This window comes from Sturnira hondurensis, unplaced genomic scaffold (genome assembly GCF_014824575.4).
Source record: "Sturnira hondurensis isolate 20B ecotype Veracruz unplaced genomic scaffold, ASM1482457v3 Scaffold0017082, whole genome shotgun sequence".
NCBI lineage: Eukaryota > Metazoa > Chordata > Mammalia > Chiroptera > Phyllostomidae > Sturnira > Sturnira hondurensis.
In genome coordinates this window covers 1,136,281-1,205,961 of record NW_028089713.1, presented here as the reverse complement: position 1 = coordinate 1,205,961, position 69,681 = coordinate 1,136,281, and the positions used below count along the sequence as shown (strand labels likewise).

At 49.3% G+C, this 69,681-nt stretch overlaps 2 protein-coding genes across 3 annotated transcripts; both read right to left on the bottom strand.

Annotated features, from left to right (window-relative positions):
* Window positions 1–11,694: 11,694 nt before the first annotated feature.
* Window positions 11,695–31,693, bottom strand: PM20D1 (peptidase M20 domain containing 1). 2 transcript variants are annotated; one of them, XM_037067231.1, is made up of 13 exons: window positions 31,475–31,693; window positions 28,760–28,846; window positions 27,134–27,366; window positions 26,625–26,711; window positions 25,160–25,293; window positions 24,732–24,851; window positions 23,840–23,915; window positions 23,421–23,482; window positions 23,108–23,186; window positions 21,080–21,151; window positions 15,632–15,800; window positions 13,170–13,269; window positions 11,695–12,010 (listed from the first exon to the last, which is right to left on the bottom strand). In XM_037067231.1, the coding sequence occupies exons 1-13, from the start codon at window positions 31,638–31,640 to the stop codon at window positions 11,887–11,889; spliced, it is 1,509 nt and encodes a 502-aa protein (XP_036923126.1). In that variant the 5' UTR covers window positions 31,641–31,693; the 3' UTR covers window positions 11,695–11,886. The 2 variants fall into 2 exon arrangements, with proteins under 2 accessions (XP_036923126.1, XP_036923127.1); XM_037067232.1 differs by lacking the exon at window positions 21,080–21,151.
* Window positions 31,694–42,371: 10,678 nt separating this feature from the next.
* SLC26A9 (solute carrier family 26 member 9) lies at window positions 42,372–69,320 on the bottom strand. Its single transcript, XM_037067136.1, has 21 exons — window positions 69,239–69,320; window positions 62,801–62,943; window positions 59,655–59,794; window positions 59,439–59,549; window positions 58,277–58,452; window positions 56,601–56,765; window positions 55,920–56,072; window positions 55,520–55,602; window positions 54,635–54,782; window positions 54,218–54,331; window positions 53,951–54,028; window positions 53,334–53,429; window positions 51,389–51,495; window positions 50,613–50,682; window positions 50,190–50,282; window positions 49,940–50,053; window positions 49,081–49,356; window positions 48,000–48,054; window positions 46,423–46,568; window positions 44,947–45,015; window positions 42,372–43,654 (listed from the first exon to the last, which is right to left on the bottom strand). Exons 2-21 carry the CDS (start codon window positions 62,923–62,925, stop codon window positions 43,607–43,609), a joined length of 2,367 nt encoding a protein of 788 aa, XP_036923031.1. The 5' UTR covers window positions 62,926–62,943; window positions 69,239–69,320; the 3' UTR covers window positions 42,372–43,606.
* Between the last annotated feature and the right edge of the window lie 361 nt (window positions 69,321–69,681).

Genomic DNA, 69,681 nt, shown 5'->3' with positions numbered 1-69,681 from the left:
AGGTACCGCAGCTTTGCAATCACACGGGCTTGACTCCATGCTCACCTGCGTAAGGCGTGTCACCTTGGACAACCTCCTTTATGTCTCTGAGCTACATCTGTAAAATGGAGACACTACTCCATCTCAGAGATGCTGTGAGAATTAGTGGTTGCATAGTGTTTGGAACATTTCTTTCACATAGTAGGGATATTATGATTTCGCCCAAAAAGAAGAGCCACAAACAGGGATGACACATGTGGAAGGGGCAGCCCAGGCTCTCTCGGACCCATACTGAAGCCTGGACTTCACGGAGTGTGAGCGCACGTCTCGCTGCAAAGGGTTAGGGAAGGACAGTCTCTGCGCCACACCATGGACTCCTGGATTCCTGCGGGCAGCTGCTCTCGGGAGCAGCTTCTCTGCAGTGAGTCATCAGCCAAAGATGAGTAAGCTTTATCTTTCCAGAGCCAGGATGCAAGAAAACTGTATTTTGCAACCAGATTTTCTAGTTTCAAACTGCCCTCTGTGTTTACTGCCCTTTGATTGTCTGCTGGCTCCCGGTTTCCTAAAGTGGCCTGGCCATAGGAATCACCTGTAGGTACTTGTTTTAAAATATGGATTTCCAGGCCTCTCTCCTGGAAATTCTGTTTCCAAAGATATGGGACTGGGCCAGGAAATCCACTGTTTTAATTAGTGCCCTACACAACCCTCATGATCTGGCCAGTTTGGGGAACAGTGCTCCAATCTGGTGGTTCTGAAACATGGGCGCGTTGCTAGAAAGAACCTTGGGGGTGCTTTAACCAGAATATACATTTGTCATAGGGGGAAGCACTGAACTTTGTCTGGGAAGGCTCTGAAAGTCTTCAAAGACACAAAGGTGCTTTGAATGAATCTTCCTTTGGGGATTTGTATATTAACTCATTTAGCCTTGGCTGGTGTGGCTCAGTAGACTGAGCATTGGCCTGCGAACTGGGAGGGGGTCGCTGGTTCAATTCCCAGTTGGGGCATGTGCCTGGGTTGTGGGCCTGGTCCCCAGTGAGGGGTATGCCAGAGGCAAACACACATTGATATTTCTCTCTCTCTTTCTTTTACCCTTCCAGTCTGTCTAAAAAATAAATAAAATCTTTGAAAGAAAACCTATTCATTTAATCCCAATTTTTAACCTATAAAGTGGGCCCTTGCAATATAACAGGTCAAAATCAAATTAGTTATTTAGGTTAGTCATTAGAAAATGCAAATAAAAATCACAGTGGGAAACCACTCCTTACTCACTAGGTTGGCCACCGAAAAAAGGGTAAAAACAGAAAATATGGTGTTGGTGAGTATATGGGGGAATTGGAACCTTTGTACATTTGCTGATGGGAATGTAAAATGGTGTGGCTGCTACAGAAACAGTTTGTTTTTTCCTCAAAAAAGTTAATCATAGAATTACCATATCACCCAGCAATTCCACTCTGCACATATGAGTGAAAGAATTGAAGACAGAAGAGAAAGTCATTCTACTTAGAGAAAAGAGCAAAATGGCCGGCGTGGAAGGGAGACTGTGGTATTTTTAGGAAACAGCAGATGATTCAACATGTGGCTGGTTGCACGTAGAGAAACGTAGGATGAAAGATGAAATGGTATTTTTTAAAAAAGATTTTCTTTATTTTTAGAGTAAGGGGAAGGGAGGGAAAAAGAGAGGGAGAAAAATATTGATGTGTGAGAGAAAAATCTACCAGTTGCCTCTTGCAAGCTCCCCCACTGAGGACTGGGCAGCAATCCAGGCATGTGCCCTGACCGGGAATCGAACCATCGGCGTTTTGCTTTGCAGGACAATGCTCAACCAACTGAGCCACATGGGTCAGATTGGTAGTATTTGATATAATAAGTTACATAGCTCAAGAATTTCGGTCAAGATGGTAGCATAGGTAAACACGGCTCACTTCCTTGTATAATCACATCAAAATTACAACTAAAATATAGAACAACCATCACTCAGAACTGTCAGAAATTGAGCTGAATGGAAGTCCGACAACTAGAGAATTAAAGAAACCACATCCATTCAGACTGGTAGGAGGGGCGGAGATGTGGAATGGGCTGGTCCAACATCTATTAGTGGTGGATAAAAATTCAGAGGGATATTTTAGGAGCAAGGAGTCCCAGCCCCACATCAGGCTCCCCAGACTTCAGTGCCAGGAAGATAAGTCCCCGTAACTTCTGGCTACAAAAACCAGCAGGGATTATTAAGTCAATGGAAGAAACTTCTGGAGTCCCAAGCAGATCCTCTTATAGAAACCCTACATGGACTTACTCAGACTTACTCCCTCTGAGCTCCAGCACTGGGGTAGCAGCTTGGAAGTCACTAGTAGCACACAGGGAGGAACTAAAGTGTCTGGCATCAAGGTGTGAGCTGGAGGATAACTCTCTCCCAGACAGGAAGGTGGGCAGAGGTCACTGTCTTTTTTCTGAGCTCTCCCTCAACAAAGCCACAGAGTTGGCAAGAGGGTGCCATATCTGAGACTCCATCAACCTGGCTAACACTGTTTGCCCCACCCTGGAGATACTCTGAGGCCCTGTCCCACCCAGCTTATAGACCCACCCAAACTGTTAAGGGTGATTTATCCATCTGAATGGTTGGTCTTGGCACATACTTCACAACTTCCTAAATCCTTTCAAACAAACAATAGCTGGCCTCAGTGAGTCCTCAGCACCTGAACTTCTTGCGAAGTGATCCCAGGCCTGGCACTAGCAGCAGCCAGTCTAGATTCACGGCTTATCTTCACCTGGGAATCTCCAAGTCCAGCACAAGTGGCAGCTATCTCAGATTGCTTTATGGCTCAGGTAGGATGGCCCTGGGCAGAACACAGTTTTGGGCTGACCATGGCCTGCACCACCCAGGAAACCTCAGAGCCTGTGTTCCCAGTGGACAGCTATGTTGGACTACCACCACCTTGCACCAACACAGCTGATCTTCCATGGAGGATGGAAGTTGGTGGTTGGTGGTCACAGCCAATCCTTGCAGCTGACTGGCCTGGGTAAATCCCTCCTATTGACCTGTCAACAGCATTCAAGGCTCAACTACAAGAGAAGAGTATTCAGCCTACATGGAAGGTGCACCTTGAGGACCCAGCTTGGGTGGTAGGGGAGGCTGTGCCACTGGACTGTACAGGAAACCTACTATATTAGGTTGTGCTACCAAGACAGGGAGTCATAGCAGCTCGACCAAACACACAGAAACAAACACAGGGAGGCTGCCAAAATGAGGAGACAAAGAAACATGGCCTAAATGAAAGAACAGATAAAAACTCCAGAAAAGAACTAAATAAAAGGGACATAAGCAATCTATCAGATGCAGAGTTCAAAACACTGGTTATTAGGAATGCTCAAGGAACTTAGTGAAGACCTTGGCAGCATAACACAGATACAGTCAGAAATAAAGAATACACTGATTGAAATAAAGAATAAGTTACAGGGAAACAACAGTAGAGTGGATAAAGCTGAGAATCAAATCAATGATTTGGAACATAAGGAAGCAAAAAACAACCAATTAGAACAACAAGAATTAGCCCTGGCTGGTTTGGCTCAGTGGATTGAGCTCGGGCCTGGGAACCACACTATCTCGGTTCAATTCCCAGTCAGGGCACATGCCTGGGTTTCAGGCCAGTTGCCAGTGGGGGACTCACGACAGGCAACCATACATTGATGTTTCTCTCCTTCTCTCCTTCCCTTCCTCTCTAAAAGATAAATAAATAAAATCTTAAAAAAAAAGAATTAAAGAGAATCTCAAAAGATGAGGATAGTGTAATTATAACTTCAAGCATTCCAAAATTCTCATCATAGGAGTGCCAGAAGGAGAAGAGAAAGAGCAAGAGATTAGAAATCTATAAGTAAAAACAATGAAAGAAAATCTTCCTAATTTGATGAAGGAAATAGTCATACAAGCACAGGAGGCACAGAGAGTCCCAAACAAAATGGATGCAAAGAGACCCACTCCAAGACACATCATTGTTAAAATGCCAAAGATTAAAGATAGAGAGAGAATCGTAAAAGCAGCAAGAGAAAAGAAGTTAGTTAGCTACAGAGGAATTCCCATAAGACTGTCAGGTGATTTCTCAAAAGAAACTTTGCAGGCTAGAAGGGAATGGCAAGAAATATTCAAAGACTTACAGCCAAACAAGCCATCATTTAGAATCCAAGGGCAGATCCAAGAACTTTCCAGACAAGGAAAAACTGAAGGAGTTCATCATCATCAAACCATCATTATATGAAGTGTTAAAGGGACTTACTTAAGAAAAACAGGAGGATTGAACTATGAACAATAAAATGGTAATAAATACACTATTATCAATAATTGAATCTAAAAACAAACTAAGCAAACAAGAAGAACAGAGACAGAATCATGGATATGGAAAGCATTTTGATGGTTGTCAGGTGGGGGTGGGACGGGTGGGGAATGGGTAAAGAAATGAGGGGATTAAGAAGTACAAATAGGTTGTTACAGAATAGTCATGGGCATGTAAGTACAGTATAGGAAATGGAGTAGCCAAAGAACCTGTATGCATGTCTCATGGACATGAGCAACGGTGTAGGGACTGCCTGAGGGAGTAGGGGTGCTGGATGAAGGCAGGCAAAGGGGAAAAACCCAGGACAACTGTAATAGCATAATCAATAAAATATAGTTAAAATAAAACTGAAAAAATAAGTTACACAGCTTAAGACTTATTTTACATGCACTTACTCTTTTATGTGTTAGTTTTGTTTTTCTAGCTAGATTACAAGGTCCTCTAGCACAGACTTCGTATTTTAAAATTTATATTAATTTTAAAAAATGTTTTATATTTATAAATTACTGTGGTGTTTGCTGACACATAGTAATTTTTAAGACTATATTTTTTAGCGCAGTTTCAGGTTTACAATGAAATTCAGAGGATGGTTCAGAGATTTCCCATATCCACCCTGACCTCATACATGCCTAGTCTCCCCGTATCAATTACCACTCATCAGACTGGCGCATTTTACACCCAGGATGAACCAGCACTAACACGTTCTAGTCACCAAAAGTCCACAGTGCACCTTAGGGTTCATTCTTGGCATTGTGCATTCTGTGGCTTTGGACAAGTGTGTATGAACATGTGTGTGTGTGTTCCTCCCACACAGCCATTGATCGTTTTACTGTCTCCATAGTTTCACCTTCCTTGGAATGTCACATAGTTAGAATCAGACAGCACGTAGCCTTTTCAGATAGTGCTTTTTCACTTAGTAATCTACATTTAAGGTTCTTCCGTGTCTTCCCATGGCTTGGTAGCCCATTTCTTTTCAGTGGTGAATAACATTCCATTGTCTGGCTGGACCACAGTCTGTTTATTTATTCACCAACTGAAGGGCATCTTGGTTGCTTCCTTGGTTGGCAATTATGTCTTAAGTTTTTATTTTTTTAAAAAGGTTTTATTTATTTATTTTTAGAAAGAAGGAAGAAAGGGAGAGAAACGTCAATGTGTGGTTTCCTCTCACGTGACCCCCACTGGGGACCTGGCCCGCAACCCAGGCATGTGCCCTGACTGGGAATCGAACCAGTGACTCCTTGGTTTGAAGCCCATGCTCAATCCATTGAGCTACTCCAGCCAGGGCTTAAGTCTCATTTTTGAGTGTACGTAATTGGCAGATAATTTTGGCATAACTCTATAAGAAGAAGGAGCTTATTTTTTTTAAGAATAAATTAGATACACAAAAAATATTCAACTTTTACATTTTAATAATCAGTAATAATAATGGTTGTCATTTAATAAAACCTTGTTTATATCAGGCATTACATAAAATGTTAACACTTCCCATCATCTGCTCGAGTTATAATCCCCAACTGGTAAATAAAATATCTGCTGGAATTGGTATTTTACTCATTTCTACCTAAACTCAAAGTTTGTATTCTTTCCACTACATTGTTTTTTAACGGTAATTTTTATCTGCCTTGTCCTTGTCAGGGATTGCTTATTCTTCTTACAATTTTATTTTTCAATTATAGTTGATATTTAATATTATTTTATATTTGTTTCAGGTGTACAGCATAATGGCTAGACATTCATGTAACTTATAAAGTGACCCCCACCCTGGCAATTCTAGTACCCACCTGACACCATACAAAGTTACTACAATACTATTGACTATATTCCTTATGCTGTATTTTATATCCCTGGGACCATTTTGTAACTGCCAATTTATACTTCTTAATCCCTTCCCTTTTTCACCCAGCCTCCAAACCCCCTGCCATCTGGCAAGTATCGGTTTGTTCTTTGTATCTGTGAGTTTGTTTCTGGTTGGTTTGTCTTTTTTTAAAGATTCCACATATAAGTGAGATTGTATGGTATTTGTCTTTCTCTGACTTATTTCACTTAGTGAAATACTCTCTAGGTCCATCCATGTTGTTGCAAATGGTACAGTTTCATTTTTTATGGCCAAGTAATATTTCAATTATATATATAGACCACCTCTTCTCTATCCATTCATCTATCATTGGACACTTAGGTTGCTTCCATATCTTGACTCTTGTAAATACTGCTGCAATGAACATAGATGTAAATATAGCTGTTCAAATTAGCGTTTTGGATTTCTTTGGATAAATACCTAGAAGTGGGATTTCTGAGTAATATGATTGTTCCATTTAAAATTTTTTTAAAAAATATTTTTTAATTTATTTATTTTTAGAGAGAGGGATGGGAAGGAGAAAGAGTGGGAGAGAAACATCAATGTGTGGTTGCCTCTAACGTGCCCCCTGCAGGGGATCTGGCCTGCAACCCAGGCATGTGTTCTGACTGGGAATTGAACAGGTGACCCTTTGCTTCACAGGCCCGTGCCCAATCCATTGAGCTACACCAGCCAGGGCCATTTAAAATTTTTTGAGAAACCTTTATACTATCTTCCAGAGTGGCTCCACCAACTTTCAATCTCACCAACAGTGCACGAGAGTTCATATTTCTCCATACCCTCATCAACACTTGTTTGTTGACTTATTGATGACAGTCATTCTGACAGGTGCAAGATGATAGCTCATTGTGGATTTGTGGTTTTAATTTACATTTCTCTGATGCTTAGTGAGGTTGAGCATCTTTTCATCTGTTTATCAGCCATCTGTGTGTCCTCTTTGGAGAAATGTTTATTCATGTCCTTTGCTCATTTTTAAAAATCGGATTGTTTGTTTGGTGTTAAGTTGTACGAATTCCTTATATACTTTGGATATTAACCCAAATTATTGGATGTATCATTGGCAAATATCTTCCTCCATTCAGTAGGTTGTCTTTCATTTTGTCGATAGTTTCCTTTGCTGTAGAAAAACTTTTTAGTTTGATATAGTCTTATTTATTTTCACTTTTGTTTCCCTTGCCCAAGGTGATGTACCAGAAAAAAATATTGCTAAGAAAAATGTCAGAGATTTTACTGCCTATATTTTCTTCCAGGAATTGTATGGTTTCAAGTCTTACATTTAAGTATTTAGTTCAAGTTTATTTTTGTATGTGGTGTAAGAAAGTATCTAGTTTTACTTTTTTGCCTGTATACGTCCAACTTTTCAATGCCCTTTGTTGAAAGACTGTATTTACCCCATTGTATATTCTTGCTTCCTTTGCCATATATTGACTATGGCTTGGGTTTATTTCTGGGCTCTCTGTTCTGCTCCATTGGTCTATGTGTGTGTTTTCATGCCAGTACCAGGCTGTTCTGATTACTAAGGCCTTGTATTATGTTTGATATCAGGTAGTGTTATACCTGTAACTTTGTTCTTTTTCAAGATTTTTTTTCCATTCTGAATCTTTTGTAGTTCCATATAAATTTTGGGATTATTCGTTCTAGTTTTGTGAAAAATGCTATTGGTGTTTTGATAGGGATGGCATTGAACCTACAGATTGTTTTGGGTAGTGTGGCGTTTTAACCATGTTGATTCTTCTTATCCATGAACACAGTGTTTTGCCCCATTGGTTAAATTTATTTCTATGTATTTTTAAATGCAATTGTAAATGGGATTGTTTTCTTAATGCCTTTCTGATAGTTTGTTAATAGTGTATAAAAATGCAACTGATTTCTGAATGTTGATTTTCTACCTTGTTACTTTACTGAGTTCATTTATTAGTTCTAATGGTTTTTTGGTAGACTCTTTAGGGTTTTCCCTCTATAGTATCACTCTTATTCAGTCTTGAAGTCTCAGCTTATTCATGGCCTCCTCACCACTGAGGCCTTCCTGACTTCCTGGACCAGGCACCATGCAATATACAAAATAAGACCTTATCTCTTCCTTGGGCAAGAGAATCCCCTGCCCTCGACTTCATCCTTCAGGAGGCACCAAACAGTATACCCACAAAAGAACTACACCTATCAGAAACCCAGGGGTGCTCCTGTCGGCACTCAGCGCTGGGGAGTTGGCACTCAGTGCTGGCTCAGAGCATCTCGTCACCCTAAACACACAGTCCTAAGACTAGCTAACACAGTCCAGTCCCCAAGAAACACTTCTCCTACCTTGCCCTATGTTTTCAGACCAAAAAAAATTACGCCTGAAGTCTCTGAAGCTTTGTGGGTTGTGTCAGTGTGAACTCAGAGACAGACATGGCTTCGGAGTGTGGGGAGGAGTGAGTCGTCTAGTGCTTACCTAAGAGGAAAGAAAACGGACTTGTCAAATCTGTCCTCCCAGACCGCACGGCTGCAGTGGGTCCCTGCGTGACGCATCTCCCAGGGCTGCTGAGCACCCTGAGCACCCGCTTTCCTGCTCCTGTGAGTCCCAGTGTCTGGTTCTCGAGGGACTCACGACTTAGCATAGCATCTGCAGTGCCGCACACGGTGGCTGAGAACCATTCTGTAGTGTGAGACAATTTGTACCATTCTTACGTTTTGATATTTGTAGGTCTGGATGTGACACACACAAAAGAGGATTCTTATCCTCTTTATTGACAACCACGTGGACCCCAAACAGTAAAATTGTAAACAGTTTCATTTTTGTAAAAATATTTGATTTGATTTTTCAAAAAATTATTTTAATACCCAGCTCTTCAGCAGGGACTTTGTCTCTTTCTATTGTCTGCTCTGGAAAAAAAAATAATACCAGATCTAGAATGGCCAAAGTAAAGGATTCAGAATCAAAGGCTCGACATCTAAAGACTCCAGCCAAACTCTACTCCTTTCCTTTCTCATTTTCTTTGCTTGTGAATATTTTGTCTTCCTTTCTACCTTAGGGAGTGAGGGTAAGAAGCTGGAGCTAAGTCCTTGGTGGGAGTGTGGGGTACATCTGTGATTATCTGCTAGAGCTAGCGCAGGTGGATCTGGGGAGTGGTGGATGGACGGGGGCGGGGGCAGATGAAAGTCCCAGATTCCTCGCCCCACCCTGCCGAGTCTGGGGGCTCGCGCTGTCCTGGCCAGGTCAGCAGAAAAGCCTCTGGTGGCTACGGGGCTGCAATGCTGTGCTCCGAGCCAGGATTTGGAGCAGTTTTCTCCCAAGAGCCTTCCTTCCCACTCCAGGACCTCAGAAGACATCCCTTTAGATGCTAGAAGGGAGTGGTGACACCAGATAGGGGTGGGGTCCCCTGCTCATTCTTTTCCCAGTTGACCCAGGGGTCATTAGAGACCTGGCTGTCAGGAGCTGAGAGGAGGGAGAAGAGCTCAACCAAGAAGCTGGGGGTGGGGCGGTAGGAAGGGGTGGCGGACAGAAGGAGAGGTGTGAACAGGGGGAGGTCAGCCAGGGGAACACAGACAGAACTAAATCCAACAGTGGAACAGCCTTTGTCCTTGAGATCGCCTTTGTCCTTGAGGTCGCCCTGGACCCGAATGAACAAGCCACACACCACAGGTTCTTGGGCCAGAGTGTGCTGCATTTGAAAAAGAACTGAACTTGGGAATTTTTGACCTGCATTTGAATTCTGGGACTGTCTTGTAAGAATTGTCTGGTCTTGGACAAATGACTTCTCAGAGTCGCAGTTTCCTCTTAGCAGATGGGCTCTGCCCATAGCACTTGCACGACCTTGGACAAATACGTAACTTCTGAGTCCCAGTTGTGGCCTCATCTGTGAAGCAGGGGCAATGCCTTAGAGCTGTCAGGATTAAACAAGGTCACCCATGGGAAGTAGGCTCCAACACTGACCGAGGGGCTCAGAGTACCAGCGAGTCTGGGGCCAGGTGACACGGGTCAGAGGTGCAGCCCCAGCCAGATACATAACCTCTCTGAGAACCAACTGCTTTGCACATGAAGGGGTAACAACATCTTCTCCACAGAGCTTTTGTGGGGCTCCGATGAGATGAAGTGTATGAAAGCACTCTGTCCAGCTCTGTACAAATGTGAAGGATTAGTTGTGTTCTTCAGCTTACCCTCTAACAAAGGCTGAATAACTACTGAATTGGCCAAAAAAGGCAGGGTGAGGGAAGGAATGTGAATCTCGGGGAGTAGGAAAAAAGCCCGAACAATCCCAGTGCAGTGTTTTTAACACTTTCCATTAAGCTCAGGCTCCGAGGAACAGCTGCATCCACACACAGGAGGGAGGTGAGGGTTGGGGGCGGGGGCGGGGGGCGGGGGGAGGCATGGTGAGGAGGGAGAAGGGGCCCGCTGCTGTCAGACCCCAGGGGGGTCCTGGTCCGGGAAGGAAAGGAGGGAGTCTCTCCAGTCCCAGCTCCCTTTGTGTCTCTCTCTGCAGCCCCCTCCCCACTCCAGTGTGATCCACACAGCACAGCTCCCAGCCTTGAGCCAAGAAATGCTACCTTCCAGTGCCCCCTACCTGGCAGCTACTGAGCAGATTCAAATAGGCTCAGGGTTAGATTCCAGAACAAGTCAGGAGCTCTGCCACCCCCTAAGGGAGGGCAGCTCGTCCTCCTCCTACCCCCTCTCCTGCCCTTTTGAGAAATCTGAAGCAAGACGTGATGCCAGGGGTCTGGGCCCTGCTGGTCCTGGGCTACTCTGAGAGGCTGGATCACGAGTGCCCTTCCCTGAGAAGCCTGGCCCACAGGATGTGCCAGGGAAATGTTTCCACGCATTAGTGCTTCCTGAGGTAGGGCAGCAGCAGCAGGTGGCAGGAAAGGGCAGGGGAGGGAGCAGAGCCTGGGGAGGTCCTTTCTTCTCCAGGACCAGGAGGCTTGGGGTTCCTCCAAAGCGCCTGACTCAGTTTCATCCCTCGGTGACCAGCTAATGCCGCACGGAGCACTTTATTTTTGACTAATTGTTGCAGTAATTACGGTGGTCTTACTATTTGACTAAATCCTGCCCCAGAACACATTGGAGGGTAGGGGGAGAGGTGCAGGAGAGGAGAGACAAAGAGCCAGCTAAATAATCCAAGAAGAGAGGGGAGAAAAGGGAAAGAAAGTTACAGCAAGAAGAAGCATGTAAGCTATGGCCGAGGCAGCCTGGCAAGAGTGCCCTAAGGTAAGTACTTTCAGCAAGTAAAATCTGGTTAAGATTTTTCAAATGCACATTTGGTAAGTCAGTCCTGGAATGTGGCACTGTTATATAACCAGCATTGGACAGACAAGTCACATACCTTCTCAGACAGGACAAGAAGGCAGGAAATGCTGGTCAGTTGAGGCAGGGGAAGGGCAAAGCTAGACTCCTGCTGGCTGACCCTGACCTAGTTCTTGGGTGAATTTAGGAGTGAGCAAGGCAGGTGGTGATGTATTACAACGTTTTTGTTTTTGTTTTTAGTTATTTTTTATTGATTGATTGATTGAGAGAGAGGAAGGGGAAAGAGAAACATTGATCTGTTGTTGCCCTCATTTATTTATGCATTCTCTGGTTGATTCGTCTATGCGTGGAAACTGACCCAGCAATTGTATCAGGATGATGTTCTAATCAACTGAGTTACCCAGTTAGGATTACAATGTGATTTTGATCCAAAGTTTCATCAACATTGGCTTTTTCCCTAGGGTAAGTCTTGGCCCAGAGTCAGGTACACTCGGTCCAGCTGTTCCTGGACCTCACAATTCGTGCAGGTGAGGAACTGGCCTCTGGTCTGCATCAGCATTCTGGATAAACTCAAAGATGAATTTCACCTGGGTCTCATAGCCTTGGACTGAGATTTTCTCGTTAATTCCATGGAAGCTGAGGGAAAGAGATTTGGGGGAGGAAAGGAGAGAGCCCACTGCTGAAGCACAAGTGTCATTGGAGAGCACGCCCCACCCCATAGACCTGAAAGCCACCGGCCTTGACCGTCTGGGGAACGAACGAAGTGGGCAAGGAGGGGGAGGCCGTTTGTAAGAAGGGAGGTTTCCTATGACATATGCGGATCTGAGCCCATGGCAAACAACAGTGGGGGGGAATGAAAACGAACCCCTGGGAAATTCAAAATCATCTCCTGCTCTGGAACCATTCGATAACTTCTCCTCTGAAGAGAAAGGATCTTTCTAAGTCTCTTTCTCTTAGGCCGGGGCCCCTATCTAGACTTATCTCTAAGCCAGCAGGGCTCCCACCCACCCCCACATGACAAGGGGCCCAGGAGGTTAGGGAGGGCAACTGCCTGCGGCACTTCCTTTACTTCCCCATGGACCTGCACCATCAGACCTCGTGCCCACGGCCTGCGTCTGCACCCCACAAAACACACAACCAAGTCACCTCAAAGATGAAGAAAGATATGGAGCTAACTACCTGCCCCTTCTTTAAAACGAAACCAAAAAATAAATAAAAACTATGAAAGCTGTTTGGCTCATATTTAAATAGTTTCCTTCTGTTGGCAACTGACTTGCTGTGGGGATATCAGGTTTGGACACGACAAGGTAAACGGAAGTCACCCTCGCACGGCCCAGGTTTCAAATGTGCTGAAGAACCCACAAGGTAGTAACCACACACAGCAGTTAAAATGGTGAGTGTGCCTTAGGTTCCTGTTGTGTTTCCTTCTGAGAATCCAAAGCAGGTGGCCATCAAGAGCTCTGGAAACTCCCCTCTTGGGGGAGAAAGCAAGGTTTGGAGGGTAAACACTCTCCCAAGGGCAGGACGAGCTGGGATTAGCACTCAAGCGCCCTATTTCTACAAGGTTCTCTCTAATTGTCTTTTCAAATCTCCATCCCTGAAAAATAGTGGCCTATTACCACACATTCTGGGGAGTGGCAAGACTCTGGCGGTGAGGAAAGCTGGCCAGTTGGGTTCTACAGTGTCTCCATTTTACTTAGTGCAAACCCTGGCCTTCCCTCATTCTGTGGACTTTCAGGAGAAAGGGGTGGGAAGGGGACAGGTCAGTCACATCAGAATTCTTCTGCTCACTCACCTGAGGAAGTCCTGAGGCTGCAGATAGATGGGGTTGAACCGATAGATGCCAGTGGTGAGGTTTGAATAGTGTCGGCTGTCTGTGATGCCGATACAAATACCTAGGAGTGAAAGATCAAGAGGAAGGGGGCTTTGGTGAGCGACCAAGCCAAGGACGTGGTCGGAGGTGGGAGCCTGCAGCTCTATTTGCCACGCAGCCCACCCAGCCTCAGAGCCTGGCCGAAACACCATTTCAGCCAGACACGGAAGCTCCTCCCTGATGCATTAGTAAGACCGCCCCGGAATGACCCAAAGCTAAGTGTCCTCTCTCCACGACAATGACCAGGGAGGCCAGTGCCTTCATGTCACACCCATAGTCAGTCTGCCTGAGAAATCTATAGGGGTGGGCAGAAGTAGGGTTATAGATACTTGTATAAAAATACGTAATGTAAGAATAAATAATAATACGAGAGTAAACTGTTTCGTGTACTCACAACTGTAAACCTATATTTGCCCACCCCTGTAGTATCCAGAAATCTAAATATCACTTCTATAGTGCCCCAGCTTTCTTCTGCATGATTATAGATCAAAAATAAACACTCTCTGGGGAACTTGACTGCTATAAAATGCAATCTTCTTTAAGTGGAACATAACTTTCTGTTATTCTCACCCTCTGTCTTCTGAGCATGGAACCTCAGGTTGGGAAAATCAGTCCCAGGACACTCTCCGGTGCCTTGCTGTCCTGAGGCAGCTCGCCCGACTCCCCAGTGGGGCTGGGCCTTGTCCCGACAGGAGTGTGCTTTGGGAAAACACCCGCTGGAGCATCACTTCAGAGGAGTAACTAGGCCCTTCACAATTCCTTGCTTTGGAGATTTCTGTCAGTTGATAGCAGCCTTTTTTTTTTTCCTGTAAAGGCCTAACTGTCGGTGGGATTATGGCAGATGCCCCAGAAAGGAGAGGATAAGATAGAAGGCCTTTTAGGGCCTAGAAAGGAGACTATGGGACGGTGAAGGCCAGGGTTCCCGGATGGCGGGAAGGGACCCGGCCCTGCTCTGTAACCAAAGTCAGAGGAAGTGGAGGACCTCAGAGGGGACCGTGGCTTGATGTCTTCGGGGAGGTGGGATCTTAGATCTAGAGGCAAGAATCCGTTCTCCACTCAGGCCAGGGAGTGACTGGGAGGAAATCTCCAACCCGAAGTGACCCTGTGAGCAGGACAGTGGATGTCCCAGAGGTAACGACGTGTACCGATGCCCCGCCCACGGGGCATGCTCTGCTGCCACGTAAAATCCGGAGGGCCTGACTCAAGGTGGGAGTGGTGGGGCTTTGGGGGCCTCAGGAGTGTCTGAGGTTGGATTGCTTTTTTAAAGATTTTATTTATTTTTAGAGAAAAGAGAAGGGAAAAAGAGAGCAAGAGAAACATCAGTGTGTGGTTGCCTCTCTTGTGCCACCAACCGGAGACCTGGCCTGCAACCCAGGCATGTGCCCTGACTGGGGATCAAAGCAGAAGTGACCCTTTGGTTTGCTGGCTGATGCTCAGTCCCCTGAGTCACACCTGCAAGGGGAAGGTTGAATTTTTTGAGGAGTGGGGATTATTGTCAGATTTAAGTCGATTTAAAAAACAAGGCTGCTTTTTTTCATGCTTGAGTTTGTGGATGTAGAATTTCACAGTAAGCTCTTTCAGGACCCATGCCTAGCACAAGGGCAGGTCCTGAGTAAAAGCTTAGACAATGTTTGAAGGAATCCATGATTTGGCCCAGATAAAAAGGAAGTGGACCCAGTTCTGAGCACTGGAATGTTTCTCAAACCACAGACCGAGATTCTCGAAGTGTGGTCAGTCCTCATCTGGTGTCAGAATCCCCTGGTGTATCTGCTTAAAATGCAGATTTCAAGGTCCTCTCCAGAGTTGGTTAACTCAACTCTTCGGAAATGCAGGTGCAGGTAATCTGCATTTTAATAAGTTCCCTAGGGGGAACTTCTGTATCTGTTAAATTCAAGAACCACTGTCTACACAGCATAGGTCTGGAAAGTGAGCTAAAGGCCAGAGAAGGGCATAGAGGTACTGCTGCTGGGAGAGAAGGGGTAAATGCAAATGGTGTAGGCCGGGAGGTATCGTTGGGTTTCTGAGTTCCATTGCTGAGCTGTATCCTACAACGGACCAGACCCAGACTGGGGGGGAGCTCGGCCACCTCCATGACTCTTCCAGGGGAGGGGGTGTCTGAGCCAATCCTCTCCTCCAGTCACTCTGGTCTAGGTTAAACAAGAACCAGGCTTGACCTGACCTAATTTATTGTTTCTGCTCCTTTCCTGTTTGCTTTCTCACTTCCACTCCAGGGAAGCGGGTGGAGGGATATGGTTCCAGTCCCATCAGGAGGGGAAACAGCCAGCTGTTTTCAGGCTCAACAGCTGGGGTGGGGGTGGCTGTTGGATAGGAAACAGTTCCAGCCCCTCCCCCCCTCCCTCGGGCATAGCTGATGAAGTCATTACCTGGGACAACAATGTTGACTTCTGGGAAGACGGACTGTAAGGTCTGACGGATCAGCTGGTAGCCCAAGGCCTGATCATCCGAGGGGCTGACAGGCAGGGGATCAGATGCACCCAACACGCGGAACTGGACCCGGTCATCAGCCACAATGTTCTTGGCTAGTTCAAGGACCTCCAGGGAGGACACAAAGCGAGTTTGATTTCTTATGGATCTGCTCTCCAAGTACTATGGAATTTAAACAGTTCTGATTCCTCCTGAGCGCAGCAGAGCCCAGGAGTTACAGACTCATTTTAGCACTGGGACACAGTACCAGCCAACTGGCTGTAGCAGACAGAAGAGTTGGGCCTTCCTGGAAAGCGAGCTGCAGCACAGTCAATTTAGGTTACGTGCTTGGGAGACTTGCAGCACAGTTATGAGACAGGCCGGGAACTGGACAATCAGGAAAGATGGGTCTTTCCCTTGGGCTGAGCCATGGGCCGAGTGAGACTGTGCAAGAGTCAGCAGAATGCAAATCTCAACCATCTTGAGGCAGGGGATAGATGTGATGAGCTCACCACAACCTGGGATAGTCAGACAGGTGAGGAACAGGTCACCCACTTTGCTTTCCCCTCTCTGGGCACTCCTGCTTCCTGTTTGTAACCAGCTGCACTGGAGCCAGGAAGATGAGCTCAACACAGACAAAAAGCCAGGAGTTGGGGAAGTGGTATTGAAGTTTTAAAACCCTCTTTGCCTCCTTTCCTCAGGAAGGAACCCGAGGAAGCTCCCAGAAATTCAGTCTGAAATGACTAGAGCTGAATCCAGCAAAAATTCTGTCAGGATGTAGACCAGACCCCAAAGATCAGGTCACATGGAGCCGCGTGGGAATGGACCAGGAGGCGGGCTTGGGGCAGCCCCCAACCCACCCAGCCAGGCGGGGAAAGCCCCCGGCCTAGTTTCAACTCGCAGGATGGGCAGTTGCTTTAGACATGTCTCTTCCTAGATAGGAGTGTGCCCCAGAGTTGGGGGTCACCTAAACGGGCGTTATCTTGAGCACCCCTCTTAGGTCAGTGTCCCCCGGGAGCAGACTAGGAGCTGAGTTTGGAAGGGAAATGGGGGTTCCTACTTCTGGCCCAGAGACCACCATGTATGGGAGCCAAACCATTATCCTGCTCAAGGGGGGGGCAGTCAACTCAGAGCTTCTTTTCACTCCAGTCCTCATGTCCCCAATACTCTAATACAAAAGTACACAGTTGTGACCTGTCCTTGACCACCGGCAGGCTCCTGAAGTTGTTCCCTTTGAGGGGGGTCGGGACAGTGCCTGCTGCACCTCTGACCTGAATTACTTAAGACTCCTGCCCCCCGAAACTGAAGAGGGTGCACAGATCGAGCCCCTTTCAGTGAGTGGCCGCAGAGCTCAGTCTCGAGGCAAGTCCTGGGTCTGCCTCGTTCTGTGCTTCCAGTACCAAGAACACTCAGGGCACGTAAGGAATGTTGGATGCACGACATTTAAAAGATGTGGACCAGTAAACACAGTACCGGGAGTTGTCCCAGTAGGTGGCTCATCCAGGGTTACACAGTTAGCACTGCCGGGCAGGGTGTCTGTACCCCGTCTGTCTGACATCAAGAAGACAACGCTTAACTGCTTCCGAACACCTACAGGTGATGTGGTAAGGGGAGAGCTAGCAAGAGGGAGGTGGTCATTTAAAATGAATTCCTTAATGGTATGAATGTTGAGCCAGAATTTGAAAGGAGGATATGAAGCCGATGGGGAACCAGCAGAAGGCAGTCTGAACTTGGAAGGGGTGTGCATGGAAACTGGGGCGAACACCAAGCTTTGTGCCTCCGACAGCCACTTGTGGCTGTGTCGCCTTGGGTAAGCTCCTTAACCTCTCTGAGCTTCAGCTCGCTCATCTGTTAACATGTAGATATTAACAGCGTCTACCTGGTCAGTGCTTGTGACCATTACTGGAATACATGTAATGTCCTTAGGCCAGTGCCTGGCATACAGTATAGACTCAACAAGTGTTAGCTGCTATTTGCCTGTTTAGAATGCAGGGACTGTCCCGGGCAATAAGCAGAAACACAGGGACAGGGCCAGAAGGAGAGGCTTGACAGTGGTGAGAGGGACGCCCGAGTTACTTTAGGGCACATTCATCTCTCATTTGTCCAAACTCCTACAGTCCTGATAGCACATTCCCACAAAGGCAGCCTGTTCTGTTTTAGGTGCAGATACATTTTCCTCTCAAGTGCACCATCAATTTGTTGAAAGCAAGGATAACAGACACTTACAAACTGGTAAGTCCAGTTTCCACCCTGCTGCAAGGCCAGCTCCTGTCTCATTAGAACATCCCCGACAGGCTGTCATCCAGCCTCTGGATGACACTTCTGCCACTGGAAGTGGCAGAAAGCTCACCATCACGTGTTGCATTTCATTCTACTTTTGAGCAACTCAGTCATGAATGCCTTCCTGCAATGACTGAGATGTGGCTTTCTGTAGCATCTCAGTCCAATTTTATTTGGTGTTGCTTATACTTCACAGGACATGATCTAGTGCTAGGCGCACCATAAACACCCAGCAGGACTTCACCCGTGTGCAAATTAGAGGCCTGTGCTCCTGCCACCAGAATGCTTTCCCCGGGTCTGTGCTCCTTCACGGGCCTCAGCGTCGATGGCTCCTCAGAGGGGCCTGGCCCCCGTATTTACACCTGCTCACTGCTCCACCTCCACCCCACCCCAAAATCACTCTGGGATGCATTACTTTATAATTTTCTTTGTGATACTTATCTCTTTAAAGAAATCCCTTTGCTCATTTGATTACTTACTGGTTGCTGTCTTCCCCACTAGACCGTGAGCTCCACTGGAGTGGGAATCTTGTCACATCATCACTTTCCCAAGTGCTTATAAGAATGCCCTGGGAAGTAGCCACTCTGGCACACTTGGGGAGGGGAGGGGAGAGGGAAGGAAGGAATCTTCTGTACTACCTTTTAGGCGCGTGGACATCTAGTCTCTCAGGAGCTCGTTACCAGCCAAGGCTCCACATTCCAAGACCCTCCTTTAAGTGGAGCATCTTCCAATGGCCTTATTTCTAACCCTTGAGGCTCATTCAGAACAAATCTCCCTTTCCATGTGGTGGCCTATCACATTTCTGAAGACCTTTGCTCCTCTTAGACCATGGAGCCCTATCTGTACCCACAACATGGGAGAGACCAGTCAAAGACGGAGGAAGAGGAATCTGGGAGCTGTTTGTGTTCCCAGAGGACCAGCCCAGGGTTCAGAACCCGCAGCCCTCAGACCAGCAGGTCATGTCCTTGATGCACGGAACTGGGGCATGAGGGAGCCGAGTGACGGACGGAGGGAGCTGTGCACTTTCAGGATGATGGAGGCTTTCCATTCCTCACTGGCCAGGTGGGCAGGATGGGCCTAGGGATTCCAGGGCTTTCATCAGATAGGCTGGGAAGGAAGGCCGCTGTGGCATGGGACTGCAGAGGAGGGAAAGGTGCCAGAGCCTGGGGAGATGAAAGCCCCAGCTGGTGGAAAGTCCTTGGAAAGGGCATGGGGTGGGAATGAGGCTGGAAAAAAAATTGGTGGAAAGAAGCTCAGTGAGGGGAACTCAGTGATTTCCTGGCCCAATGAGCCCCCAGGGAGAGCTCAAAGGTTGGCACTTGATGAAAAGCAGCAGAGCCCAGGGCTCACACCCGTCCCAGCTACCCTGGAATGCCGGTGACTCTGGGCAGGCTGTTTACCTGGCTCCGCCACCCCCTGCAGAGGGTAGGCCTCCCACCCTGTGTGGCAGAACAAAAACCTTCTGTGGGGAAAGAACTTAGAGAGAAGGGACCACAGACGTCTAAGTGTGGCTGACCCGCCATGATCTGTGCCAGAGACCACCCACTGCTCACTCTGCTTAATTCTGGAAGGTGCTCTTTATCCGATAGTGGTTCAGTTGCCTCTTTTGATCACTTTATGGAGGATCAGATTTACCTTTTGAACTCTGTTCAATTCAGCCTGCTGTTTGAACAAGCCAGCCTTTCCCGTGCCTGTTGAACACTGTGTGTGACTTCTACTCATCCTTCAGCTTCTAGCTCAAACGTCACTTCCTCCAGGAAGCTGTGCCTGTCCCCACTCAAGGTCCGGTTCCTCATTATATTCTCTAACAGCACCTGGTTCCTTTTCATCATAGCACTCGTCACAGTTTTCCAGCATACATTCCTTGGTAACATTTTTAAGTTGATGTTTGTAGCAGAGCGTTGAGGGGCTCTGGTCTCCACCTCCTTCGCCCGTAACTGTACGCATCCTTCCTGTGGGATTTTACTGATGCTAGGGGTTTTAGTTATGTTAATAGCACTCCAACCTGGATCTCCAGTTCATCCTCTCTCCGGACCTGAGGTATTTATAATTGCCTGTTAATATCTTACAGGCTTCTCAACCTTTGGAACCATTATATTTCTCTGTGAACTTGCTTTTCTCGAATCCTCAATCTCGGTCAAAGGCACCAGCACCTGGCCAACTACCCAGGTGAAAAGCCTTGGAGCCGCCCCACCTTTTTCTTGCCCCTCATCATCTCTCACACTTTTTGCAGGTACCTCTTCTCCATCCTCTGACCACGACCTCGTGGAGCCCTTCATACCCAACTGCCTGAGATGTCACCACGGCTCCCTAACTGTCCCCTCCTACTCCAGTACTTCCTCTGCATTGCCACCAGCATTTCCTCCCTCAAAGCAAATCTAAGCAGATCACTGTCCTGTCTGAAGGCCTCTGACAGTACCCTTGTGTCCGCAGGTGAGAGCCCAAAGGCATCAGCATGATACACAAGGCCTTGATCTCCAAACTGCACCTCCATTCCCATCTCCAGCCACTCTCCCCCAATTTATCTTACTCTTTAGCTTTACTTTAGCCTTTCTCTGAATGCCTTACTCCTAGTGAAGTCCTACTGGTCCTTTAAATCCCAGCTCAAATTTCCAGTGGTCAGAAAAGACCTTCCTGACTCTTCTGGGGTAGTGTCAGTTCCCTTCTTTGGACTGGTCCTATTTTCATTTGTTATTATCCCAAGTGTGGTATCTTAAAGCAAAGGGCACAGAGTCTGGAGCTAGGCTGCTAGATGGATAACCTTGGACAGGCTACTTACCTGTGCTTTAGCTTCCCCATTAAATGAGGAGGCTACAACTCCTACCTCACAGGGTGGTTGTGGGGAGTGAATGAGTGTGTGCATGTCTTAGGGCAGCGCCATGTGCATAGCAAGCCCACTGTGCTCGCTATTGTTATCATTCATTAGTACGCATTGCCCACCACCAGACTCCAAGCTCCCCCAAACAAGAGATCTCCTGCCCTGGCCAAGTACCTGGTACACAGGGAGCCTTTCAGAATGTTGGCTGAACAAATGAGAGACTGGGCCAGCCCCAGGACTGCAGCTAAACCCAGGTCCCGAGGGCCACACTTACGGTGCTAATCAGTCGTCAGGAAAATACAGCACATACCTCCTGGCCTGTCTGTGTAGGGTGAATCCTGAAGTTGACTATGGCCTGGGCCACCGGGGGGATGACATTCTCCTAGAGGGAGAACCACAAACCCTGGCTTGAGCCAAATCCCTGCACCTGCTCCCTGCCCAGGAAATGCCAACTATACCACCAGTAGGGGGAGAGGGAGCTGATTCGATTTGAAGTCTGGGGCTTAATGTTTTGTCAGTCCTGTGTCCTCCCTGGGCCCTTGGCCTGCAGTTGTGTTCGGAGCTAGAGGAGTGTCTCTGCCTTAGGGCGGACCTCTGTCTTCTTGAGCTGGAGGGCACCACAGAGAACTGCGCAGAGCGAGGTTCCTTTCTCTGGGGTACCCGGGCACCTTGGTTTGGGCCCTGGGCAGCGGCCCTGGCAGTCTGCTGTGCGCACTGTTCTTCCCATGGTGCCCTGGACTTTTCTGCAAGGGTAAAGGTTAGTGCTTCCCAGAGCAGGGCACCCGGAGCCTCTGCAGGCCCCATCCTGGCGTGTCTGGACCCTGAGGGGGTCCTGATGGTGGTGCTGCCGCTCCTGCTGGTTTCCCACATCCAACTGTGACATTTGACTCTGTTCTTTGCCTAACCAGGAAGAACCCAGGGCTAATCAGAGAAGAGAGTTAAGCTGTGGAAAGATTTTTTTCCTCCTTCAAGGCCATCAGAAAACAGATTCCCCAACTGCCTATCTTTCCTTGAACTGGTATGGTGCCAAAAAGCACCAGACAGGGACAGGAAAACTGGGCTCCTACAGATTGGATGTCCGATTTTAAGTACAACCTTCCTGTACGTGTTTCTCAAGTGGCAGTTGGGGCGATAATATTCATAGAGCTGTCAGGAAGATCAAACGGAGTAACAGTGTTAGAGCATTCTGAACAGATAAAAACACTGTAGAAATGCAAGGACACAGTACTATTAGTTTGGTGGGCATCCCAGGTAGCTGGAGAAGACAGCTGGGGTCTGGCTGCCGCCCTGGACACACCAGTCAGGTAAGCCAGGAATTATTCCCGAGGTCCCATTCGCTTCTCCTCAACCTGGGCTCCAGATCACCAGAGCTTCACAAGGCCACACTGTGTTCTGGGTAAACGATGTACCTGAAGTTGGTGGTGGTGCTTACAATAACAGGAATGGTCTAACTCCTTTCATAGCTTCAGAAAGGCCTACACCCGTGCTAATGAGCACAACTGGAAGTAGGCTAATTTGCTGAAAAGTAGTTCTTAGAATAAAAATTTATCAAAGTATTATTCACCTGAAACTTTTTTCTAGAAAAGTGAACCTCATAGAGAATTTGTTTGCTACACAGTATCTAGTGTATCTGGGGAATGACAATGGACGCATTTTGAGTGCTCTGCACATCACAAATGTGACAGCTTTTATAAATGGCAGGTGAGTTTCTCTGTTCAACTCAGTGTAACACTAGGGGAAAGTATATTAATCATTCATTAAATTTGTTAGGGGGATATATCTTTCAAAATATGAGGAAGAATAATAAAGATGTTTGATAGCAGACAGGTTAGAAACCTTTAGTCTACGTGACTAATATTCTAGGTACCATATTTCATTGTGTATAATGCATATTTTTTGTCCCAATTTTTGAAGGAAAAATAAGGATGGGCATTACACCCATGTAATGGGTGTAACTACAGACCACGGGTATAACAACGGGCAAACTCACAACATGTTGAATGAGCACAGGTCACAAGAATGAATTCCCAAGTAAGCCCTCTTCACACCAGTGTCACAGTGTGTCTTCTAGAACCCAGAGAACTGGAGGGAGGGCGTGGGCACCCTCTGAAATTCTAACATACAAAATCCGACCAGCAGTTTCAGAGAGTCTGTGGACCTCAGCTCGCACGCTTGCCCTTGAGGCTCACCAAACTGATGGCGCAGGCAGTCTGCACTGGGCCCGCCTACCATTCCTGGTGCAACCAGAGGAGGGGGAGGACCCAGGGAGTAAGGCCAAGGAGTGGAGGGCTGGGGGACAGTGGGGAAGAGGTATATGGGAGGAATCAGAGGGGGTTACCTTGACCCCGGAGTGGAACACGGTGACCGCCGTGGTGGTTCTGACCAGTGCATTGGTCAAAGGGCTCCTCTCCAGTGACCTAAAGCGGAAGGACTAAGGTCAGATGTTGTCAAATGAGGAGAAGAAATGGGTCGGAGGGCCACCCACTTTTCTGGGCCTTGGAGGTCTGTAAGACTAGGAGGATGTCCTATATATGGATTGCATGCAGTGTCTGGTGGCTGAAGGACAATTGTTAGTCAGGTCCAGTTGTGCCAAGGAGAGGGGATTGGGTGGTGGGTGGGGGGATGCGAGGGAAGGAAAGATAAAACGTCACCTGCTTACAAAGGGCCCAAATAACCAGAGGTTGTTCATGACTATGTTGGTGGGGAAGGGAAACTACAAGGAAGAACAGGCAGCAGGGTTTCAGAGGGGCCAGCATAACAACAGGGTAACTACCTGTAGCCGGGGCCTCTTCCTACTCTAGATCTGCCTTTGGCAGCAGCCTCAGGGATGAGTGGGAACCAGCTCCCAGAGGGCGCCTGGGGGTGTCGGGTTTTAGGGTCTCAGATCAGCACCCGAGAACCCCAGGGAACAAGCCAGATGCTGCGTCTTGGCTCATCCAGGGGCTGAGACTGGTGAGACAGGCAGGGAACTGGTAAGCGGTAGGCCCTCTTACTGCTCTAAGGCTACTTCCCTGCGCCCTTTCTCCGTCTCCCACAGTTGACCACCAGCCCATGAGACTTCTTCCCACACCTCGTTAGCCAGTTGCTGCAGTGTCATCGTCAATGGCCTACTTCCAAACATGTTCGGCATTGGGGTCTGCTCCAGTCTGGAAGAGAAAAGTTCTCAAGACTCGCCCAACCCCAGTCAAAGACCAGAGGTTTGAAGGAGAGAGCAGGATGTTTCGGCAGGCCTGGCCAGGAGCTCTCCTATTCACGTCCACCCGTAACCTATGCAAATATCTCAAAGCACAAGCCAGACCATCTCTTCTCCAGCAGCAGGAGCTGTGTCTGCCTGCCTGTCCAAGTCCGGGTGCCCACTCGCTCCCAAGTCACTTACCGCTCTGTGGCTGAATCGTCAGTCTCCCCCGCTCACTGAGTTATTTGAGGAATGGCACTGTCTGTTTTCCCTACCACCGTATGCCCACTGCTGTGTACAAAGCCTGAGAATATTTAATTCCACAAATACAGTTCTTCCCACTTTGCCAGAAAAACAAAACCAAAAGGCAAGCCCAAAAAGCAGAGGCAGGCTCTGCTGGTATAGGACCTGCTGTCCTGGCCCACTGCCAGCAGCCTTTGTTTACCTGTGTCCTCACACCGATGGGCAGGTGGAGAACTCGACAGTGCGTGTCACTGCCAGCCTGTATTTCTGACTCCTGTTCTGGACCTTGGACGGTTCCAGTTACTTGAGCCGGCTTTTATTTGCTGGCCTTTGCATGCCACAGAGATGGATTCCCTTCTGACCTCTAACCCTTGCCTGGGTGCTGGCAGCTCTGTCCTCCCTGCAGCCTGCCCCACCACCCCACCCCGCCCATGACTCCTCAGCCCAGTCAGGGCAGAGAGCTCAGCCCCCTCAAACTCAGAGTGGGAAAGCGCCAGGTCTTCCATCAGGAATGTGCCAGGGCACAGGGCCAGGGGCTGCTCACCGGCTGACAGCAGCAGCGAGGATGCCAATGCTCGTCTCCTTTGGAGGAGCAGCGGAGTGGCCTGTCGTCATGTTTACTTGCAGCATGAGGTTAAGTATGCCCTTCTCCGAGACTGCAATCCTGTGGGGAAGGATCAGAGAGGGCTCTTCTATTTTCCTCTCACCCTGAATTAGCCCATAGGCCTGCAGGCTGATCTGCACAGTGGTGGGGGTGGGGTGGCTGGGAGGTTGGCTTCATGTTACCTACAGAAATCCATACTTTAAGAAGAGCATGGAAAGGGGGAGCCCAGAATAGGTTGAAGCTCAGGGGAATTAAAGCAAGAGGAGTAGAATACAGAGTTGCTTCAGCATGGCTTACAGGTACCAGGCTGGAGACATCTCAGATGGGTGAGAATACCTTCCAAGTTTGGGGCCCGGTACTTTACTCACATGGCGACGGGCTTCGTGAAGCTGGGAATGAAACCATCCGTGATGAAGCCTCCCTCATCCACGAGGAAGGCGAGCTGGACACCCCTTGCCTGGAGCAAGGCTGAGATCTTTTGGGCCCCATCTGCCCCTGACACCTGCAGATATTGAACCCAGAGCCACAGCCTTTCTCAGCGAGACCTCCAGAGGCAGTTCTTGGGGACCCACCCACTCAGCTAGGGCCTCCAGTGCCTCCCTGCCCGGGCTCCTTCCTTGGAAGAAAGGGGAGGGGGAAGGCTCTAGACAGTACTGCCTCAGAGATTCCTGGGATGTCAGAGCCAGAAGGGCCAAACACCCCTCATTTCACAAATAAAGAAACAGAGACCCAGGGAATAAAGTAACTTGCTAAAGATCAAAGTAAGCTGCGTCCCTGGAAATGAAATGTATTCATTGGTCTCCCTGCTAGTTCTCTTTCTATCACACCAATGTTTCTCAAGGTTTAGTTGACAGACCGCCTGCCTACCTTAGATATTACTAAGAAATCAGTTAAAAATTCAGATTTATGAATATCATTAAGTGAAAGAGCCAGTCTGAAAAGGCTATAAACTGTCTGATTCCAACTACCTGACGTTCTGGAAAAGGCAAAACCACAGAGACAGTAGAAAGATCAGTGGCTGCCAGGGGCCGGCGGAGGGAGAGAGGGATGGACAGGCAGGCACAGCGGGTTGAAAGGGCAGTGAAAATCCCATCTGACGCCATAACGACGGCTACATGTTGTCATGCATTCGTCACACCCGTGGAATGTACAACAGTGAGAGTGAACCCTAAGGTAAACCATGAGCTTCGGGTGATTATCATGTCAGTGTAGGCCCATCCATTGTAACAAATGTACCACCCTGGCGGGGAATGGTGATGTGATAACGGGGGGGGGGGGGGCGGTGCATGNGGGGGGGGGGGGGGCTGTGCATGTGAGGGGCAGGGAGTGTATGGGAAATCTCTGTATCTTCTCCATTTCGCTGCGAACACACAACTGCTCTAAAAAAATAGTCTTTTACGAACAAATTCAGACCTGGATGGTGTGGCTCAGTGGGTTGAGTGATGGCCCAGAGACCCAAAGGCCATTGGTTGGATTCCCAGTCAGGGCACATGCCTGGGCTATGGTGCCAGGTCCCCGGTTGGGAGTGTGTGAGAGGCAACCTATCAATGTATCTCTTGCACATCAATATTTCCCTCCCTTTCTCCCTCTAAAAGTAAATAAATAAAATCTTTAAAAAAATTCAGATCTATGACATAGGGCCCGGGAATCTGCATTTTGGTCAAGGGCCTTAGATAGTTGTGCACACAGGTACACAAAGTTGGCAAACCACCACACCACATCCAGAAGACCCTGCAGCTGGGGAGCAAACTGGACTGGGTGAAGACCACGCCCCCTCCACTGCCCCTGGCCAATGGGGGTCCCCGAGGTAGGTGCAGGATGAAGAGGCTCTACCTCCTCATCATGGCCCAGAGCAATGTAGAAAGATCTCCGGGGGATATAATTCCTGATCAGCAGGAGCTCCAGCGCCTGCAGGATGGCCTAGGGGCACAAGCACAACAGAGAGAAAAAAGGGTATTGTTTGAGTGGGAGTGCCAGGTGGGGAGAGACATTCAGCAGCTGCAGCAGGGCTGGCTCCACTAGGATCAGCATCAGGTGGGCTCTTTCCAAAAGTAACAAGTTCAAATTGTCCCAGGGAGTGGCATGCAGGGAAGGAAAACCTCTACCACCCGGACGAGAGTATACATTTGTCAATGTCAGAGCTGAAAGGGTCCCCGGGGGTCATCTAGTCTAAATCCTATTTCATCGTTGAGAAATCAAGGCTGATGGTTGGCACCCAGGTCTCCTGGGGCCCAGGTTCTTTCTACCATAATAACTTCCTGCCTCCCAGGGGTCAGCCGAGTACCCTCAATCCTGGGTTGATCTTTAGGGCCCCAAGGCAGAGAGAACAGAGCATTTCAGACCATCACGGCATTCTTGTTGTCTAGTGTGCCTCGGCCGTAGATGAAGCCATCACGCTCCAACCCAGAGAACGGGGGCACCTCCCAGCCTTGGTCAGGGGCAGGCACCACATCAATGTGCGCCAGCAGCATGTAGGGCTGCAGGTGTGGGTCCGAGCCTTGGACAGTGAACAGGTGGCTGTATTCTCCCACGACTTCATGCTGGATAAAGCTGGTTCTGAACACTGTAGGAAAGGCTAGAGGCGAAGGGATGAAAAGCAGGGAGAGAAAGTCAGGTTTAAGTTTCCTTTGGTTTTCCCACCATTTGGTTGCTCTTAAAAAAAAAGTTAGCCTTCTTTAAGAAGCTTTCTGGGACAAAGACAGTCTGATTTCGGATTTGGCTTCAGTCTCTGAGCATGTCTTGCCTGTACTGTAATGTGCTGTTGCAATGTATTGACCCCACTGTTGTGACAGCCAGTGGCTCACTGCCCGGTGAGGCCTGGTCTATGGAACATGTTGTTACAAGCACATTACAGTGATGTGTGAACTAGGGATGTGTTAAATTCTGAGTACAGTAGATTCCAGTGTCCAAATTACTTGGAACCAAACATAACCCTTTCACATAGAAAAATCAGAGATATTTCTTAAAAAAAAACAACCAAACAATACTCCTACTGTTTGTGTTATATGCATGTAGGAGATTGTTCTGCTCAGCACAAGGCCACACTTCTGTGCCCGAGTGTGACTGTTCCCAGGGTCAGTATTCGGGCTACAGATGAGTCTTACAAAAGGTGGCCTGAGATGCATGGGGGGAAGAGCTTTGCTCTCCCACCAAGATTTGTTGTAAGAACCCACAAATACCAGTGTGGATACCTGAAAACAAAAAACCCCTAGTAGAAAACGCTCTGTCAGCCAGCTTGTCTACTTTACTGTCACTGTACATTTGTTTCTGTTTGTTCCCCTCCTATTTAGTGAAGACTTCCAGCCGGCCTCTGCCTGGCTGCAGGAGGGTGAATGGCAGGTCCACCCGTCCCAGAGGGTTAGACAGCGGCTACTGCTGCCTCCTGCCCAGCTGCTCCCACCCCATCAATTCTGGAGGGGCTACTTTTTATCTGATTTAGGAAGGTGGCCTTACAGCTCTCCATGAGCTTTTTATATGGAGAGTGGGGAGTTCCAAATCTCCTCCCCACCCTGACCCATCCTGCAGCTCCTGGGCAGTGGGAGTGAGGACAGAGGACCGATGTGATAGCTCAAGTCTGTGTGTGCAGGTGTGCAGGTGTTTGTATGGAGGTGGGGGTGGGGGAGAAGCAGTGGGCATAGTTGTGGAAACTTGCACGGGAACAAAGAATTCCTAGTCCTACTTTCTGATTTATCGACTAACACGTATTAAGAGCAAGGATTGTATTAAACTCCAACCCAAGAGCTACATGCGTTAGTTCTTCAAAGGGCAGATCTCTAGTCTCCCCTCTGCCTTCCCTCTAACACCTGGATTCTCCCTTCCTCCCCTCCTTGTCACGCACAAACTCAAAAGAGACCCATGGGAATTAGACTGTCCTTTGGTCAGTCATGAAATAAACCTCTTCATCACCTTGTCAAAGAACTGTGCCCCACTGCTAACTCTCGCACTGCTTTTCCACAGTTTGTGCCAACCTTTATACATGTATTCTCCAAACTCAGCCAGCGCTGTCCTGTTGGACTCCCTGGGGCTGAAGGACACCGTGGGGATCTGGATGGCACCTGTCAGAGACGGGCAGTCAGAGTGTTAGGTAGGATGAACAGTAAAGGACTATTTTCTTCCATGAGAACGCATCATTGATAAATTCTGCTTGCATGGTGGTATACTTGCTGATCTGTAATTCTTTACTGCATCAGCAAGAACTGAGTTTTTCCTGTAACAAGAAGTGGGTCATCAAGGATGGAACCGGAGAGCATTATGCTAAGTGAAATACGCCAGGTGGTGAAAGACAAATATCACATGATCTCACCTTTAAGTGGAACCTAATCAATGAAACAAACAAGCAAACAAAATATAATCAGAGACATTGAAATTAAGAACAAATGGACAGTAACCAGTGGGGAGATGGGAGGGAATAATGGGGGGAAGGGTTTTCAGGAACAACTATAAAGGACACGCGGACAATACCAAGGCGGGGGATGGGATCAGGGCAGGGGTGGGGATGTCTGGGTGTGGGGGAGAGGTGGGGGGAAAAGGCAGAACAACAATAAAACAAAATGAGGAAAAACAGCAGAGGGGGAAAAGTGGGGGATTACAGGTGACAACAGCCATTGGTTTGTCCACGTCACTGTGCGAGAAACGTCCTTTACATTCATTATCTTACTGTGGAGGGAAAGACAATCCTTTAAAGTAGGTGATGCTGTTTTTCCTGATTTGAAGGTGAGGAAACAAGCTTAGAGTGGTGAGGTAAGTTGCTCCAGGTTGTCCAGAAATGAGCAGCAGACCTGAAATTTAAATGCAGGCCTATTGGGTTTGTTGAGGCTGATACTGTTTTTTGAGGAAAATATAATTCAACATGGGGGGTGGAGAGGTGGAGGAAAGTAGATTTTGAACCCTGCCCTGGGTGGGAAGCTGCTATAAACTGCTTCCTAAGGCCTCACTCTGCCTCTGACTCCACCGTCCCTTTGGCGAATCAGGAGCCCACAGTCCAGGGTCCCTCCATGGATGAGGCTCTGCGTGCTTTGTGTGCAGTGAGTGGGCCGCTCCCACCTGGACTGGCTCGCCGTGTCTCACGGGTCTCTCAGTGAGGGCCAGCTTTCGATAGCTGGTAAGGCGTGGATGTAGAAGCTCCCAGACAAGCTCTTCAATCCTAATAATCTCATCTGCCCAACCCAGAAGCCTCAGTTCCTGAATTGCCAATATGCTCATCCCTTTGAGTCATGAAGGCTTTATAGTCTTTTAAAAAGTTCCCTTATCAAATGCAAACACCACTGGAAGGGGAAACACAGTGAATTATAAGATTATTTGATTAGAAAGCTACCTCAAAACCCAGTGGGGAAAAAATGCACCTGGAGCAGCCCAAAGTCAAGGGAAGGCCTCTGAAGAACAGGCTGAATTCTGTATTCCGTTTTTCTAAGGACCAGCCCAATATCACAGCCCACTCTGTAGAAGGGGAAACCGAGGTTCAAAAAGATTAAATAAACTGCCTACAGGAAAGGCAGATCCAAGACCTGACTCTGGCGTTTTGTCTCCTGTTCAGTTCTAAGCTACGCTGCTCTGAGGTTCCTGCTTGAAGTTCTTATCTAGCTTTTGCTTTCTTCTGTGCAGAGACTCTGGTGAGCAGCTGCCCAGTGCCTTCCCAGCGACTCTTTACACTGTGCTTTGCAAACGGGCTGCTTTGCCTCCCAGGCCTATCAGTCCAGCCCTCGCGGTCCCCTTTCAGTCTCAGGAGCTTTTGGCTTCTGCATCTGCCTGCACATGTTGATGCAGGCAGGTTCCCGTAATGCACTACCTGGAGCTAAGCCCAGTGGTGAAAAAGGCATTACCCCACAGGATCTGGCACTCAACAGAAATTCTCATGTTTTTTTTTTTTTCTCCTGAAAAATGCAGATTCAGAATGTAAATGAGTTTAAGCCTTGGTGTGAGGTCTAGGAGAGAGCTGTCCTTTAATTGGGAGAAGACATTAGGAATGTGCCACTCTTCAGTAACACCTCCTTCCTGGAGCCATCTCGTGTTCAGCAGGCCCTGCAGCTGCACGGTCTCGTCCCCCACCGGGTGCCCACTCCTTGCTGCGCGGGGGCCTGGAGAAGATCATTGAACTGACCTAAACCTCAATTTCCCGCCTCTGTAGATGATAAGATTAAGATCAATTAGTTTTAAAATAACTCAAGAGATTTAATATACACTTAAACTTTCAAAGGTTAAAAGTACAAATAGCCCCTGGCTGGTGTGGCTCAGCGTTTTGAGCATTGGCCTGCAACCCAAGGAGTTGCTGGTTCGATCCCAGGCCAGGCACATGCCTGGGTTGCAGGCCAGGCTGCTGGTGAGGGCACGCCAGAGGCACCACATACTGATGTTTCTCTCCCTCTCTTTCTCCCTCACTTCCCCTCTCTAGAAATAAATAAATAAAATCTAAAGTACAAACAGCAAGCAGGGGCGAGGGCAGGTGACTGCCCTGCCGGCAAAGCTGGACCTTTCAGCCTAGGTAGGCGACACCGAGTCCCCAGAGGTCAGGTGTGGGGTGGGGGTGCGGGGGTGGATGGAGGTTAGGGCTGGGCTAGGTTGCGTGTGTAGCGGAGTTCCAGTTGGAGTAGTGGGCACTCTGCAAGGGGAGAGGGTAGTACTAGGCTGGCCGGAGGAGGGAGGGGCTGATACTTGAGCAAAGGTGGGCTAAGGGGACCCAGGCTCACCTTTCAGCGTTTCCTTCATTGTGACTCGTTCCTCTAGGCTGAACTGAGAAGGAATTCGCGAGGCCCTCTGATGCTCCTTGCCCTTCAGGCCCTTGGATGTGGAGAAAGCAGGGACATCTAGCAGCAGCAGAACAGCCAGGGCCGTGCAAAAGTACCGCCGAGCCATACTTCCCTCAAGTTCTCCTAGCTGCTTTGCAGCTGGAGTTTGAACCCAAGCGCCCAGCCTCCGTCTTGCCCCAGCCTCTGGTCCAATTATAGCAATGACCTTAGCTTCACCTCGTGTCAGACCTGGCCAATCATCACTGGTCTAGGTCCGTGGGCAGACTAAATATGAGGAGGCACCGATCCAGGCCTGCAAGGCCTTTTGGGGGTTGTGGTTTCTTAACTCTCTAGCAGGCCCCTGTAGAGCAAGGTAATGTAGGTAGGGCTCCAGGCATGTGATAGGTCATGTCTGTGCTTGATCTTCTGCTTTGAGATACTGATAAATCTGTTTCTACATGACACTAAATCAAAATAAAGGGGGTGGAGGGAAAACAAAATAAAACGAATGAAGCTTGTCAAATGTTCATAAACAGCCAAAGTAAAACCAATCAATCACTGGAGTAGCAATAATGAGTAAAAACTTATTGTGTACACACTAAAAAGAGTGTTTTTAAACCAAGAGCATTTAAACCAAAACATGGAATTATACAGCGAGAAAAACAGTGACTATTCTTCACAGTGATTGGTTAGAATAGTAGAATTTTTAGTGATTACCTGATATCATCCTTGGGAAACAGTTTAGATTTTGCTTATGATTTTCAGAGGCATAAGCAAGAAATGACCCAGGTCAAGTTAGTCTTGCAAATTATGCTTCATTAAGCTTGTCTGTGTGGTTAAACTGGTTTCACCTGCTGGGGGAAACTTCACGGCTGGTTTCCACGTGGTTTTGATTTTGACAATTCACCCCCTTTGGTCATTGCCCGGCAGGCTGAGAGTGTGACCAACCCACAGAGCAGTTCTGTCCTCCTGGTTACCCTGATGAGGTAGTCGGGTTGAGGAATCACGCTTTCCTTGTTCCCACTAGTTGAGTCGTCAGACCAGAGGGCCACGTAGTCACCTTTTTCATAATTTATGTGGTTGTTGTTTGTTTCATTGAGTTGTTCGATCCTGATGGGCACCATTCGGCATGTGAGTGGATGCTGACAGGCACTTCAAACCCTTAAAGAGTATATAATGTGTTAGGAAGGCTAATGTGATGACCATAGGGAGCACGATAGGCAAGGATTGAAAACTTTCCCAGTCCGAGGTTACCAGGAGTCAATATTTAACCAATTAAATAAATCAAGTGGGTTTCAATGTTTTAAAAGTTGTTTTACATGGGCACAACATAATGCAGCCAACATGATAACTGAGGACAGGATGAACATAAGGACGTTTTATTTCGGGAGTTGGTTTTGCAAATGAGCTTCCTTCTAAATTAGGCATCTATATGTTGTGAGCAATCAGGTAATTCAATGAAAGGCATTTCTGTGGAAACAAAAGAAAAACAAAGGTTAATAGTTTGAGCACATTATAAATTCCGTTTCTGAGTCTGCAGAGCAGCCAGCGGAGCCGAGTTCCAGACGTCAGGTCTGAGACGTCATCGGGAGTGAGGGCAGGCAGTGGCAACACAACAGATTTCCCTGGTTTGCAGTTTGAATGTCTCCCGTGATCTGAGTGGCCCGCATACCAGCAGGCACAAAGATCGTCCCTATCAGCGGTTGCAGTGATCTCTCTAAAGTTGATATTAAGTAGTCAAGTTTTAGCTGGAACGGTTTTAGAAAAAGGGCAGTTTTAGTTTCATGGTGGTTCCAAGTCAAAAGACAAGGAAAAAACTGACAACGTTAGTTTGGAGAATTCTAGCTAAACCTTGGAAGAAACTAGAAGAATTCAGGATTCTGTTCAGTTTGCAGGTAGAACACAAAGCTTTGTAAAATAATCATATAAAGGGAGCCACTTTAAAATGGAGTGGGAACTGCTACCCCAGAACTGCCTTGCGTATCTTATGCCTTGAACCTTTGGAATGTTAAAGCAGGGCATAATAAGCCTTTAGACTGGGCCTCCTGCAACAACACTGTGTCCCAAAGAACTGTTTCCAAGGATAGCAACAACAACAACAAAAAGCAGGTATAATGAGACCTTGAGACTTGTGGCCTCTGGACTGAAGATTGAAAACATTGTTTCGAATTAGCGTCATTGTGTCAGCTTATCCACACCTGTACAAATGCCTCCCTTCGGGCCTTTTTTTTTAGGTCATCAAGCCCAAAGACAATGAACAGCACTAGGATCTGATATCCACAAAGGCATATTGCTGAAATAGAATTTTTCTTTCTGTAGTAACTCCCATTTCTATCAAAGATAACCATAGTAAGCCTACCTTGTTTGCAAAGTCAGTCTAGTTTTAATACATTTGGCTGGATTATTTACACAAGTGCAGCAAGAACAGTGGTGACAACATAGGCTCTTTTAAACCTGCTTTGTTCAAACTTTTCATAAGGAATCTCAGATTAGGTCTTTAAGGTCTCTGTAGGCTAAAAAGCCAAACCAAGGGCTTGTTCAATTGCGTCCTGTTATAAGGAGAACAGATTCCTATTGAATTTACACAAATACATATATTGTCATAAAAAAGACTGTTTAAATAAGAGTTACAGAATTCTGGAGGTTCCAGGCAGAGAAATAAAAAGATAAATGCTTCAACCATCGTCGAGAAGGCACGACGTACCAAATTGCTGTAAGTTAGAAATAGCCTAAAAGAGAAGGGGAAAAGGGCCCTTTAAACCTGGAAAATAGAACTTCTAAATGAAATCATAGAAATTATGATCATTTTCATCAGTTCATTCAGTCTTATGTAATTAGTTCTTGTTTTGTTTCATCTTGGGTTGGCAGCTTTATGAATCCATTAATTTTTCATTAGAGCTCTAGAAATTCTTACCCAGTTCAGTGTTATAATCTTAAGGTTATCAGAAACCTAATTCTAGAGTACTTGTTAGGTGCTTCTTAACGAATCTTTTTGAGGACGGAGCATTTCTGCAGGAGCACTTCTCCAAGAACATCAGAGTACAGCAGTGACTGTAAATGGAAAAAACCTTAAAAATGGCCATAGTCAGAGATTTGGTGACAGTTCACATACACATATAGTGAAAATAAAATAATGGAATTTACAAGTAAATTTGGCAATGGAAGAGCATAACTACAATTATAACCAATAACATTATACCAGGATATGTCAGAATTTTGAGAATTTTGAATAATTTTCTGGGACCCTTATAATGTATTTATATAAATACAACATAAAGAGTGCTTACTATTACTTTTTATTTGACAATGTGTCTCACGTAATTGAACATATCAAACAAGTTATGCATCTCTTTTAGTTAAGCATCTTTCTTTTTTTATGAGTAGAGAGAACAAACCTTTGAGATGTCCTGGGGACTCTCTGGAAAATCCCAAAGCCAGTTCAAGGTCAGTAAGATTTCATTTAGAACTTGATTTTTGGGAAACTTGTCAAAAATACTGAAAGATTTTAAACCCTTGATTAAATAGGATCATAAGTCAGTGTTTCTTTTCTGTAGCATTATAGCATCAACACTTTCCTCATCTCAAATATTCTGTAAATTCTCTTACCATGTAACATTTGATACTTAAAAAATAGGTAAAGGAGGGACGAGAGCTGAGTCCTTGGAACTTCACGGAACCGCACACCAGCTCTGGACTGTCCGCCTCTGGGCCGCTGAGAGGGAGAGAGAGAGTGAAGGGGGGGGGGGGAGGAGGGCCAGAGAGAGAGAGTGCCATGGAATTTAAACCACTGAACAAAGGAATGATCTTCCATTTCTTTGTTGTTTTTGCATTCTCTGGAATATAAAGACGAACCGAAACGCTAACATATTTCTCTAAGAATTCTAAAAAGTCACCTGGGCCTGCTATTTCCTCTGTGGAGAGGTTTTAAATGACTAACTTAAATGACTAATTTACTAATTACTAAATTACTAAGTTACATGATTACATTTAGGTAAATTTCACTTTATTAGCGATTTATTCATATAGCTAACATTATGTAGTCAAGAGCTTAAGCCCCGGAGCCAGACTGTCTGGGTTAAAATTCTAGCTCCTCCACGTTCATGGGGTTGTATTGAGTGACCTTAACGCACTTAACCATTCTGAGCCTCAGTTTTCTCTTCTTTAGAATGTGGACAATAAGAGTGCACACGCCTCTGGGTTTGGGGAAGATTAAATGGGTTAATACATGTAAAGCATTTGGAAGAGTATGTAGCTTATGTAACCATTCAATAAATGTTAGCGGTACTATCGTTACTATCTTCTTATCTTTGCTTTCTTTGCATTTATTTATTTTCCTTTTTCAACCACTTTAGTTCAACATTTGACTCATTAACTTTCACATTTTTTCTTTTCTAATAAAAGCATTTAAGGCTATATATTTCCTCTGAGCACTGCTTCCTTGCATGCCGCAAGTTTGATACTCAGTATTTTCATCACTGTTAGTTCCTAAGTATATTGAACTTTCTTTCCTTCAACTGTGCTTTTCTTCTTTTACTATGAGTTATTCAGAAGTGGTTTATAAGTGCCAATTTATAATTTGCTATAAAATATAGTTATCTTCCTGTAATTGAGTTTTAACTTCAATGCATTGTGTGCAGAAAATGTGGAATGATACCTATTTGGAATTTGTTGAGAATTTCAAAGGCCCTAGCATAGGATCAATTTTTGTAAATATTTCATGTATGCTTAAAAATAACTCCAAATTTTAATTGTGTGTACAGAATCCACACACACTCACTAAATAAAGCTTGTTTATTTTATTGTTTAACTCTTCCATACTTTGCTATCGTTTATCTTTATAACCTACAAACGAGAGAGGTGTACTGAAAACTTCCATTGTTTGGGTGGATTTTTCACTTTAAAAAGTCAATATTACTCTATATATTTTGAGACTTATTTGGTGCATTTGAGTTTAGAAGTGTCCTATCTTTATCTGAAGTTGAAATTTTTTTCATGATACAACAGTCTTCTTTATGTTTAATAATCATTTTGTCTTAAAGCTAATTTGTCTAATAGCTATTAACACAGCTACCCTATTCTTTTGGTTGATATTAATCCTGTGTATTTTCTCTTATATTTTGGTGTTCTTATGCTGTAGAAGGATCTCTGGATTTAATTTTTAGTCCAATCAGACAATTTCTATGTTTTACTGAGCACTACTTTTTTCTATGCTTCTTTTCCACCATTTATTTCTTTAAAATTAATTACATTTTTATTGTTGTAATTTGTTTTCTTATTCTAACCTCCTTTGCTCCACTGGTTTGGAAATTAAATTCTTTGAGAATTCTTCTTATGATTTACCACCAAAAATTTGGTATGCATATTTAACAAATTTGAAGTTAATATTGTAACCCCCTTTCTTTAAAAAATATGAAGACTTTGAACACTTGAATTATGGTCACCTTCTGTCTATATACTATTGTTATGCATTATTTTAGTTTTTTAAAAATTTTCTTTGGTATTGGTTTCAGGTGTATAGCTTACTGATTAGACAATCATATACTTTACATAGTGTCCCAACTGGCACTGTACATAGTTAACACAGTATTACTGACTTGTATTTCCTATGCTTTACTTAATTCCCCATGACTATTTTGTAACTACTGATTTCTGCTTCTCAGTCATGTTTCTTCTTTCACACAGTCCTCCAACCCCTCTCCACCTCTGGCAACCACAATGTCTCTGTGTCTGTCAGTCCGTTTCAATTTTGTTCATTTATTTTGTTCTTTAGATTCCACATGTAAGTGCAATCATGTGGTATTTGTCTTTACCTGACTGATTTATTTCACTGGACATGATACCCTCTAGTTTCATCCATACTGTTGCCCATGGTAAGATTTTATTTTTTATGGCCAAGTAATATTCCACTGTGCATATGCACCAACGCATTTTTACCCACAGTCTACTGATGGGTACTTGGGCTGCTTCCATTGCTTGGCTATTGTAAATAATGCTGCAGTGAACATAGGGGTGCATGTATGCTTTTGAATTAATGTTTCAAGTGTCTTTGGATAAATCCTTGTAAGTGGAGTTACTGGATCATGTGGCAGATTCATTTTTAATCTTTTGAGGAGACTCCATATTGTTTTCCATAGTGGCTGCGTTCCCACCAGCAGGGTGAGAGGATTGCCTTTTCTCCACAATATTGCCAACACTTGTCATTTGTAGATTTATTGATAATGACCATTCTGGCAGGTGTGAGGTGATATCTCACTGTGGTTTTAATTTGCATTTCTCTAACAATCAGTGACACGGAACATCACTTCATATGTATATAAGCCTTCTGTAAGCCCTCTTTGCAGAAGTGTCTTTTCAGGCTTTCTGCCCATTTTTTAAAAATTGGATTGTATACAGGTTTTTTTTTTGATGTTGAGTAGTGTGAGTTCTTTATACATTTTGAATATTAACCCCTTATCAAATGTGTTACTGGCAAATATGTTCTCTCATTTAGTAGATTGTCTCCTTTTTTTTTTGATGATTTCCTTTTCTAGGCAAAACATTTTTAGCTTGATGTAATCCTATTTGTTTATTTTTTCTTTTGTTTCCTTTGCCCAAGGAGATAAATCAGAAAAAAATATTGCTAAGATGAATGTCAGAGGTTTTACTGCCTATGCTTTCCTCTAGGATTTTTATGGTTTTGACTGTTCCATTTAAATCTTTAAATAATTTTGAGTTTATACTTGTCTATGTTATAAGAAGGTGGTCTAGTTTCATTTTTTTGCATGTATTTGTCCAATTTTCCCAGCATCACTTATTGAATAGACTGTCTTTACTCCATTGTATGTTCTTGCTTCCCTTTGTCAGATATTAATTGACCATGTAGATGCGCATTTATTTCTGAGCTCTCTATTCTGTTTCACTGATCTATATGGTTTTTTGTATGGCGTACCAAGCTGGTTTTTTAAAAAAATTATTTATTTTTAGAGAGATAGGAAGGGAGGGAGAAGGAGAAGGAGAGAAACCTCAATGGTAGAGAGAAACATTGGTTTGTTGCTTGTCATACATGCCCTGACTGGAGACTGAACCCACAACCCAGGCCTGTGCCCTGACCAGGAATTGAACTGGCGAACTTTCACTTTGCAGGATGGTGCCTAACCAACTGAGCCACATTGGTCAGGGCAGTGCCATGCTGTTCTAATTACTATTGACTTGTAGTATAGTTTGATATTGGGTAGTGTGATACCCCCAACTTTGTCCTTGTTTCTCAATATTGCTGAGACAATTCAGGCTTTTCTGTAGTTCTATATAAATTTTTGGATTACTTGTTCTAGTTCTGTGAAATATGCTATATTTTGACAAGAATTGCATTGAGTCTACAGATTGCTTTGGGGTATGGATATTTTAATAGTGCTAATTCTTCTTATCTGTAAACATAGTATATGCTTCCATTTATTTGTATTTTATTTCTTTTTTTAAGTGCTTTACAATTCTCTGAGTATAGTTCTTTTACCTCCTTGGTTACATTTATTCCTAGGTATTTTTTGGGTGCAATTGTAAATGGGATTGTACCCCATATGTGCCCTGACTGGGAATTGAACCCACAATCTTTGGTGTATAGGACAATGCTCCAACAAACTGAGCCACTCAGCCAGGGCCTCAATTGCTCTTTCAGTGGTTTAAAATTCACTGTTATATTTAATTATGTAGGTGCTCAGATTCGTGCCACAAATCTGAGTAGGTGCTTCCATTTGGCTGGAAGGTGCTTCTGTCTGATCCCTGCAACCTCGGAACGTGCTTCTGTTGTGTTTTTTGAATGAGTCCTTGCTTTCTGGCATAAAACCCTGTTCCAGACTCATTTTGTACCTCCCCAGCCCTGGCCCTGCAGTCAGCCATTTCACTGAGGAGTCTTTGCCCCACTTAGAAAGGAATGGCATTAGAGACCGTGTTGAGGCATTCACCATGCGAGGTACTCCATTCTGGTTCCATGTGGTGAGATGGTCATCCTATGGATGTTTTCACGCTGCTCCCAAATATGGCTACAGTCACGTTACAGTTTTACACAAAAGATAAACAAGGTTGTAACGATGAGTGGTTAAAGAAATACATCCGGCCCTGGCTGGTGTAGCTTAGTGGATTGAGCACAGGACTGCGAACCAGAGTATCGCAGTTCGATTCCCGGTCAGGGCACATGCCTGGGTTGCAGGCCAGTTCCCAGCAGGGGACTCAGAAGAGGCAACCATACATTGATATTTCTCTCCCTCTCTCCTTTCCTTCCCCTCTAAAAATTAAATAAATAAAAATCTTTAAAAAAAAAGAAATGTATCCGGCCCTGGCTGGTGTGGCTCAGTGGACTGAGCGCTGGCCTGTGAGCCTAAAGGTGGCTGGTTTGATTCCCAGTCAGGGCACATGCCTGGGTTGCTGGCCAGGTCCCCAGTTGGGGGCGTGTGAGAGGCAACCACATATTGATGTTTCTCTCCCTCTCTTTCTCCTTCCTTTCCTCTCTCTCTCTAAAAAAAATAAATAAATAAACAAACAAATAAATAAATATATATTTTAAAAAGAAATGCATCTGACTCAGAAGCTGCACATGTGCTCTGGAAACTCTCCTACTGAGCCTCTGTTGAGGGAGCAGTTCTACGCCGTCTGAACCGCCAGGCGCTCCCCGGAGCCATACACACTTTTCCCTTCCTGCACTAGGTGGCTTCCCTGAGGCCACAGCACCTTGGGAACTGCTCTGCACTCACACCCATGGAATCTGCACTTGTCAGAGAGTTAATATCCAAGGGATCACCTTGATCAAGGGCAACAAGAATGGTGAGTATGTGTTTCCTTAGGACAGTTTGGAGATGCGTGGAGCCCCAGCCGCCCTCCCCGGAAGCTACTGAAGTAACTCACTTCGTTCCCTTTCCCTCTCTCCCTGCTGCTCGCCTCCTGCCTTCACGCCTGCTCCTGGGGCGGCTTCCAGTAACTGTACACAAAGTTGTGTCTCGGGTTCTCTTTCCAGAAGGATTCAGGCTAAGGTCTGTATACAGGATACATAAAATTCAAATGGGAGGGATGGATATTACCTGCTAATTTACTCAGATCTTGACGAGCAGCTGAATAGCAGAATAAAGGAAGGTTATATTATTTAACATAAATACCATTTTAGAACTCACTGACTTCTCTGCCTCTGCAGTATGTTCTTCTTCACTATTTCTCCCGTTTCTTGCTTTTCTGATCTCTATCCCGCTGACCACTCATCTTCCTTCCCTTTTTGCTTTACATCTAGTCCATCTCTTTCCACCTCATCGTATTTCTGTCTCCTTCGTGCCTTTGCTGTTTTTCTGATTCCTCTTATTTCCTTCCATTTCCCACTGTTAGCAAACAACACTGGCAGCTAAGCTAGCTTGTTGGACACTTGAGTCCCCTGGCTTTACATTACTTACATTGCCTCACAAAGTGGGGAGGAAAAGTTGGAATTAGATTATGTGCCCCCCCCCCCCGCTATTAAGCCTTGTGAAAACTTTGCTGACTGTTGATGGGATTGGCCCTAAACAGAAATTTCATGAAAGTAGAATTAGTATGTGAAGGGTATACAGAGAGATGATGGGACTCCCACAGTCCTGGCAGGCACAAAAGTCACAGAGTGAGCTCTGGGAACTGGTCCTGGGTGTACGCATCCCCTTAGTTTAGTCTTCTTACTCTGGTCTCTGCCCTTTGGCTGGGTCATGGAGTTTATTCATTCTCAGCAGTGAAAACCAGAACCTGCAGAGGGGCTGAGAGACTCATGGTGAAGTTAGTTCCCGTTGCTTCCTTCCCCCAGGCAATGCAAAGCAAGGCCAGCTTTCCCCCGAGGTGACTTGTTCTGGAAAACCACCCTGGTACATGCATTTGTTCACATTTCAAAAGTACTTTATTACCAAAAAGGAGAATGGTGTTTAAATTAAATAAATTACACAAATATCTCAAGAGTCCCAGCCTTCCCTGGGAACCACATCATCACAGGGCAGTATCACTAAGAACATTAAAAGTATTGATATTCTAGATTATTTCACAACCTTGCCCTCCTTTTCTGCTTCAATAATTTCCAGAGAGTGGTCTGTGTGAATTTGTGTTCTTTCCAAAGTATTCTAAAAGCAAAGTTTTCTTCAATGTCGTTCTCCTCCCCACGTGTTCCTAACCTTACCTCCGCTGTGGGCCCTGTGAGGACGTATACCACTGGACACATGGCAGGGTCTCTCCCGGAGCCCCACGGCAGGCCCCTGTGCGTCAGCCACCCTCCTTTAGTCTGAGGCCAGCCTGGAGGTTCATGGTGACTTCACTGAGTCCTCGATGGATAGAAACACTTGGCTCAAAGGGGACTCCCTGACTTGGAATGTCCTGAAACTGCAATCTTTGTCCATCTAGTAGGGTGGAACTGGACTTTGACGGAGGTGGAATAGGGAGGGTGAGCTGCCATTGGCTAAGGCTTGTCCTCCTGGAATCTGGCACTGTGGGTGCTGGGCATTGTGAATCCCAGGTAACATTTCCTTCTGCCTCCCAAATTTTGAGTCCCACTGGCAGCCAGATGGCATAATGAATTCGCAGAGAAGCAATGCTTTCGGGCCAAGAATCTGCTGGCTCCTCACCAGCACCCCTCCTTTAACTCTGAGAAGACTTGCTGGCTGACTGGCTCACTCAACACACAGATACACAATGCAGATCAGGCTGAAGTTAGGAACTGGGGCGCTTTTCCAGGCCGGGCCAGCCCAACCTGTTGGGCAGGGGTCACGAAGTCTAAGGAGCCAGGGAGAAGCAGTGGGGAGAGGCCAAGAGGTGTTCTGTGCACGTGCATGGCCGTTTTCCCAAACACTGGCACACGGGACCTATTTATTTTCAAGTCACCATGGGGTTCCTCTTGTTACCTCCTTATGTACATAGAGAACTTAATCCCCTTTCTCAGCTTTCCTAGAAGGAGGTGGCTGCAGGTCCTGAGTTAGTTAAGGAATCCCTGTGGAGGAAGATCCAATCTGGGTCGGCCCTTCTCTGTGTTCTGTGCCTGGTTGGGGGATGCAGCCGGCCTTTGGGGGGCATGTTCCCTTGCCTGAATGAGGGATTCAGGCCCCAAGCAGATAAGGAAGAGTTAAATTCATTGGCTCTTTGCCAAGTGAAGAAGGACAAAGGAGATTTCTCAAGTCGGGGAGACATTTCCCTGATGGGCTGTGAGGTCAGGGGGACTGTCCTGGCCCACTCAGGGCCCACTAGTTGCCCTAAATTGGCACTAGCGTCCCCACTCCCATCTCTGATACAAAGAGGGAATCCCAAAAGCTTTTGTGGAAAATAACTTGTACCTGTTGCTGGGTTGCCAGAGGATTCTGCCAGCTCCCCTCCTCTCCCTTTCGGGTTCCTACCATCTCGAGTGGAAGAGAGCAGCCCCTGAGCGGAGGGGGAGTGATAATGTTCTGGGAAGCTGGGGCAACCTCTCGGTGGACTGCCCCTGGGGAGGTAGCTCTGGCTGGCCTCGAGGGCTTTGGATTCTCCCCAGGCCTGAGTCTACTGTGTTGAATAGCATGGAGGTCCCAGCTGCCTGGACATGAGGAGGAAGTGACATAGTCACCAAGACAGAGATGCGTGGGTTGTGGGGAGCACATGGTTCCAGAGGGACAGAGCTAGCAGGAACAGAGTTGGAGCAGCTAGAGGGGGCCAGCAACAGAGTCCTAAGCCAAGTTTGTCCCTGTGTCTTGTGACAGCTGGACACGATTTGACGCCAAGCCATGCAGGCCCAAGGGCACTTTGGAAACTGCACTCTAAGTCAGTAGTTGCACTTCCCTTCTGTTCTTGGCTCGTGCTTCGAGCCCAGCAGTCAGGGGCCCCGTCAGTTGCCATGGGGAGGAAGCAGGAGGCTTGCTGGCCAGGGCCACGAGGATCAGCGAAGGGTGAAGAGGTGGCTCTCCCTGCTTCTGAGACTGGCTCACTCTAGAGGTGCCAGGAGGCAGGTAGGGGAGCAAGAGGGAAGGAGGAGGAGAAGAGAGAGGAGCCGAGGTCCTGGTGAAGTGCTCTCCTGTACCTGCCGTCTGCTGCCTTCTCAGGCTCATGCTTCACGAAGTCCCAGGTGCCATGTACTCTGGAGGCAGCATGGGAACTGCTGGGTCCTCACAGGGCGGTCAGAGTCTCAGTGTGAAACATGCTCCCAAACATCTCCTGTGGGGAAGGAGAGGGGAGTGGAAGGAGCAGCTTTAGACCTGTTGGGTTCAGAGGGGCTGCAACCAAGAGGTAACCTTATGGACCCCTGGCCAGAAAGTAGCATTGTGAGTGAGTGTGTGCATGTGTTAGGGTTTGACTGTGAACGTGTGAGTGTGAGGGTTTGAGTGGAATGTGTGTGTGAATGTGTGAGGGTTTGAGTGTACATATGAATGTGTATGTGAGTGAGTGTGCATGAGTGTGTGTGAGTGTATGAGAATAGGGGAGAGGCAGGGTCAGCCTAAGAGGAGACTAGGTCCAGGGTGAAAGGAGAAGATGCCTGGACTCTAATTTGGAGTGTCCTTGGTGTGACCTTCCCTGCATCCCTGCCCTTTTGTGGCCTCACTCCCATTACTAGGCAAAATGAGAGCTGAGATCAGATAAGACCGACAGTCCTTTCTGGCTCTGATAAACTAGTTTGGTCTTGCCCAGGAGTTTGGAACATTCTGGAGATTCCACGGGCCTAGAAATCAGCCTGCCAAACCCTGTGTCTCTGGCTGCACTTCTTAATGTCTCCTACATGCCGTCAGTGTGCCCAGAGGTGTGCTTGGGGGCCATGAGACTTACGCCCACAAAAAATAGGAAGAAGCATCAAGTCTGAGGTTATTTCTATCTGGTTTCTGTTAATTAGGGGCATTGAGGTTAGTGCTACTCTTCATGTTGGGACCACAAGGCCCTGTGGGGACACCGACCCCTCCCATCTGCAGAGCTCTTAGCTTTTAAGGCCTGCCCACGTGCAGTAGTATTTGTCCCGCTAGAATCTGCATCCTTAGAATCCATCTGACCCTACCAGGATACAAGTTTCCTAAGGGCAGGAGTCTTTGTTTTGCTCATGGCCATATGCCCACCCTGGGACTGTGTAGGCAAACAGTAGGCACTCCATAAATATCTGCTGAATTAATGAAAGAACAAAAGAATCCCCTGCTAATCTTGTGAGGTGGATGGGCCAGGTCTTACTCACATTTCCCTTATTCTGCTGTGATAAAAACTGAGGCCTGGTGTTGTTGTGTGGCTTGCCCAGGATCATGTGGTTGATGTGTTGGAGAGTTAAGAATAGATGCCTCCCCCCATCCCCATGCCTTTCAGGGAGTGAGAAGAATTAAGATCTGCTATTAAAAGAAAGATGAGAAAGAAATGTTGACTTCAAGGTGACTGTTCTGGCCTGAATGTGAGAGAGCCCATTGAACACCCTGGATTCAAGAGGGTCTCCTTTTTACCCCTTCTTGGCCCCCAGCCCCTGCCCCTAAGCTTACCTGCTCTAAATCCCAGTAGCTAGGGCTCTCCTCCGAACCATATAAGGAGATCTCAGGGTCCACTGGAGCCTAGAGAGAAAAACCGGTGCAGAATGAGCTCCATGACTGAACGATGAAGTTTGGGGCGGACAACAGGCTTTGGGTGGACACCATGTTTCCTGATGCACAACGGCTCTCCTCCTTACCCCTCCCTTCCCTGCTTCACAAAGTGCAGCACTGCCCTGGTGTTCCCCACTACACCAGGCAGGCGTGCACCAGGGTCTGCCCACCGTGGGCATGTTAGAAGCAGGGAAGGTTTACCTGGCTTACAACGACAGACTGCCAGCTGCCTGACCTGGACGAATCTATTTCCCTCTGTTTCCTCATTTGTAAAAGTAGGGTAATCAAACTCTCTGCTGGCTTTCTACTCACCATGCTGTTGAAAAGGTGTGGTGTAGTTTATATATATGAATGTATTCTGTGATATGTAAATATATTACATATAATTTAAATACACAGACTGTAATAACTGGACATTATTTGTATAGTAACTAGTGAGGATTCTTCCAGAGTCTCCCTCTTCCTGCCATGTGCATGAGGTTCGTGAGCTGGGCCCCTGTGTGGGTTCCCTCTGTGCGTCTGGGGTGGGAGCCGGGCTCCCGTGTGTCCCAGGCAGTCTTTCACCACTTAGAACAGATGGCTTCACCTTCCTCAGTCTCTTAAAGCAAAGAGCAAATGGTTGCTCTCGGGCCAGAAAGGGCTGTCCTGTGACCCACAGATGGTGGGGAGGGTTTTATCGAGGGCTGGGACACAGAATCTTGGGAGGACAAGGACAGAGGCTAAGCTGGGAGGGGGCACTGGGAGGTGGCCGGTTGCAGGGAAGGCCTGGGCAGGAGCCCCAGTGGGGTGGGCTTTTTCGGCCTCCTCTGCTTTATGGAGTCCTAGACAGTGTTACTTGTAGCTCATTTGCATACCACTTACTGAGCTAGTAAATTAAATGTCAAGAAACTGAGACAAGACGCAGCAGATTCAATCTCTTTGTTCATCACCAGCCTGAAGTCTCCAAGCTCTGTTAAATTAAAACAGGCATGCTCATCCCCGCCCCCACTCCCACTGCCCAGCCTGGTCTAGAGAGGAGGAGGCAAGGTGAGCCAGGGAGTATGCTTCGGGTATCTGTGGGCCTGGACATCATTTTTTCATTTCTTTCTTTTTGTTTTTGTTATTATCTGGACATTAATATTAATGAAAGATTTTACAATATACAAAAGTGCTTTCAAGTGCCATAAAAGATATAACTATCAGTTCTTCCTAAAACAGAAACCAAAGAAAAATGCTTTGTGGGAGGTAATGTTAGTTTAGGGTGCCCGTTCTACAGGTAAGGAAGTAGGTTCAGAATTGGTTTTGGAGCACCAAACTTCTCCTACGTTCTTCTAATGCCCCCTGGTCGTGCTAGTTCAGTGTCGGGGGCTGAGGATTCCCCAGGCGCCCAGACCTTACCTCTTGGAAGTCATGTCTTGGGGATACTTCTCTGGCATTTGCCTGGGCAAAGAGGACTGCATCGTGTATGCTGGGAAAGATGTGGTCGCGTTCTAGACATCCATCCTCAAAGACGCCCCCATGACTGATGTCGCGGTACACCTGGGCTGGAAGGAGGAAAGATGACAGCCATTGTGGATTGGAGCCAGGAATGGGGGAGGTTGGTGAGAGCATAGGAGAGGCCTGAAGGTTGCTCTCCAGGCCTCCAAGGGCTGTGGCGTTGGCCTTGCAATATCAATTCTGGACAGCAGAGGGCAACATGAGCTTGGAGATGCTGAACCTTCAACCGGGCACAGGGAAGCAGTTTGGGGGAGTCATTACTTTGTGGACATTGGAGAAAGGCTACAAATGTTCATGAGGAGGCTGCTGCCAATTCTATCCTCTGAGGGTCCGTCCTTTCTCCTGCTTACCCAGAACTTTCCTGCAACTTCAGTGTGTGGCAGTGCTCTTACTCCTACGGAATCCTAGAGCCGATTTCCTGAGGAGTATCAGTGAAGTGGGAGGAACCCTCTGAGTCTAACTCTGGAGCGCATGCGCGCCGGTCCTGCTGTCACAGATTCTCCCAGAGCAGGGTCTGCCTCAGCCTGGGATGTGCTCAGGCTGGTTCTGAAGCTGGGCAGGCCCCTGGAAGGGCTGAGCCTCTGTGGGGAGCGGCTGTGTGAATACGTGTCCCTTCATGTTCGCTTGCCTGTCTGTGTGTACTTGTTGTGTGTCTATGTCCCTGTGCTCGACGTGTGCGTTAACAATGTGCAAGTCCACTGCAATGTGGACACGTCCTCTGGCTGTGTATACGTGCCCTTTGGAGACTGCGTGCAGAGAAAACTGCATATCTACGTTTCTTGGGTAGTAACAGTATGTGTGTGTTTTATTATTCAAGAACTTTCAGATGCAGAGAAGACCCCCAAATTTATGTAATCAATCCCCTCATTTTACGTAGGTGACAATTGATCCCCAGACAGATAAAGTGACTTCGCCAAAGGTATATGGCAAATTAGTGGTGGGGCGAATTAGAATCCTAGTTGTCTTTTCTTAGCCCATGGCCTCCCACCCTGCCCTGGGATGTCTGCACAGTCTGACCACAGTCTCTTCTGACTTGTGTCTAATGAGCACGCAGTAGTTTGGGGGAGTGTATGGGTGCTCTCATTTTCACCCCCTTCATTGTTCGTCGTCCCTCCAACCTGCTCCCACCTCCCCTCCTCGCTGGCCTTTTCATCTCTAAATGTCCTGCTTCCCTTACCGTGAATGTTCACCAAGAAGACCTTCNAGTGACTTGGCCAAAGGTATATGGCAAATTAGTGGTGGGGCGAATTAGAATCCTAGTTATCTTTTCTTAGCCCACGGCCTCCCACCCTGCCCTGGGATGTCTGCACAGTCTGACCACAGTCTCTTCTGACTTGTGTCTAATGAGCACGCAGTAGTTTGGGGGAGTGTATGGGTGCTCTCATTTTCACCCCCTTCATTGTTCGTCGTCCCTCCAACCTGCTCCCACCTCCCCTCCTCGCTGGCCTTTTCATCTCTAAATGTCCTGCTTCCCTTACCGTGAATGTTCACCAAGAAGACCTTCACACCGATCTTCCCATAGGTGGCGCTCAGCTGCCAGCGTCCGGGTAGGGAGACAAAAAGGAACGGAATGTTCTGAGTGGTCTCAAAAGTGATTCACAAAACCCATTGCAGAGGGGAAGCCAAACAAATAAGCAATCCTGAGAGCCCTGGCAGCCAAAGATAAAAATAGCAGCAAAGCACACTACTTCTCACTGGAGTGTTGGCTGGCAGCTTCTCTGAAAATCGGGGAGGAGCTGGGCTTTGCCTAGGAGGTGGGCACTTCAAGTAGCCATGGGTGGCCCCTTCTGGTGGGGCCAGATCTTTTCCTTCAGTAGCTTAGATTCCCAGACTCCACCTGCTTCTGACTTGGTGGCTTTGGGCAAAAGCTGAAAGGGAGGCCTAAGGCCTGGGGAGGCTAGGGCCTCAGCTGTCTGAGCCCCCAGCTGAAGGTGGAGCTTCTGTGCACCTGGCCACGGTGATGTCAGCCCTTATACTCTCTGTTCCCTCCATTCCCCTCATCTGAGCCAGCTCCGAGGTTGGCTGACTCAGCCCTTGGAGACAATCGCTGAAAAGCTGTCAGATGATTCATTTATTCAAGGTGTCCCACGGGCTGCCTGTTTGGCGGAGGTTGTGGGGCACAGATATTTCTTCCCTTCTCAGCTGGCAGGAACCAGCTGATGCTGTAGGGTCTGGGTGGGTGTGGAAAGGAGCAGCAGACCGAGAACCAGGGCCATGCTGGACTCTACTCAGAGGACCCTCATGTGGTTCCTGGTGGCTTGAGAGGGAACTTGGGATGGCTTCTGCTAGCAAGGGGTATGAGGGGAGGGTGGAAAGCAGGGTCTGGGCCTCTGGCCTCCCTGTCCAGCCACTCATCGTCTTGGGCTCTCTGGGCCTGCTCCGCATGGGGCATCTTGTCCTAGTCACGTCTGGGAAAAAGGGATCCTTAGGAACACCCTCCTTGGCATGTTCCCTCCCTCAGCTCTTCACAATAATGCTCCAAGAAAAGGAAGCGTGGTCAAGCAGGGGTGAGGGTGTGCGTGGGGGGCGACCGGAGCTCTCTCTGCCGGAGGGCCTCACCTTGGCCAAGGCTTTGATGCCCATCAGATCCACAAAGCTGACCCCACTCATGTCAAGGATGAGGCTGTGGAAAGTGATGAAGGGTGGGACACTGGCCAGCCTGGGCTCACCGGAGGTCTCAGCAGGGGTCCGTGGCTCACACTGAGAAGCTGGGGGGCTGTCAGGACTCAAGGTGATGTAGGACACGCTGGCGCCATTAGCAGGCGTCTGGTTGTTGTTGGGGTCAGTTGGGGAGGGGTTCTCAAAGTCCTGCTGGAGCTCCTGCAGGGAGACAGTCTGGAAGGTGGGGGGAGGGCGTCAGCAAACGGAACTGGACTTTGCTGTGGCTCAGGTGGGGCTGAGGAGCCACAGGTGTGGGAGAATCACTGAGTCTGATCATGATGAATGCCAGCCCTGAAATCCTCATGGGAGAGTCATCTCCCAAGGCCCTTTTCTTGGGAAGGGCCTGCAACTTGGTCCCTCACAACCTGGACAAAGTTACAGGACCCTCTAGGAGAGGCACCGAAGCCACAAACCTTTGGAAATAATTCAGCTCTTTTTTTTGCATTTGTCTGTGCCTGTTTCTCCCGGGAACTCCCACACCCACCTCCACCATGCTGCTCTAGGTTGGCTGGGTACCCCAGGAAATTCACTGCTGCTCCCCTCCTGGGGTTGCTGATAAGTCCATGGGCCATATCTCGTCTTAAACAGAGAATTGGGGGACATGGGTGTTGGCATCCCCTCACCCAAGGAGAAGAAGGGTGAGTGGCCCCCAAGCAATGTCCACAGAGACTTTTGTCTTTGCCTCGAAGGGTGCTAGGAGGACGGGCCAGAGGGTCCAAGATCAGAGAGGGCATGGCAGTTCCTAGCCTCAGTTCACCTTGGTCTTCATAAACAGAGACTTCCTCTGTTGCGTGGGCATCACTCTCCCCTTCTTTTGCTTCTTGAGGTATTTTTGCTTGGCCAGCAATGCCTTCTGGGGGTCCACACCCGTCTGTAGGGAAGAATCAATAGCACGCTTGCCTTGAGCCTCTTCGGAGGAGGCCTGCCCTTGGCTCCCAGCTTCCTTTCCTCCACCTCCTGGCCACTCTTTGTCTAGTCTTTCTGGTCACCAGAGGACTGAGACTCACCTTGGCAATGACTTTTTGCCTGAAGATCTCTGAGTTGGCAAAGTAGAGAGGAGAGCAGTAAGTGACGATCTTGATCCCCTGGATTTCCTGGACCTGTGACAGGAAGGTTGAGTTCAGGTAGCAGAAATGTCTTTATTGATGGTTTTTTAAGATTAATTAATTAATTATCTTTAGAGGGGAAGGGAAGGAGAGAAGGAGAAAAATATCAATGTATGGTTGCCTCTTGTGAGTCCCCTGCTGGGAACTGGTCTGCAACCCATGTGCATGCCCTGACTGGGAATTGAACCATGATCATGGGGTTCGAAGGCCCACACTCAGTCCACTGAGCTATACCAACCAGGGCTATTGATATATTTTTTAAGCTCTCTTTTATCTGGGGTGGGGCAAGGCAAAAGAGAAAGGTTGTAAGCTTAGATTACCCACCCTATTGTAGGTCTTGGGATTCACATAAATGTCCATGTCCATGACCTGGGCCAAAGCGTAGCCATTTCGACTGGATGAAGAAGAAGAAAAAAACCTGAGTGGATGCTGAGACCAAATGGACCTAGTGGGAACTGAGGTGGAGGCGAGGCTAAGGCAGGGCAGGAGGGGGTCCTTGCCTCACCCCTGGGCTTGTTGTGTGTGTCTTTCTGCACTGGAGACGCACGCCTGCTGGCTGAGCTGCAACCAGAGAGGTGACAGACCCTCAACAGAGCTCCCAGACAGGGGCTCAGCGGGCAGAAGGAGTGGTGACAAGCTTAAGTGTCCTGAAAGTCACCATTTCCTGCTCTAGAGTTCTCAAGAGGAGAAGGCAGGGTTTCCCTAACATTCAGCATCCTTCCTACTCTGGCCTGGAGCCCCCGGACTGTTCTGCTTAATCTCTTTATAGGAAGAACATGGGGTGGGGTCCCATCTGATCTGGTGTCTGGCAGTGCCTTCGGAAGGACACTGAGTCTTACCCACCTGCTCTTCATCTACTTTCTCTGCTCCCCCCCCAGCCCTCCAAGACCATGATGGCTTACTTGGTGTTTTCAGGATATGGGAAGTGAGATAGCCCAGTCCTGGCTGGGTTGGGCTTCCTTAGACCTGCAGTGTCTCCAGGGCCTGGCCCAGAGGGCGGCAGAGTGAGGTGCACTGGGCCAGGCCTCAGCGTGGGAGCCCTTGGCAGGCTGGCCCTGGGGGCCCCCCCATTGTGTCTTGGGGGAGGGGCTGTTACTTACAACTGGGTCTGGAAGACCACAACCAGGATGGAGAAGGCGACACCCACTGCCACACCATAAGGCAGGCTCAAAAAGAAGGAGGAGAGGAAGCTCACCACCCAGACACACTGTGAGGGAGAGAGATGTCAAAGCAGACCTGGGAAGAAAACTGCCTCTTTTCAGGAAGTCTTCCTGGATTAGCCGAGGCCATTCTCTGCTAGCGCAACCCAGACCCGCCCGCCATTTGCATGCCATTTTTGCACTGTTTAATGTTTTTGTGCTTCGGTTGCGTTTTTCCGTTCTCCCATTTCCCCTAGATTGAATGTGGGTCACTGATCTCGTCTGGCATTGAATAGACAAGCCCAGCACACATAGGTCTTGGAGGGCATAATGATAACAGCAAGAGTCTTCAGTCAGTCCTGAGTTCCAAGTTCCATTCTCTTACTTCCTGGCAACGAGAGTCTCGGTTGCCTAATCCACAAAGGGGGAATAATAATGTTTGCTTCATGGAAGGACTAACGAGTTAAGAAACATTGGGGCCCAAGCCCAGTGATGGGTACCCAGTGGGTTCCCAATAAACATGAGTTCCCTCTTTCCATCTACCCCTTGGCTGTGATTCCCACTTGGGCTTTGGGGTGCTTCCTGGCCTGACCGCCTGGGGCCTGGTGGGTGGGGGGCAGGATTGGATTCAAGTTTGGTAGTTGCCCTCTCTGGTCCTTTAGAGTTCCCCAAATTTCCCTAAAGGAAATAAATCTGCCCAATTTTTCTAGCGAGTTTTGAGGATTAGATGGGAATGCAAAGCGCTGTGTGAGTATTTGGGACCAATTGCCATGGCCAGAGACTGGTGGGTGGGGAGAAGCGGATCTGTGGGCTGGGAAGCGGGACCTTGTTTTCCTCCTTTCTCTCCTCATTACTCAGTCACTCACCCGGGGACTCCAGGTGGACCACTCACTTCTCTAGCTCCCGGAGGAGACCACACGGCCCAGAGGTTTGGAGCCCAGCACTTGGGGTTCCGACCCTGGCTCTCCCAATAACTACCTCCGCGGCCTCTGGCGAGTACCTTAGTGACCTCTCTGAGCCTTGGTCTCATCATCTCGAAAGGCAGTAAGTCCTCTTGCGTAGGTTACGGTGGGGCTTAGGTGGGGCTGGTGCAGTGCTGTCAATGTGTGGTAGCTTCCTTACTGCTGCCCAGTGGGCAGTGTGGTGAGAACGTGACTAATCAGAACTTAAGTCATGTTTGCCGAGTGCTCCGTGGTCACGCAGCGCTCTCCCACGATGATCTCATCTCATCTTCGGAGCCCACGGGTAACGCAGCCACCACGGTCACCCCCATTACAGGTGGGAAAATGGAACTCCAGAGAAGCCTGGCAGCTCACTTAAGACCCCGCTCTGCTGGCTTTATGTTCTAGATTCCTTCTTTCTTTCCTTTTCCTTCCTTCCTTCCTTCCTTCCTTCCTTCCTTCCTTCCTTCCTTCCTTCCCTCCTTCCTTCCTTTCTTTCTTTTCTTCCTTCCTTCCTTCCTTCCTTCCTCTTCCTTCCTTTTCCTTCCTTCCTTTCAAAAATTTTTATTTTTGCCTTTTTTGGAACTATCCATCAAAAAAATAATAATAGCTAAGTTTCATTGAGAGCAAGATATTATTTGGACAGTGTGCTTCTTTTCTGCTTTGTCTCATTTCTTCCTCATAAGCAACCCTAGGTGGGGCAGAGACTATAAAATATCCTTTTCCTGGTGAGGAAGCTGAGACTCAGAGAGGTTAAAGAACTTGCTACTGACTACAGAGCCTAGAGCGTCTGAGTTAGGATTTGACCATAGGGTGTCTCACTCCAAACCTGAGCTCTTAGCACTCTGCTGTGCCCGTTAGGAAGCAGCGGACCAGAGAGACCGTTCACAGGAGAAATGACAGGGCCTGAGGGCGGAGAAGGGGGCAGGGCTCAGACAGATCCACTGAGGCCACCCAATACCTACACAGTCCAGTTTGCTTTTCCTCCACAGGTAGTAGGGGTCGGCAAGTTGCTTGAGGGAGTTCTTGAGGTTGACAGCTATCAGGGCTCCTAGCACAGACTAGGGAAGCAGAATATCGTTCCTATCACTGGAGTGTCCCCTTCTTCCTGCCCTTCCTATAAAAACGCATGACCCTGGAGCCTGGCAGGACAGAGCTGGAGCTCCGGAGCACTTCCCCCACGGCCCCACCTGATGTCTGCACTGAGGCTTAGGGTTGGAGAGCACGGGTGAGAGAGCCACAGGGCACCCCTGACCCCATTGTCACCCTTCCCCTCTTCTCTCGTACCCACGTGGTCCGTGCCTAGAGCCTGGGGAATCAACCCTGAGGTCCGGAGGCTGGGGCCACCCTGAATTTATGAGCTGTACCTCTATGGGCACATCACTCAGACTCTCTCAGACTCAGTCTCCCTCACCTGTAAAATGGGGAGAGTAAGCCTGTGTTGTCTGTCTACGTCACAGGTTTCGATTAGGACAGAGTGTGTCAATGGCAGTGCTTGGCCATCTATGAAGTGCTGCATAACCCTTAGGGGCCGCTCTCACTGGAGCCTTTGCTGGCCTCTGCGCTCTTGTGGGGCTCTTACCTTAGGGAGAGGGTACAGATAGGACCCCAGGACCAGCATGGTGATCATCACCACCAGAGATACACACAGGCTTGCCACCTGTTCAGAGAAAGAGTTGGGAATAGGGGGAATTGCTGACTCATTTCCAATAGACGCCTTTGGTGGCAAGAGACTAGGGAAGGGAGAGGAAGGCTGGAGGAGCAGCCCGCTGGCATGCAGGCTCCCAGGATTCTCTGGGGCAGCTGTGCTGCTGCCCCCCACCCCTTCCTCCCCCAGCACAGTGCTCACCTGGGACTTTCCTCCAGCTCCGTCCACAGCCAGAGTGACGGAGAGAGCACAGCAAATGACGTGGATTTTAAAGAAGGAGCCAAAAAAGTTGCTGCAGCCCAGGGCAATCATCTCCTGTGGGGACAGGCATAGGATTGGGTGGTGACAGTGAACCGGGGTGGGGGGGGCGGTGGCAGGGTGCAGGACAAACCTAGTTGGCCATGCAAGCTGGATCTTGGGCCTGGAGCCTGATCTACTGCTATAAAGCCAAACACTCCCAGTCAAGCAGAGGTCAGCTTCTGGGGTCACAGACCCTCACCCCAGGGATGGGCAGCCTTCCTCACCTCACTCAGCCCAGAGCCCTGAGATGTCTCTTGCTGGGCCTCCATCGGCCCTGGCCCATCCTGCTCGGTGCTGCCGGCGGGTAGCTGGACTTACCTGGTTAGAATCCACGTCATAGCCGTGCTTGCTTGCCAGGGTCCGACCCATAGCCAGGTTGATGACATAGCCCACGATGGCCAGGGCAAAGGCTGTGCCAGCCATGTCCTTCCACTGTGAAACCATAGGCAGCACAGGGGTGGGGAACCTGCCATGGAGCCAGAGAGGAGGCGGGGCCCAAGGGGTGAGGGGAGGGAGGGCAGCGCCGACTCCTTCAGCAACCCACGGGGACCAGCTGACCCCACTTGGAGCCAGGGTCTCATGTGAGTTGCCCTTTCAACCTGAGTCCTCAGTGCAGAGCTATAAGGCTATCACTTCCGTTGACAAACTAGGAATCTGAGGCTTGGAAGACCTAGCTTGTCCGAGGTCACAGAGCCAGCTACTGGCAGGGCCTCGTTTGTTCACGCCCAGACTTGGACTCTTTACACTCACCAGTCCCCAGTGTTGCGAGCACCCCCACATCTGCTCCAACTCCACAGCACAGCCTTGCCCGACCCCTCCCAGGCCCAGCTTGCCTGGCACAGAGCGGATGTTTAATGAATTCGCTTCATCCTAATAGCTTTCTGCCCACGTGGATTAAAAAAGCCAATGCATTAGGACAGGGCAAAGAGCCAGGTGAAGGCCATCAGGGAGGCATGGCTCTAACCACACCCCTGGAATGAGACTTTGGGGGAGTGGGGCAGTTAAGATTCCCTGTTCGTAAAACAGCCAGCACTGGCCTCTTGTGTGGCTCTTCTCCATAGTAAGTACAGTATTCACAGCTGGTCAGTGTCGTAGACTTATAGAGCACTTTCACAGAGTTCGTCCCAGCTCGGCCTCTGAGCCTGGGCCTTGGCGGGAAGTGAGGTGGGGGCGGTGCCAGGCTCTCCAGCCTCCTGGACTCACCCTTGCTGGATCTCTCCCACGATCTGCATGTGATACTTTCTGGGCATCTTGCAGCCCCCGGAGACAGCTGTCGCCACCACTACCTGCAAACCCCAAGTGGAGGATGGGGATTGGTTTGAAGTTGGGGTCAGGGAAAGGGTCTCTCCGAAGCCTCCCATTTCTCTGGGGAACCCAGTTCCCACTTGCCTGCCTCTTTGAGGGGAAGACCCCCATGGAGCAGGAAGCGTGGGAGCCATATTCAGGGGGATGGAAGGGATTCGCCCCTCACTTCCTGTCTGACTGGCTGACAGTGCAGGGGGTGAGGGTGGTAGGGGCTCCCTGGCCTTGGCTGTGGCTGGGTTTCTCTTCCCATGGCCCCTCTCACACGGCCCTCCACACTCAGCACCGGCGCGGTCCTTACCACAATCATCTCCGTGGGGATGGGGAAGCGGATCTTGTGCATGTAGCGAGCATTGAGCTCCTTCACCAGCACCAGGAACACACCGCTAATGAGGGCGAAGATGAGCGAGGCGATGTTGGTGTGGGGGAGGCTTTTGCAAATGTCAATGAAGGTCTGGTGGAGAGAGCATCGTGCCTGTGGGCTCCCACCCCTTCTTCCCACCCTGCCCCACCCTTGGTGTCTGGCCAGGTGAAGGGATATCACCAAGGCTCATGGAGGCACACCGAAGCGGAATTTAGACCCTGGTCACAAACGCCATTTTCTACCACCCTCTCCCAAAGGGCGTGTCTGGAGAGCTTGCTGGGATAGGAATGCTGATTCCCTCTCTCTTCCTCTAGAAAGAATTTAAGCTCAAGGGGGAGGGACAGAGACTGAACATGAGAAAGGAATTCCTAGGCAGTGGAATGGGAAGCTGACGAAGGCTGCACCTCCCCTTTCTGCAGGGATTGGCCACAGAGAACCTCACCGTGTCCTCGAGGCCGTGTGTGGCCTTCCCTCAGCATTCTCTCCTAACATGGGGCCAGCTGGCCCCTGCCCGAGAGCATCTCACAACGAGGAGCTCACAACTGATCAAAACAGTGAGCTCGGCCGTGTTGCCAGCTTGAGCCCCTCCTCATTCTCAGGGCACAGCCCTAGACTCACAAAGACGATGGACCCGGGGCCTGCGTAGGAGGGGATGGTCAGTCCGAAGATGTACTTGAGCACGGATATCAGGATCTGCAGGCCAGCAGCCGTCATGAAGCCCCGGATGAAGGACTCGGAGAGGTAGATGGCCACAAAGCCGAACTGCACGAAGCCCAGGCCCATCTGAGGGGTGGAATGACCGAGAGGGACAGAAGTTCCATGGCCGCCTGATCTAAACCCAGGGCTGAAGTTCAGCGCAGCCCTGGGCAGCAGCAGCTTCAGGGAAATGAGTCCTTTGTGACCTTGTCCTGCTCTTCACTGTGCCAGCAGAACTTTGGCCCCTTTGGGACACCGGCCTCTATGTCACCATGCCTCTCTGGCTTTAGTTTCCTCATCTGTCAATGAAACTGGCCCTCCCTCGGTATTTCCTCTGTCCGTGGATGACACCGCCATCCGCCCAGTTGGCCAACTAATACACTGGGAGTCATCACGCCCTCACCTCTCATATCCCATCTATTGCCAAACCCAGTTAATCTTGCCCCCGGCAAAATGTTCCTAGGTCCACCCCATCTCCAGGGCCTCCACTGGTCTGGGCCCTCAGTGCTCTTGCCTGATCTCTACAGAGTCTCCCAGGAGGTTCTCTGCCTTGACCGAATCCACCTCCCACCCATATTTTCTCCATAGCCCAAGTGATCCTTACACTGCCAATCGGACCTGAAGCCATTGCCTAGGGGACAGACCTCAGGCTTCCTTGTCTGGTCCACGCCTACCCTTCCAGCCTCCTCCCTGGCCCATCCCAAAGGCTCCCAGCTCTTCAGACCCACCACACTCCTGGCTTTGCTCTTCCTGGCCAGCCAGCCCCCTCTGCGGCCCCATGTTTGGGGGGCATGCTTTCTGTGCCTGGACCATCCTTCTAGGCCTCATTCATTTGCTTACTGGTTAGCTTCCAGTCACCCTGTAAGGCTTGGCCGAAATGTCAGTCACCTCTCTTTGAGGAGAGGCCTTTCCTAACTCTTTTTAGTGTTCCCCAAACTATTTGTACATAGCTCTATTATGTTGCTTATCTCACTGGCTACAAATTTATCTGTTGACATGGCTACTTCCTCTGCTGGACTGAGAGCCTCAGGAGAATGGGGCCTCTTTTTTACTTATCTTTTGGCCCCAGAGCCTAGCCCAGTTCCTGGCACAGTGGAATAGCTAAGAAACATTAACTAAGTGAATGAATGAATGGAAGGTGCCCTGTGAGGTTGCTTCCTGCTCTCGCATTCTGCCAGGCTGTGTTTCCCTTCATGAAGCCCTTTGCGTGTGGTGGAGAAGAAGTTCCTATTGTGCAGGTGACACTGTGGCTTGAACAGAAGAGGCGAGAGGGGGACAAGTGATGTCAGGAGAGAAGAGGAAGAGGCTGGCAGGAAGCCGGGCTCCAGAAAGGGAGTGGAGAGAGGTGGCAAGTCTTTGAGATAGTCAGGAACTCAGGAGGGTTCTATCAGGTGTGGATGCTGGTCTTAGGGACCCGCTGGAGAGAGGGGCATGTATCCGGCTTTTCCAGATCTCTAGTGGCCCTGAAAATGGGGAAGAGGGGGAAGGTAGAGCCCTAAATCAGCTTTAAGGGCAGAGCTGGGTCTTTGAGTCAGCGGCAGGGTGGTCTGCTGTCCTCCTGGCTGGGGCCCTGGCAGGGATGTGGCTGTTGCCCTCACCTGGATGATAGCAGTCAGGCAGGCCAGCGTTGCTGACACGTGCAGCCTCTCGGCCTCCATGGCCGCCGTGTCCACGTAGCTCTCATTGGTGGTATTGTTGAAGACCCGGAATTTTGACTCGGGGGCCAGCTGCAGACAGATGTTACCCACCAGGATACTGATAACAGCAAATGTACCTGTGGTGTCCCATCCAGCCAGCAAAAGTCAGAGGTTTGCACTAAACCTGTGGAAACCATCAGGGGGCCCAGGGTTGCTCCCCACCCCTGGGGAAGGAGCCCGGGGGCCTCCAAGGCTGCTCTCCAGCATCACCACTCACATCTGACCTCGAGCTACACTTTTCCTGGTGCCTTCATCTTACTGTATTTTGCCATGTATAACACGCACCTTTTTTTGCCCAAAATTTTTGAGGGCAAAATAAGGATGTATATTACTCGTGGGCAATACCTGAAATACATTGTATCTGTTCTTATGTCTTGTAATGATTTGTTACATAAAATTTCTTGTACCATAATATGTTCGAGAATAAATGCTAATTTTTTTTATAATACAAAAAACAAGTATTTAAGTGTAAATATAAAAATCACAAAATTAATTTATTAAATAAAAAATTGAATTGAAAAGTTAAAATGAAAGATTTTTTTCCTGCAAGTTTGGGCCAAAAATGTGGGTGCACATTATACATGGCCAAATGCAGTAACTGTTTATAATAGTATTTCATTGGGCACGTGAGGAACTGAGCTTGGAAATACAAGCAGGACCTGACCCAGAAATGGGCCCTGTGACCAGGCTCTTTTTCTCAGTCTCAGTCAGCACCTGAGAACTCCAAATGTCCCTGCGGTGGCCTGCTGGGACCAGCCTGGGGGTTAGACTGTGATTTCTCACAACCATTTAGCACTTTATGGTATACGGTTTATTTTTTCCACAAAGCCTTCCCCACATTCCAGGGAGGGAAGCAGAACAGGCAATGCTAACCGAGCTCACAGAAGCTAAGTGGTTTCTCCAAGGTCACAGAGGACCCAGGACTGACACAGTGACGGTCCCACCACCGCCAACCGGCACCGACTGGAGGAGAATGTAGGAGGAAAATCACTCGAACCCCTTCTCCACACCGCCTGTCCTCAGGATCCAGGCTACGCTGCCTGCCGGGAGGGGAGGGTCTTACCTGGCACCATCTGATGTATGCCCCCCAGGAAGAAGTAGGTCAGGAGGGGGAAAAAGGAGGAGTAAAGGCCATTGACTGCAGGAAGGTTGGCCAGAAGAGCAAACGCCATGCCTGCAGAAGACGAGAGGGTGGGGGCTCAGGGGCCGAATGGGTCAGGGAGGCCACAGAAAGTGGGGGGGCCGGAGAGGAACGGGCCTGGCTGGGAGGACCCCTCACCTTGTGGGACCTGGATGGATCCACCACTGAGGCCTCCGAGCAGGTCGGGGATGATGGAGTCTCTGATTTTGTACCTGGGGAGCCAGGAGAGTATGGGAAACAGCCCAAACACCACAGTTTTGATCTTGGCCGAGGAACATCTGGAGGGAAAACAGGCAGATTCCCAGTCAGTGCTGCCCTGGCTTGACACCCCGAGTCGGGGAGGGATTACAATGTCCTGTTGCTGGTCATTTGTCCATTCAAAATGCATTCAAAATTTGGTGAGCACTCATACTGTGCAGTATGCATGGAAACTGAGAAGAACAGGCAGGGACTTCCTTTCGAGAGCCATCAGAATGCCCTGTGCCCTAGCTGGAGGTCTTCCGACTGCTGCTGTTGCCTGGGAAGTCTGTGAGACTTGGCTCAAAGGCATGGATTTCATGGGTCTTAACCTTCCGAAGTGGGACGTCCAGCCCTCATCTCAACCGGCTGTTCTCCGCGAAAGGCTTCTCTGAGTTCCTGTCTGGATGAACACAGGCCTGGGCCCCTAGTCCAGGCTCCGGGTGAGCCTTGTGTTCAACCACGAGCTCCCATCTCCCCCACTGGACTCCGCAACCGCGGCAGTGAGCGGTCTGGCTCTCTCATGCCTTTCTGTAGCTTGTGCATGACGTTGAGGCGCTTAGCAAACATTTGTTGAATAAATGAATGACTGAAAGGGTGAGCTGATATCGAAACTCAGCCTGTCCCGTACATTCACAGTAAACTCTCTAGGCCCACTGAGTACATACAGGGCGGGGCAAAAGTGGGCTTCCAGTTGTTCTCATGGAAAATAACACAATAGTTAGTAACCAATAATACAAGGATAAACTGCACTTTGCCTACCCATAACTGTAAACTTGCTGCTGCCCCACACTTTACTGCTGAATGTTTCTTACTGATACAGACTCGCCCTCGTCTTTCTACCGTGCATTTGCTTACTAAAAGCTCTGGTTAGCGGATTGTTTGCAAGGGGATCTGAGTGGGGGCCCTCCCCCACCCCACCCCAGGTTCCTTGGTGAAAAAGAAAGAATAGGTTATAAGCCTGCTGCTAAACCTTTCCTTCCATGGAAAGTTACTATGTTCTCACTGTAAAACTTCAAACAATACCAAAAAAGTAGAAAGAAGCTCAGTGTGAGTGGAGGCTGCTGCCGTCTTTCTCAGAACGTCCCCCAGAAGGAAGGCGGCGCTGTCCCTGCAGGTGCCCCTCCACGGACCCCAGTCCTTAGTGTGTGACGATCCTGCACGGGGGTCCCGCCCTGTTCGCTCATCAGGGGATGGAGTAATGGGAGCTGTTCGTCGGTCAGTGCAGGGTGGGGAGAGTCGCTCCCTGCCCTGTTTGTTGAACACCTCCAGGTCCTTTCATAGAAACTCGGGAGTGGCAGGAACAAGGGCCCGTGAAGTCGAGGGTGACAGCTGGGGGACTGATGACTAGGAGAGGGTGGGAGGCGTTGCTTTCCTTCTCTCAGCTGAGGGAACTCACGTACCCTGGGCCCATCCAATGACTCACTGGCTGCGCTGGTTAGGCCCCCTTGCCTGCCTGGCACTGATTCTTGCTCTTTGCTGTTGCTCAATGGTAGTTTCCCTGACCCTGGGTCCTCTGGATTTCACCAAGGACTGAAATCTACACAAACAATGCTTTGCACCCTGCACAGTCTGTGCAGATTTCCTGTCCCAACCAACACTCTGTGGAAAAGCATCACCATTGGCCTGTGACTCCCTAGTCTCCTCTGGGGTGGGTGGGTGGGGGGTAGACTGGTGGTAAATAGCTTAAAGCATCTCCAAAGCCTTGTCTTAAGAGAGAAGCAGGAACTGTCTCAGGTTTGTTTGTGGCAGGGAAAACTGGACTTGTGAACAGAGAGCTGGTTGAGGAAAGAAAAACAACCTGCTTGAAGCCTTGCACCTGCCCAGTCTTACTCATACGCCTGCCATATACTGAGCAAAACAGTCTGAAGCCTGAGAGAAGGGCTGGAGAGTGAGGCTAAACACCTATCTGGAGACTCCAAAAGCCAAGAGGGAAGTGGACAGAGGGATTAGCTTTCTAGACATCCATTCATTCATTAAACAAATATTTACTGGCACAGCTTCTGTGTGCCAGGCACTGTGCAAGGCTCTCGTGCCAGCCTCCTGGGGGTTGGTAGTTCCCGACTTCCTTTTGTGGTTTTCATCATCCTAGTCTTTTAGGACAACTGTGGATACCCTCACCCCTCCAGCACAGGAACAACCCAAACTTAAATTCTTCGGGCACCGAAGTTGGCAGAGCCCACCTGTCCAAGGAGCACAGCTGTGGGTACTGCGCCTGGACACTGGGCACCTGAGGCCTTAGCTGGAACTAGGAGGGGAGGGAGCCTCTCAGGAGGGGTAGGATGGGGCCTGGACTTTGGATGGAAATGGACGTGGGTGATTCCCCCAGTCTGAACCAGTTCCACCTGCATCTCCACTTCAGCCACTGCCAGTGACCTCAATCCAGGTCACTGAATCAGCCATTTCCCCCAGGGAGTGAGGAAGCGTGAGCCAGCCCACAGTGAGGCTTGAGCGAGGTCTGCCAGAAGTCCGGGAAGGGGGAAGGGGAAGCTTGGAGCCTCAGGCTTCCGGAGTGTGCGTACAGGTCACTTCATGGAGCCCCTCCTTGGAGGAGAGGTTTCACTACCCACCACCGCAGTTCCAGAGATCTGAGACCGGATGCGGTCAGGGGCTGGCAGGACAACGTTCTGGTAGGTACCCTTCAGGAGAGCCCAGGGATTTACAGCCGCCTCTGGGCCTTCTGTGGCCTGGGAGAGGAAGGAGCATCTAGGAGGGGACAGGATGTTGCAGTAGGACTGTGATTCCCCCCGGCACCCATGCTGTGGCATGCCCACCCGTAACTCCGAGGAACCCAAGAGAGACCTGAGTGGGCTGAGGACGTGGCGAGATCCCATGCAGGGGCTGGCGGTGGTCTGGCTGAAGCTGTGGATGGTCCTTCCTGCCTGGGAGTCTCAGGCCAGATAAAGTTGTAGTGGCTTCAATTCAGGGCTCTGAACCACACCCCCCCCCCAGGGCTTTCCCCAGCTCTGTCCTAGGGGTGCTGGTGCAGGAACCGTGGGTTTTGGTGGGGAGGGGAGGAGAAGAGCCTGGGCTCTGGGTCACATTACCTGAAGGCATTGTGAAGCTTCTCTCCCAGTGGGTACGTGCGGTCCTTCTTCTCAAACTCATCATCGAAGAGGGTAAGAGAGTATGCAGCTCTGTCTACCACGTAGCGGGGCCTGGGCTGGCTCATGCCTGGGGCATTTACAGGCTTTGGGGGAAGCAGAGAAGGGGAGGATGAGGGGCATCCCTCCCCAGTGCCGGTAGGGTTGGGTCTTCTCTCCCTAGTGCTCACTGCAGCAGTTTTATGCTGGTCTTCCCCGCCCCGCTCAGAAGGTGACTCCCTTCCTTCTTTCAAATCCTTCCAACAGACCCACTTCTTTCCGTGGCCTTCCTTCCCGGGCACTGATGATACACACTCACCCTGGCTGTTTTGCTTGGCGCCCAGCATGTGCCTGGCACTGTGTACCTGTGACATCACTGTCACCCCCGCTGAACACCAGGCCAGAGAAAAAAAAGGTGGGAGTGGGAGGGCAGGAGTCACAGCTGGGATTCAGCATGTTGATTCTATCCCTTGCTTCCCCCCAAGGCCCCTGGTGCCTCTGCAAGCCCCTCCCCCTCCCCAGACCTCAGTTTCCCTGGCAGAAAGGTTAATGCCATTCAGTCGGCTTGGAGGAAAGAGAACAGCCTGCCCAGAGGCAGGGGGTGGCCAGTGACCTCAGGGAGTCCCCTTCTGGAAGGAGATGCCTAGGACTTCACCAACAGGTTTCCCAGGGGATGGCATTAGGACGGTCTGCGCCCACTGGCTCTCCCATGCTCCCTGTGCCTAACCTTTGCCCTACTCCCCGTGCTGGTGTTTCTCTCCACCTTGGTTTTCTCGCAGCTTTGCTGATGTCGCAGGAGCCCAGCTGGATAGCTAAGTGCTGGGCCCTGGAGGTCTAGAGGAGGTTCCTGTGTGAACATTTCTCCTCTCCCCTCCAACCACTGGACTGCCCTCCTGTCCCCTGCCCTCCAGAGCTGGGAGAAGCCACCCGGAGGACCTCCATGGGGCAGGCTTAGAGGGAGGGTTGAGTTCTGGGTAGTGGAGTGTGTGGAGTGGCAGTGGCCAGTCTGGCAAAAGATTTGAGATGGGGTTGAAAGTAAGAAAACACTCAGGGCTAGGGCTGCCCCCCCTTCCTAGGGGGGAACCTGGGTGCATGGAAAGTTGTCAGAGTGGAGCAGTGGATGCCTTCTGCAGGAGAGGACACAGGGCAGAGATGGAAAGTGCGTTAACTAAGGTCCTAGAAGCCGGGGTTCTGGCCTGGCTTTACTGGTGCGGTGATAGGGGTGGCATTTCCTCTCTGAACGTCAGGTTCCTTGTCAGTGAAATGGGGGTAGCAGCCATTTCATAGGGTTTTGTGAGGGTCAGATGAGGTAACGGACAAGAAGATTGTATAAAATGCAAAGAACGCTGCAGATGTGAGTTGTTATAGTAAGATGGTGCCAAAGTCGATAAAGGTTGAGCTGGTGCATTCCATCCATTTGGTTGCGGGACCCCCAGGTCCTGAGGAGCTATAAACATGGGCTGGAAATCCAGCCAAGCTGTACAGCACAGCCCTACTGTAGGAAAAGTGAGGTGGAACCTGCCCACAGCGTCTGTGCCCAGCCCCGTGCTGGTGCTTAGTATGTATGCTGCAAATGCTTGTTGAGTGAATCAATGCATGGTGTTTTGGAGGAGACAGGGCAGAACTGAGTAGGAGCCATGGCATGTGAGACATCCCAGTGGGAGAGGTGAGAGGCAGAGCGGTGCAATGAAAACAGCACATGTGTTAGAGCCGGCGGCCTGGGCTCAGAGATTCGGTTTCTTCATTGGTAAGTGGGGACAGTAACAGTCCCCGTGGTTGCTGTGAGGACTAAAGGAGCTCCTTTGTGTGAGGTGGCCGGCCTTCCAGGGTGCCCAGCACATGGCGGTGGCGATGAGCGCTATGATTAAGAAGGGAGGGTGCTTCCTTCCTCCCAGGAGGGACTATTCAGAGACTTCCAGACCTTCACCCTCCATGAGGCGGGATGGCCTTGCTCCCACCCTGACCACAGGCTGGAAGGGTCTAGCTTCCCAGGGGGTTTGCCGGGAGGGCCCTTCAGGAGCAATGAGTGAGGAACATGACCCTCTGGAGGAGCCCAGAGCTCCAGCCTGGCTTCAGAGAGAGAGTTATGGTTTAGGGGGGGTTCTATTCCAGGCCACTTGCAAAAGCACAGCCAACATTTTCAGAGGGCTGACCTAGAAGAAGGGGGTCCCTTGGAAGGGCGATGGGAAATCTAGATTCCACGCCAGCTGGCAGGCAGTGACCCCGGAAGCCCCTTCCCTGGCAGCTTTCAAGGCTCTGAGTTCCAGCGTCTGTGGGGAGGGGATCGTTACCATCTGACCCCACCGAGCCCCTACTCTCTCCTCCCCGCCGCCCCCCCCCCCCGCCCCGGCGCCCACCCCGCTCCCCCAGCCCTGTTTCTTCATGTTCTGAGTGGAACTTTTCTCCCTGTCACCCAGGCCTATTCTCCACATCTGTCCCTGCCCTCTCTGCCCCCAGCCCCCACGTCCAGTCCTTCATCAACCCCATTACTGTTTTCTTCCAGTGTCTCCCCTGTCGCACCCTGCTGGTCTCATCTCACACCTGGACAATCGCGATAGCCTGCCGCTTCCCTGCTGCTTCCCTGCCGCCACTGCCCGCCCCCCACCCGCCGCCACTGCGCCCTCTGCTGCTTCCCTGCCGCCACTGCGCCCCCTGCCGCCACTGCACCCCCTGCTCAGCAACTTTTAGCTGCTTCATTTCCAGGAGGATCAAGCCCCAACTCCTTAGATTTAGCATGTTTTTTTTTTTTCACTATCCAGCTCTGTTCTGGTGGAGTTGGTAAATTTGTTGGCTGGTTCTCCTGGCACCTTCCAGTCACCCCAAACAAGACTAGCTCAGTTTTACCTCTGGGGTTCTGCCCACACTTTCCTCCTTACCTGAGGTACCCTGACTCATTCTGCCTTTCTAGACCTGCCCATCCTTCAGACCTGCTTAGGCTCCTCCTTCCCTCTCCTCTTTCCTCACCTTCCTCCTGCCCCTTCCCATTCTTCTATGAAGCTTCTCCTGACCCCCCACCCTGGGACCCCTTTCCCCTCAGATCCCCTCTGGGGTCTCTCCAGGCTGTCCACCAGCATTGGCTCTGGCCACTCCTGGCTGTCCCTGGAGGAGGTGCCCTGGTCATACTTCCTAATTCCAAGAACAAGGGTTGAGGTGGGTGGGGTTTAGGATGACAGGAGGTTGCCTCATCCAGAGCCAGTCCTTCAGGCCAGGGAGGAAAGGGGGACTGGAGAGGTGGCGAAGGGCGGGCAGTTCTCTCCTAGACAGTTCCCTGAGAGTTAGGGGGCTTCCAGGAACCCCCAGAGAGGGTACCTGTGGTGTTATGTTACGGGTGGGAAGGTGAAAGAGGGGGCAGGGACAGGACAGGGGTGTAGTAGGAGTGATGACTTGATCCCTAGTTCAGCAAACAGAGCCTGGCCTAATGATGTTAGTTAGCATCGCTAAAAAAAGTTAAGTGCTCAGTTGCCAGGTGTGTCTCACCAAGCCCTGCCTCTCTTCAAACAGCACCTCCATCCCCCACTGGATCAGGGATAAATAGCAGGTGCCATGGACAATACTGAGGGACAATAGGGTGTTTCTGCCCCCTCCCCACTGTGGAAGGAGGGCAGGGCAGGTCCTGAATTACTGGAGAGACCCAGAGGTGGGCTGGGTCTTTGGACTGGGGACTTCGGACAAGTAGAGGGAGGGAAGGGAAGAGCAGAGGGTAGGAGAGGTGGGTGTATGGACAATTCCCAAGGCTTGGCAGGGAAATGGGGTGCTGTCTAGGGTCAGGGGATCCACAGGTCTTGCAGAGCTAAAGAGCTGGGGGGGCGGTAAAGGGGAAATGGAGTTTGTTGGGAGGGCATGTGACCCTTTCTGGGCTTCTCCAGGACCCCTCGTCAGAACCCCAATTCCCCCCACAGTGAGCTCATACAAAAGAAAGCCCTCAGGTATCTCCACCCAGTGCCTAGGTCTGGCTATACAGGAGGATACTGGGGGCAGAGTTGGGCTAGTGCACAGTGCCCGAGTTAATGCGTAGGAAGGCTTAGACCGGCGCCCGGCCCTGGTCAGTGCGCAACAGATTCCGACTGTGTTATCACTACTGCTACTACAATTACTCTGGCAGGTTCTCTTCCTTGCTCTGAACTGCTCTGCAAACTCAGGCAGTTCACTCTGTCTTTCTTGACCTCGTATCTGCCCTTAATCACCCCTTGCCCCCTTTCCCCATGCCATGTCCCTCCAAAATTTCCCAGGACCGGTGAGAGGAAAAGCAGAAAATCTTTTTAGAAGAAGACAGAGGAGCCTGTGCGTGGGGTTAAGGGCAGGTCTGGGGTGACTCTGTCATCGTGACCCAGGCTGACCTTTCCTGATCCCTGCCCAGCTGCGAGTGTGGGGGGTTCTTTGATGTGCACTCGTGCCGGGCACGGAAGCAGTGCTGGCTGGCCGACCCACCCTGGTGCTGTTATCACAGGTTCCTACCTGGGCTGTTGCCGGGCTCTGGGGAATGGAAAGGTCACTTTGAGATTTTCCCTTTGCTCCAGCTGCACAGCGAGAGGGCTGCCTCTGACTGGCCAGGCAGGCGGGTGGGAGTGGAGGCTGGGAGAGGAGGCTGGGCTCTGAGCTGGGGACCCTGTTCGCAGCAGAAGGAGTAGGGTATGGAGTGTGGTCCTGCAGGTCTCTCAGGCATTTATCAATAGTACTTCTATTTCTGTTGTCTACATACCCTACCCGTTCCTCACCCCAGTCTCATTTCCCCATTAGCAACGTGAGGGGGAGCATGAGATGCCCTGAATCGGCCTCCCCCCTCTGGTGTTCTGGGGAATGCCATCCTCTAGTCACTACTGCCACCCGGCAAGGCCCCACCCGTCTCTGAGCTTGCTCCCCCCTCCCTCTCCGCTCTCCTTGCTGGGGACAGGGACCGACGCAGGGATGAAGAAATAAGCTCTGGCAAAAAGATCGAAAAGTCCTTTCCAGCAGTGAGACCTGATCAAGCTCTTGGGATCCCTGAAATGGCTATTTAAGGTTAGACACCAGGATGTCTGGAAGCTTAGGGCTGGGCTCACCTGGAGGCAGGCGAGTGGACTAGGAGACCAGGGTGGGGCATCCACTCTAGTCCAAAAAGTTGGTGCTGAGCTGGCCCCCATTCCCTTGGGGGGGGGGGGTCATTGGGTCCGACTCTGGCTGTTTGGGACTGTGCAGCACACACTTAATTGTGCCCGTCCCTGAGTGGACCGTCAATGTAAAGAGAGAAAAGAGTCCATCTGTGTTTCTGGGTTCCACACACACGCACACTCAGAACAGCCAGCCAGGCCTGGGAAGTTCCAAGGAAGGCCATCCTGGCAGTGGGGGAGGTAGGTGTGCTGGCCTCCAGGCTGCCGGGAGGCAGCAGTTCTGAGTGCCAGGGCCCTGGGAGAGAGTGAGGAGGGCCTGGGGGCTCTGGGATGGGTGTCTCTATGTGAGGCCATCCAGGGGGAAACCCCTCGCCTGATCTGCCCAGACTGGGGGCTCTGCCTCACTGAGGGGCATGCCCTTAAAGCCAGTTTTCCTCCCCAGACTCAGACCCAGTGGGGCAAAGTGTAAGTGTGGTGTTTACCCTAGAATGATAAATGGCTTGCTTGACCTAGGTTGGGGACCCAGGGGGCTAATTTAGAGGAACAGGGGCAATGCTTGAGGGTGACTTGGGTCCCCTCAGATCTGCAGGTAGGAGGCTGGGAGTCAGCAGAACTGGCTCTAACCCTCCTGCGGTGAAAGATTCACCGGGGAGTCAGATCCCCTGGGTCCTGTTCCCATTTGTCTGAAGAAGCTGGACCCTCAATAGCCCTCTCCCACTCCTCGGTTTTTCTTCCTTTTGCCTCTTCCAACGTCTCAGGCCTAACGGCAACAAATGGACTCTGCACAGCCCATACAGGTGCCCGGAGCTGGTGGAGAAGTGAATGAGTGAATGAGGACATCTCAGGGGCAGAAGGAGGGGCGGACAGCCCGCAGAGCAGGCCCGGGAGCCAAGCATTAAGAGCGTTTTTGCTTCCAAGACTAAAAGAAAAAAAGGGGAGAGGTGCAGCCAGCAGCTTCAAAGGCTGGCGCCCTGAGGAAGGTCCAGTATTTTTGTTCTTTCCTTTGCAAAGCAAAGAAGCGCTTGCAAAGAAGCTGGGTGTTCGCTTCACTCCGGTTTGGGGTCCGGCAGACCTCCTCCACCAGAGCCTCCGTCCTATAAGCTCCCTTTAGCCTCTGCTGTGTAGCTCTGGACCTCACGCGGAAGTGAAGACCCAATGGGCTCCCTCCTTCAGGGCGGCGGGCTGCTCTCAGACCCAGGCAGGGGCCGGAGTCCCTCCCACTGGTTGGTACACAGCCCACCCCCTGACCAGTGGGTCCCTGCCATCCCTCCTCCAGCGCTCCTGTGCCCAGTGGGGTGGGCTGTGTGGGGCTTACCGGTGGGTGAGCAGAGCCTGCTGGGCAGGGCCACAGGTGTGTCTGGGCAGCGGGCAGCTGAAAGGTGTTCCAGAGGTGTGCGAAAGGGTTCTGCTCAAATAATCCAGGGAGGCGTTTATAAATAACTTTACCTCAGGGCCGAGGGGTGAGCCCCAGCTTCTGATTGGCTCAGAGGGGAAGTGGTTTTGAACACTACACCGTGGCTAAGCCTGAGGAGATAGGAAAAGGAGATAAGGAAAAAAGGTCCCAAATGAACAGCCCTTTTTTGTTTTACCTGAGGAGCAGAGCTGTTTGATGGGAGCTTGGCACTTCCTAAATCCACCCTGAAGACAATAGGTCACATTCAGTGGGGCCCCTGCCCCGCAGGCTCCCCCAAGGAGGCCAGCCGAGGCTGAGGAGGGGACAAGCAGACCCCTCTCCCAGCTTGCTGTCCTGTTGCTTAT

Coding starts and splice junctions, on each gene's coding strand:
- PM20D1 (XM_037067231.1), bottom strand. CDS start 31,640: ATGGCTCGGCGGTACTTTTGCACGGCCCTGGCTGTTCTGCTGCTGCTA. Junction 25,294..26,624: donor CTCTGGGCCATGATGAGGAG/GTAGAGCCTCTT, acceptor CAATATCTGCAG/GTGTCAGGGGCAGATGGGGC. Junction 21,152..23,107: donor TGTTCCACTCCGGGGTCAAG/GTAACCCCCTCT, acceptor TTCTCCCTCTAG/GAGAATGTCATCCCCCCGGT.
- SLC26A9 (XM_037067136.1), bottom strand. CDS start 62,925: ATGAGCCAGCCCAGGCCCCGCTACGTGGTAGACAGAGCTGCATACTCT. Junction 56,766..58,276: donor GCCTGACTGCTATCATCCAG/GTGAGGGCAACA, acceptor TCCACCCCTCAG/ATGGGCCTGGGCTTCGTGCA. Junction 48,055..49,080: donor GCATCAAAGCCTTGGCCAAG/GTGAGGCCCTCC, acceptor GGACGCTGGCAG/CTGAGCGCCACCTATGGGAA.